Below are 72,089 nucleotides of genomic sequence, written 5' to 3'. Positions count from 1 at the left end.
GCAATGGTTTAAGGAAAATGTATTAACTCGAATGGGATTAATCCTTATGCATACAAGCAAATAATTTCCCTTATACAAGAGATTTATCAAGAAGGAATCTGAACATAACAGTCCATTTCTGTTCCTAACTTTAACTAATGCTTCACATCAGTCATGAGGTAAGGGTTCGTGACTTGCCAAAAAGGAATTTGGACTGCCATTAATCATATTAGACCATATATTCTGAATTAATCTATTCAAAACCAAAACATAATCACAAAAAAAAAGATTGAAGCAAGAAAGATAAATGAGGGAAAGGATCGAAGGTTGTTGTTATTTTCTACGCACGGATATTGCAAAACAGCTTCATTTCTATGTTAATCTTAAGTTATGAATTACAGACAAACCTCCCCATACGGCGATTACTCATTCGCAACGAATCCCTTTTGATCCCAACTACTGAAAATACACCCAAGGCCTATACTTTGTACCTAAAAATCCTGTCTATACTAATATTATTCAACAAACATAAAGATGACCAGATTGTCCATGAAACAGCGGAAGCATACGAAACTTAAATCGAACCAAAAATTAAACCAACAATCAACACTCAAGTATAATTAAACATGAACTAAAAAAAATGCATAAACACGGCTAAACTAATAACTAAACACATAATGACTGAATAGGAAGAACAATTAACTCGAATACAGACATACTCGTAATCCAGCACACATAATCATCAAATCGGTAAAACGCCAAAAAAAGAACTAAAGGGAAAGAAAATCACTTTTAGAGATGACAAGATGATATATATTCAAGACAAGCATATAAGACTTTCGCAGCATAAACAGAGTTCAAGTAAGACAACTTATCAAAGCATTAGGATCATTTTCAGTTATTGAGGAAAATTTATCATCGATCGCAATTTCTTGTATAGATTCAAACACACAGGTTCAGTTTTTTCACATGAGAGAAGGGATATTACGCTAAGGGATATAAACGAGCGATTTAAACGTACCAGATTAGAAATAAACTAAACTAAACTAATCTAACTACATAAATTTACCCAGAACAGAGCTGAACGCAGAAAACAAGATAAAGATCAGATCAAATCAACAAACCACATCGACATAGGACATAATCATTTCATTATATCCAAATTCGAGTAAACTAATTATATATCAGAATACATCACTCAGGACAAATAGAGCAAAAGAGGGACAGTATTGACCTGCTTTAATTATATACATGATATACTTAAGATATACACAACCCAGTGTGTATATCGGACGTATAGCGAATATATACCTTCGCCTTATCTTAATAGTTCATTGTATACCATATGTATATTTAGTTCTAAATGGGTTCTGAGTTCTGGGAAATTCAGCCTAATCACCCAAACTACAGTTTACATTTTAAATTCAATTAGCAATTAATCAACCTATCCTAACAGCTCCCAAACATCAAAAATGATATGACGACAACGAAACTACATAACTAAAATAGCAGAATCAGCTAAAAATTTAACTAAAGCAAGGACTAAAGACTAGGAGTAATAAATGTATCGAGGTTTACCTGTTTTGTGCGCAATGAACTGGGGTGTCGAGGTCGTCGAATCTATGTTTCGAACAAGACGAACTCAAAATCAACTGAAGAAATTAAAGTTTTAAACAGAAAATGAAAGGCTAATAGAGTAATCGTTCGCTGTCTTTGTTGATTAAGATTGATGCTTTGGTAGGGATTTCGGTTCTAAATCTTCTCCGTTGATTCGGGTTTCTTGTTCCTAAAACAAATAAACCATTCAAGAGCCAAAAATCCCCCCTTTTTCCGGATCAATTTGCCACCCATTTATAGGGTTTTAGAGGGGGCGTATGAGAGAGAGGAAGCGGGGAACAGGGGTGAGTGGGTGACAGAGAACGCGAGGGACAGGGGTGAGTGGGAGAGAGCGTGGAAGAAGAGAGAGGAGAGGAGAGGAGAGGAGGCGGCGGCGATGGTGAGAGGAGAGAAAAGGGGGAAAGAAAAGAAGAGGAAAAAAAGAGGCGGAAAATGGGATTAGGTTTAGGGTAAAGGAGAAGAGGAAAAGAAGTGGAGCGGGTCGGGTGCTGGGCTGGACTGAAATGGTAGTGGGCTGGTCCGTTTATTTAGGGGTAATGGGCTGGTCCGTTTAGTATTTTAGTTGGGTTAAAATGTGGATTGGGTATTTAAATGTGGGTTATTTATTTAAGTAGGAAAATAATGTTGTATTGGTATTTTGGGCTATTAATTTGGCTGAAAATTGTTGATCCTTCCTCCGCTATTTAATAATTCTTGGGCTTCTAATTTAATAACTGGTAAAGATGATAAATAATTAATAATGTAAAAGTAAATATTTTGCGAAGCGTTGTCTTGTAATTAATTTAACGAGTCCAAACCCGAAAATGAAATGATGACGAATCATTAAAAATTTGTGGTAAAGTAATACTTGTAATGTTAAAAATAAAAGTAGCGAAAATAATAGTAGTGAAAATAAAGTATTTAGCTCGTCAATAAATTTAGAAACCCGAGTAAATTAAATAAAAGAGGGACAAAATTGGGTGTCAACAGATGCCCCTCTTCGACCGGAGATGATGTAAGAATCTTCGGGCGAAGAAGTTGACGTAGTAGCCAATTTTGTTTGGACCGACGAATATGAATTTACAAGAAAGTACGGTTTAGGGAAATTGATGGAAAATATTATGAGGACCGAAAGAATTATGGAAAATTATGGCCGAATCTCAGTTTCAAGTTGCCTACATATCTCGGGCTGCACGAGAATCAGGCCATGTGTAGTTCGAAAGTTTTTGTGGATTCATAATCTAGCGGGGGGTTGTAGACAGGTGACGAGAACGTTCAAGAATGGAACACGTGCTTATAGCCTCCTAATTATAAATGTGGTGCACAACACACCCATAAGTAGGACTCTACTAGACACGACGTAAATTCTTCAAAGATGCCCCAGTGTTGAGTTATGGAAACGCTGGGGATGTAGAAAGGAATATGAGATTGTGAAAAGAGTAGATTCAGTAGAGTTTTAGCGGGAGATGTGAAAGAGAAATTAACCTACGTATCACGTGTTTGTGGACATAGGCGGAATTGAGTTCGAGAGTAGATTCGTGACCCTTGCTTATGAGTTTGATATTCCTCTTCAGCAAATTTGCCCTAGTTCACTGCGTAAGATAAAGTTCCACGTTGTGTTGCGTCTCTGCAGGTTGTACTTTCTGTCCAAACAGAAATTCACGTCCAAATTAGTAATAAAGTTGAAAGTGTAAAGTTATAAATAATTTAAAATGATAGTAAATAGGAGTGTAAGGACGAAGGTGAAGCCGTGTGGCTAATGTTGTCTCTGATTGTCTTCAGGGACTTGAATGAATGCGTGATGCGTATGCTGAGGATGTGACAATATTTCCCGTTGCATTTGCAGATGATAGTGATAAGGTCTCCGGCTGTCTTCCGGGACTCGATGATAAATGATATCTGCGAATTTTAAGGTAAATTCATTAAAGCGGTAAGGTAGATGATGAAATAAAGGAATGAAGTAAGAAGAAAAATAAGTGTGTAGCCGTTTGGCTTATGCAAGTGAGGCCGTGTAGCCGAGTGATGTCTCCGATGGTTGTCGGGACTCAATGATATGCTGATGAGGTTGTATAGCCAAACGATGTCTCCGGTTGTCTTCGGAGGCTCAATGATAATTCCTGTAAATTTCAGGGTAAAATTGTTAAAGTTGGTAAAGTAAATGATAAAGTAGAGAGTAAAGTCAAAGTGTAGCCGTCTGGCTTATGCGTATGAGGCCGTGTGGCCATGCGATGTCTCTGGTTGTCTTCAGAGATTTGATGATGATTCCCGTAAAGTCCAGGATAAAGTTGTAAAGTGGATGATGTCTCCGGTTGTCTTCGGAGGCTCCAATGATAATTCTTGTAAAGTTCAGGGTAAAGTCGTTAAAGTTGGTAAAGTGAATGATAAAGTAGAGAGTAAAGTCATAGTGTAGCCGTCTGGCTTATGCATATGAGGCTGTATAGCCGAATGACGCCCCCGGTTGTCTTCGGGGACTTGATGCTATGTCTCCGGTTGTCTTCGGGGACTTGATGTTGTGTCTCCGGTTGTCTTCGGGGACTCAATGATAATTCCTGTAAAGTTCAGGGTAAAGTGGTTAAAGTTGGTAGAACAAATGATAAAATAGAGGGTAAAGTCATAGTGTAGCCGTCCGGCTTGTGCGTATGAGGCCGTATAGCCATGTGATGTCTCCGGTTGTCTTCGGAGATTTGATGATAAATCCCTGCGGTTGTCTTCGGAGACTTAATGTTGATTCCTGTAAAGTTCAGGCAAAATGGTTAAAACAGATAAAGAAGGTAATAAAGTATGTAGTAAAGTGATAGCATAGCCGTTTGGCTGATGAAGTCGACGCTATCGCAACAGGCTGAATCAATGACGCGTAATCCTGATTTGATTCGTCTTTAACCTACAAAACTGGTATATTCGTTAATGAAGTCATAAAGTTGTTCTGATAAAATAAAATTAAAGATAGAGTTTAGAAATAAAGCCGTTTGGCTTTTGAGGCGAGGCCATATTGAGCCAGATGATGCTTTTCGGTCGTGATAGACTTGACTGTTGATCTCGCGGTCTTTTAATTCCTGCACTCAAAGAAAAATTCTTAGTTTGGGAGGGGGGAAGTTGATTCGTGTTGACTCGAAGCTTGACGTGGTTGGCGCTCCATTCGTCTTGTTTGTTTGGATCTTGTGATCTCCGTTCAAGCCTCGGTAGGTGAACAGTAGTGAATCAATTGCAAGAAAGTATTTGATTTGAAAGGTAGATATGTAGGTATATGTATAAGGAAATGTGACTATATGTATATAGGTTGTGAAATATGTATATGTAAATGTATGTATGTAAGGAAAGATATATATGTAAACGTATACATATGTAAGTTGTAAAATATTCTGCCAACTTTAGATTGTGACGCTTCTAAAGTAATTGGTCTATAATACTTCCTGTCTGATAGCCTTAATCTTGTCGATGTCCAACCGTTCTTTTGTCTATATCTTTTCCAAAACATGCCCCAGTTTTGGGTTCAAAAGGGTGTGCTAAATTTATGTTGTGGTGTGACCGAACCTTATATAGGTTGCCTACGTATCCGCCAAGGAATCAGGTCAGAACGTAGTTCGTAAAATACATAAAGTGGTCTGAGTTTTCTAATAAAGGGACCGAACCCGATGTGGATTGCCTACGTATCCTGCTAAGCGGATCAGGTCAGCGTAGTTCTGTTATATCTATGGTAAAGGGTTTGTTGGATTTTTATCTAGGTGTGACGGGTCTGTATGTTGATAGTCTTCGTGTAAGGTTTTTTTTTTTTTTTTTTTTTTTTTGAATTTTCTGTTATAGCGCAACCGAACCCTATGTGTGCTGCCTACGTATCTCACCATGAGAATCAGGTCAGAACGTAGTTCGTATGTATGCAAAAATCTTTTGATTTTTGTTCTAAATGCAACCGAACCCTATATGGGCTGCCTACGTATCCCCCATGAGAATCAGGTCAGCGCAGTTCGTATGTATGCAAAAATCTTTTGATTTTTGTTCTAAATGCAACCGAACCCTATGTGGGCTGCCTACGTATCCCCCATGGGAATCAGGTCAGCGCAGTTCGTATGTATGCAAAAATCTTTTGATTTTTGTTCTAAATGCAACCGAACCCTATGTGGGCTGCCTACGTATCCCCCATGGGAATCAGGTCAGCGCAGTTCGTATGCATGCAAATGGGAAAAATTCTAACCTAGTATGACCGAGTCCCTATATGGGCTGCCTACGTATCCACTGAGGAATCAGGTCAAGCGTAGTTCGCACATGGTTGTTAAAGGAAAGGTTGCAAACTAGGTTGTCTTACCTAATGTCGTCCTTTGAGCTAGCTTTCAGGCTTATGTTATCACCTATCGGCTATTTCATTTCTTTTGAGTGGAATCTCGTCTTGTCCTCGAGTTTCTTTGTTACTCTCTCGGGATGTATGTTGTCTTATTCGCACATTTCATGTCATAATCGTAGAGTTGGCAGATTTGATAATCATAGTAGAAAATAACAATAATAGATGATTAAGGAAAATTAGAAATGCATTCATAGTTTTCACGATTAAGCCTCCAAAAGATGAAGCAAAGCAAACAAAATTTTGAGTACGGTTCAAGCATCAATAAAAGAAAACAAGTTCACTACATGTTCATGCTACCAAGGCTCCTGACGGATCGAGGACAGAGTACAAGTCCAATTCTTCGGAGTCTTTCCTGGTTAGGCGCCCCATATTGTCAATGCCTTGGTGTTGCGAGTAGTTGTATTGGATTGTTCCCCCGAGAGCGAAAAAGTTGTTGATCTGAATCTTTCCGCACTGGACTCCTCTAAATCTTGGCATTTCCGTGAGCAGGCAAAGGATTGTTGACCACATTGGGCTTAGCTTCAGCGAGCTGAATTACTCCTTCCTTAATCAGGGCTTCGATTTTGTTTTTAAGCCCATAGCAATCTTCAGTGGCGTGCCCAACAACTCCAGAGTGGTATGCGCAGCTTTTGGAACCATCAAACCATTTTGGGATAGGCTCGGGAATTTTTCCTTCAATCGGTTGTATTATGCCTGCTGCTTTCATTCTTTCGAACAATTGAGCCAAGGGTTCAGCGATCTGAGTGTAATTACAGGTGTTTTTGGTGTCAGGGTTTGGACGGGCTCTAGGCATAGTATGTGGTCGATTTTGGTAAATTGGAGCTTGGTTGGGTTGATACGGGCGTGGGTTTTGATGCGGAGGCGCTCGGGGTTGGTAGTAGTTTGCTTGGGTGTTGTAAACGGGGTAAGGAGGTAGTGGAGCTTGGTAGGGTTCAGGGTAGTGGTAAGGGTGGAAAGTTTGTTGTGGGTGGTTAAAGTATGGAATGGCTTGGCTCGGCTCATGTCCTTGAGCGTTCATGACTGCAGCGACATCTTCCTTCTTCTTTTTAATCCCGTTGATAGAACCAGATTGTATAGCTTTGTTCATTGCTTGTAAAGCATTAAGATCCTGAATTTTCCCCGATTTGATTCCTTCTTCCAAGGCTTCTCCCATTCGAACAACTTCTGTGAATTTTTGTCCCATCATACCTATCATTTTCTCGTAAAATATGCCAGCCTGGCATTCAATGAAGGTAGCAGTCATTTCCCTATTATTCATCGGAGGTTGAACCCTGGCCGCTTCTGACCTCCAACGTAACGCATATTCGCGGAACGTCTCAGTTGACTTCCTGGTTAACTTAGTCATGTAAACTCTATCTGGTGTGATATCGGTGTTAAAACTGAACCTGTCCATAAAGTCTTGCGCCATGTCACTCCAACCACGCCATTTACGGACATCCTGTTGTGTATACCAAGTAAGTGCTTCGCCAGATAAGCTTCTTATGAAGAGCTTCATCCTTATGCTCTGGTCTCTGCCCACTCCAACCAGTTTGTCACAATAAGCCCTTAAGTGTGTATGAGGGTCGCCTGTTCCATTGAATGTATCAAATTTTGGCGGTTTGTAGCCTACGGGTAAATCGACGTCAGGTTGGACACAGAGATCCTCATATTCTACACTCTTAGTTCCTCTAGCAACTTGAAGGTTCCTCATTGCTTCTTTGAGAATGTGGATTTCTTTTAGCAGTATGTTATCTGCCCCTGCCTTTGCATCCCTTTCCATTTCTTCGTATTGATCTACCTCGGGTTGGAACCTGACCGTTACTGGGTTGGTAAAGGTTTGTGTTTCTGTGGCATATACCGGAGGAACATATTGTGCATTTGGGGTGACGAAGTGTGCCCCGTGCATATGCTGGGTTGGATAAGTCTGGACGATGGGGGTGTTTTGGACAAGAGGTGGTGTGTTATAATTGGTGTTTATAGGTGGTTGATTTGGTGGGTTTAGAGGAGTGGTCGTGGGTAGTGGATTAGTGTTGGTGGGTAAAGGAACATAGGGAGTATGAACTAGCGATTGACTTGGTGGGTTGACGGGTGGTGGATTATGAGTAGCATAGGTAGTGTAGGTGGGTGGTTGATTTTGTGGAGGAGTATAGCTAGTGTAAGTGGTTGGTTGACTTTGTGGGGGAGTATAGACGGATGTTGGATTTGGTGGATTTGCGGGGGTGATCGGAGGCAAGTTGTTGTTAGTAGGTGCATTGTTTTGGGGAGGAAAATGCTCAGGAATTGGGGATTCGAGTGATGGGAAACGAGGTGGTTCTGGTGCAGTATTGCTAGGTTCAGAAGGTGAATTTTGGAGTGTGATGGATAAATTGGTCAAGTCCCTAACCCGATTTAGTTCTCCACGTAGATTCTCAATTTCTTGAGTCAGGCGGGCGATATGTTCATCCCGTTGAATAGCAGTTCCATGTTCGGAAGTTTCAGGTGGATCGCTAGCGATCACGAGGTTTTCTGCACCAGTTGGAACAGATGCGGCCGGATCAGACATAGTAATTTCATTTCCTTGGACAGTCCAACTACGTTCAGGTAACGATGACGTCTTTGACCTCGTGATGTAAGGATGGTCGGCCATCGATCGTCAACACGAATCAACTCTCTGTTCGGGAATAAGATAAAATAGACATACAGTATAAACAATGTTAATCCCATGAACATATCTAGGTAAAGTCATGGTCACGTAAAGTCAAGTAAGGCATGTAGCGAATAATTTATCAAGTAGAGTCAAACAAGTTGTCAAACAAATGTAAACGATTATATCAAAACAACTAGCACGTCCTAATATGCATGTGACCTCTTTGCGCCAGAGGTGGGCCTAACGTTGTTTAAAGGATAAAATGTGCCATAATATGTCATCCCGTTGCTTTGATTAATTAAACAGATTCTATTTTCTCAAAAGTAAAAAATAATGTAATATCTATTACATGTCAAATGAATACAACATAAAGTGTTTCCTAATCTAAATAAAGTAAATAGAATTTCTATGCCTAACTTCTAGCTCCATTTGTGATGCCCTTGATCTTCGTCATTTGTTGTACTCCGATGCAAATGCATACCTGTCATAGAAATGTTAGTCATTCCCTCATTTCCTAAAGTTTAATTAATTAGAGCGAATAGTCAATATTTAGGCACAGTTATCCTTCAAACATGCATATAAAGTATGATTGGTATCACTCGGGGTCATGAACCCACTTGGACGTTTTGGGTAAAGTCATCTAATCAGTTTAATACACCAAGGGTATTAAACCTCCTAGGTCATTAAATGTATGCTCTTAATAAAGGGTGTTGGTTTAGCTCTATCTTAGGCTGACTAAGAGTTGGCTTCCTATGACACAAGGTTCCCCCAAGCGGACAACTTGGGAGTGGAAAGTCCGTGGCCGTCGACTGCACCGCTGATCGACTAAATCCACAAGATCGATCCAACTAAAAGGTAATTTAATAGTGAACGGGCGCGAACCGCGAAGCCGTTTTGAGTGTGTGAATATGTGTGAGTTTTCCAGGAGGGAAGAAATATGAACGGAATGACAGTTTATCAAAGCAGTAACACATAAACAGTTTATATCAAGCAAACAATTAATAGCATGTAAAAACAGTTAACAAACAAACAAAGTAATTAAAATAAGCACACAAAACCTGTTTAAACTAAGTCCGTTATGGTTAGAACCTAAGTGATTCCCCAGTGGAGTCGCCAAGCTGTCATACCCCATTTTAACCCGAGAGTTTAATTAGAAGGAGTACGACATATTGGAGATTCCTGTTTTTGTTATGTTAAGGAGTCGCCACCTAATTATTTATGGTGAATTAGGACACCTAAAGTTTATTAAAGTTATGTTTAAGGTTAGCTGTGTTTAAAGTCTGCGAAACTTAAGATTCTAGGTAAGGGTTCAATTAGTCTAAAGGGAAGGTATTAGGCACCCTTTAAGACCCATTAACAATGGTTAACCGACCGGACTTATGATTAATTATACTAAGGGTAAATATAGTATTATAAATGTTTAGGAAATAACTTATAAATATAGCTAAAGTATTAAAGTAAAAGGTAATAATGTTATTAGAAATAAGACATGTAAAAATAATAATTTGTATAAAAGAAGAGTTTAGTTATGAACTGAAGGAGCGCGGGATATGTAGCGTTTTAAACATAATTGAAAATAACTCTGGTAGGCCTTAACTATTTTTTTTTTTGTTTTAAGAGTACGGACGAGATGAAATCTTCCTTCTCCCTTTTTTATCATGTTTATTAACTATAGCTAAAAATGTATGTGTTTGATTTAAACCCGAAGGATTGTTTATAAAATGTATTCGAGTTCATATTTGTATATCAGTAATACCTTAAGATTCCCAATATAGTAGGAGTATAATTAAAAATACGCGTTCATGGCTTTACGCTCTTGAAGATCAATTGTTTTGATATAGATAAATATTATAAGTACTATAGATAATTTAATATAAAAGGAGAAAATGGCATTATGGAATTAAATATTAGTTCTTCCTACCCAATTACTAAAATCAAACCCATTAATTTCGCTAAACTCACTATGGTTCATCTAATCTCGTAAGACAAAATAAAATGTTAGTCATACAAAGCAAATAAAATACACAACAATAAGAATAAGAAAGAGAGTAAAGAGTGCATGGGTTAGGCCCATTTTCTCGGACTGCTGCCACGGTCTGTTTTGCTATTGGGCTTCAGCCCAGATTTTGTTTTCTATTTGTGCTGCGGGCGGAGCTGACTCAGGATGAGGAGTTTCGTTGGGCTTTTAGCCCAACGCCGAATGCGGGAGATGACGAGTCGCTTGGACTCGTATGCGATAGTCATGCATAAAAAGAAAAGGATTAGTATATAATCAACTAATGAAGTTAAACATGTAAAATATAACTCAAACACAAATCAATAGATTATGTATATACTGTATATATTTAGATATATCTCATGTATACACATTCATAAGGATATATAGAAGGTTAATATTGGAAAGCTTTCTCCCTAAAAAAAATGTAACCACCAGCAGAAATCCAATAAAATCAGCAACTGAAGTAAAATTACTCATGAATTAAAACTAACCGTTTTTTTTTTCAAAGATCTGTAAGCAAACTCAAATAGAGCACACAATGGTTTAGAAGGATAGAGTGGGTTCATCAAAGGCGGCTGGCATTTGTTACTGTTAATTCCACATTAATGGCTAGGCATGTTCAAGCTAAGTGGAGGTAATGGACGTCCCTTCAGGTTTTAGTGTAGAGCATGCTCTCATTCCATAACAAACAGTGACAAGAACACCTAATCTTAGCACAAGAACCAACCTACTTACATCATAATCACAATGAACAGATAGGGAGTATGGAAAACTGCTAACAGATCATATGCTTAGGATCATCAACAAAAGGGAAGAGGGCTCTACTTTCCCATATTAAGCAGAGAATAAATGATCTTGTTTTATGCTTTATTCATCACAACATGAGCCCACTTAGTCACTGGGGAGGGGAGATACCAAAGTAAACCTGATTCATAACAACCTGCAAGGAACAGAGTAATACGCAAGCCAAGACAAGACACTTAAACCACTAAAACTCAGCAGGAACAACGGACTTCTAGCTCTTAGCAATCAAACTTGAAATCTACATTACGACTTTAAACAGAAAGAGAAACAAATAAAGAGAAGGAGGCGAATATTACTCTTTGTGAGTGCAATGGTTTAAGGAAAATGTATTAACTCGAATGGGATTAATCCTTATGCATACAAGCAAATAATTTCCCTTATACAAGAGATTTATCAAGAAGGAATCTGAACATAACAGTCCATTTCTGTTCCTAACTTTAACTAATGCTTCACATCAGTCATGAGGTAAGGGTTCGTGACTTGCCAAAAAGGAATTTGGACTGCCATTAATCATATTAGACCATATATTCTGAATTAATCTATTCAAAACCAACACATAATCACAAAAAAAAAGATTGAAGCAAGAAAGATAAATGAGGGAAAGGATCGAAGGTTGTTGTTATTTTCTACGCACGGATATTGCAAAACAGCTTCATTTCTATGTTAATCTTAAGTTATGAATTACAGACAAACCTCCCCATACGGCGATTACTCATTCGCAACGAATCCCTTTTGATCCCAACTACTGAAAATACACCCAAGGCCTATACTTTGTACCTAAAAATCCTGTCTATACTAATATTATTCAACAAACATAAAGATGACCAGATTGTCCATGAAACAGCGGAAGCATACGAAACTTAAATCGAACCAAAAATTAAACCAACAATCAACACTCAAGTATAATTAAACATGAACTAAAAAAAATGCATAAACACGGCTAAACTAATAACTAAACACATAATGACTGAATAGGAAGAACAATTAACTCGAATACAGACATACTCGTAATCCAGCACACATAATCATCAAATCGGTAAAACGCCAAAAAAAGAACTAAAGGGAAAGAAAATCACTTTTAGAGATGACAAGATGATATATATTCAAGACAAGCATATAAGACTTTCGCAGCATAAACAGAGTTCAAGTAAGACAACTTATCAAAGCATTAGGATCATTTTCAGTTATTGAGGAAAATTTATCATCGATCGCAATTTCTTGTATAGATTCAAACACACAGGTTCAGTTTTTTCACATGAGAGAAGGGATATTACGCTAAGGGATATAAACGAGCGATTTAAACGTACCAGATTAGAAATAAACTAAACTAAACTAATCTAACTACATAAATTTACCCAGAACAGAGCTGAACGCAGAAAACAAGATAAAGATCAGATCAAATCAACAAACCACATCGACATAGGACATAATCATTTCATTATATCCAAATTCGAGTAAACTAATTATATATCAGAATACATCACTCAGGACAAATAGAGCAAAAGAGGGACAGTATTGACCTGCTTTAATTATATACATGATATACTTAAGATATACACAACCCAGTGTGTATATCGGACGTATAGCGAATATATACCTTCGCCTTATCTTAATAGTTCATTGTATACCATATGTATATTTAGTTCTAAATGGGTTCTGAGTTCTGGGAAAATTCAGCCTAATCACCCAAACTACAGTTTACATTTTAAATTCAATTAGCAATTAATCAACCTATCCTAACAGCTCCCAAACATCAAAAATGATATGACGACAACGAAACTACATAACTAAAATAGCAGAATCAGCTAAAAATTTAACTAAAGCAAGGACTAAAGACTAGGAGTAATAAATGTATCGAGGTTTACCTGTTTTGTGCGCAATGAACTGGGGTGTCGAGGTCGTCGAATCTATGTTTCGAACAAGACGAACTCAAAATCAACTGAAGAAATTAAAGTTTTAAACAGAAAATGAAAGGCTAATAGAGTAATCGTTCGCTGTCTTTGTTGATTAAGATTGATGCTTTGGTAGGGATTTCGGTTCTAAATCTTCTCCGTTGATTCGGGTTTCTTGTTCCTAAAACAAATAAACCATTCAACAGCCAAAAATCCCCCCCTTTTTCCGGATCAATTTGCCACCCATTTATAGGGTTTTAGAGGGGGCGTATGAGAGAGAGGAAGCGGGGAACAGGGGTGAGTGGGTGACAGAGAACGCGGGGGACAGGGGTGAGTGGGAGAGAGCGTGGAAGAAGAGAGAGGAGAGGAGAGGAGAGGAGGCGGCGGCGATGGTGAGAGGAGAGAAAAGGGGGAAAGAAAAGAAGAGGAAAAAAAGAGGCGGAAAATGGGATTAGGTTTAGGGTAAAGGAGAAGAGGAAAAGAAGTGGAGCGGGTCGGGTGCTGGGCTGGACTGAAATGGTAGTGGGCTGGTCCGTTTATTTAGGGGTAATGGGCTGGTCCGTTTAGTATTTTAGTTGGGTTAAAATGTGGATTGGGTATTTAAATGTGGGTTATTTATTTGAGTAGGAAAATAATGTTGTATTGGTATTTTGAGCTATTAATTTGGCTGAAAATTGTTGATCCTTCCTCCGCTATTTAATAATTCTTGGGCTTCTAATTTAATAACTGGTAAAGATGATAAATAATTAATAATGTAAAAGTAAATATTTTGCGAAGCGTTGTCTTGTAATTAATTTAACGAGTCCAAACCCGAAAATGAAATGATGACGAATCATTAAAAATTTGTGGTAAAGTAATACTTGTAATGTTAAAAATAAAAGTAGCGAAAATAATAGTAGTGAAAATAAAGTATTTAGCTCGTCAATAAATTTAGAAACCCGAGTAAATTAAATAAAAGAGGGACAAAATTGGGTGTCAACAGCTATGTTCTTTAAAAAACTGATTGCTACACCTGATGAAATTTTACTAATTTGAACTTGATACTACACTTGGGCCAACTAATGTCATTTCTTTGCTGAAAATTGCTACTACAAAGATGCCACACTTGATGAAAGCAAAGCAGTTGTTGCTGCTATGTTCTTTAAAAGAGCAGATTTCTACACTTATGGGGTGGTGTTTATTCTGGTTAAGTTTTAGTTAAAGATAAGGGTGGGTTTGTTTGAAATCTTGTTTGGTGTAATGGGTCCCAAAGAGATTCAATTTTTAATGTGTTGATTGGTTCAGATTGAGATTGGCATGGGATTCTTGAAATTGTTGTGCTCAAAATTTTCAGTTTTGTGCTGCAAAAAATGTGTTCAGAAATTCTTCATTCATGTTTGGGATATTCATTTGACTTCCTATAATAGTCCATATTATTGATGGTAAAATAAAATATCCATAGTTGAAGGATTAAGATATCAGCAGCTACATGAAGTGAATTATTTCTTATAAATGATGTTAAACATATTAGTGCGTACGCTTGCTATCATATTACAGTAGCTCGGTAACAATACTCCATGCATACTAATAGAAAGAACTGAAAACAGAATCGAAAGAAGACTTTGGTATTAAAGATGAGCAAGCACATGCAAACAAACATTCCTTGTTTTCAGCAACTTTTCAAAACAAATCGAGTTCAGACAAAAGTTTAACAGTTCCTCAAACGCTATCTGTCTAGAATCAATTAATTTTTGCCGCATACAAGGAGGCTAGAAAGTCATTATAACTAATCAGCCTCCATGCAGACGTGAAGAAAAGGAAAGGTGCAACGATCATTTCAGGAAAAACCAATAGTATGACTGCCTTGGAAAAGTTATTAGTTATCAATAGCATCTCGAAAGTCATTCACTAAGAATCAACCCGCCAAATCGTTTGAGGCATTTCGACCATTGCCCCGTCTCCAATAAGCAAGAATAACCGAGCAAGCCATTTGAAAGCGACTAATTCTAGATATTCCAATTCTTCCAATCCTTTATCTTGGATTTGGAAACATACGTAAGATCTATTTAACTGAAATGATTACTGATCAGCCGCCAACATGATCAAGTGCGAAAGCTCTTAGCTAAGTCTTAGGATTGTCTTTACATTATGTATTTTGGCTTATTGTTTCATCAATGTACTCGCTTTGTTATTTTAATGAAATTTAGCCTTTTATTTCCAAACTCAAGTGTCTTGATGAAATGGCTTGGATCACTCTATCATAATCTCGAATGTTTGGCGTTAGGCCTACCTCTGGCATAAAGAGGTCCCTGCATCTTAGGACGTGTTATTAATGTCTGTGTTATAAACTTTATAAGTTGTTTGCTCGCTTACTTGCTAAGTGATTTATTTGAATTTATCTGTGATATGCTCGCTCTTGAATTTACTTGCGATTACTTGATGCTAAGAGAATTACTTGAATTTATTTTCTACTTGTTTAGTTTTAATTCTTTAGAGGTTGCCTAGCATTGAACATTGCGTTGGCTGCGAATCTGCGTTAAGGACAAGATACAATGGCAAAAAGATTTGGATCATTCAATATCGGTGTGGGATTGGTGCAAGCGCAAAATGAGGATAACGAGAAGAATGTGGTACAAAGAAGCGTGTTGGTCAATTTGGGAAATACCTTCAGCCTTCTTCCTAACACAAGTTCAGCTTCCAGCTCAACCCAAAACATTTCCTTCACTATTTCTCCTCACCCAGCTCCTACATATATACCACCAAGATTCTCTATTAAACCAGAAGCTTTGCAAGTCACATTGATGCCTAATGTTCAAAAGCCTGCACTTGCAGCACCCTCCACAGAAAACCAGCAAAATCAGCTAGCGGTATGCCCATACAAGAGATTGAGAAATGAAACGAATGCAATCAATTGGGATGACTCGGATAGAGAGCTTCACAATTTAAGAAGAATTGTCGAAGAAGAGATGCAAGCAAGAAATGTCCAAAGTTTTAGATATGAAAGCTTGTGCATTCAACGAGGCTTTCAATATCAACCCGATCAAGCACAGTCTAGCTTACGACAGTCAGAGCACGTAAAATTCCGCATTTTTACTCCTCTTGAAGAGTCATTAACCAGCATATTTGAGAGAGTGAAAGCTAAGGGACTCCTGACCAAAGAAAGGATGGATTCCTAAAAGCCTACCGCCAGATTTTGATTGGTCCAAGAGTTGTACATATCACTCTAATATTCCAGGTCATGACACAGAAAATTGCCCGGCACTTAAGCATAAGATCCAGAACATGATCGAAAAGGATAAGATAAGCGTGCAGCAAAATAAATTGCGCGACAATGATGACCCTCCAGTTGCAAATGCAATTATTGTTACCGGTGATCCATCAAAATTGGCACCGAGACATTTGAAAAGGAAGCGCGGAACTAAGTAAGATGATTGAAAGGATCTACTGTCACTAGCATTCTTCACCCACTTGCTTCATGATAAGCTTTCCTTCTTGTAATTTTTGCTAAAACTTATTATGAACTACTTTTGACCTGATTCCTTCGGGATAAGTAGGCAGTCCATTCTTGGACACGGTCTTAATATAGTGAAAAATTCCATTTTTTCCACAAAGCAACACTGGGGCAGCTTTGCAAATGACTTATCATTATTCGACAAAAGCATGAATCGAAAAGCAACACTAGGGCAGCTTTGCAAATGGCCTATCATTATTCGACAAAAGCATGAATCGAAATCTCGAGCAATATATTAGCGTCACCAGATTGTTGCAATGACATCACCTCAAGAAATGCAGATTCAACGCCAAAGCTTTGATGTTCAATGCAAGGCAACCATTTTATTTTACACTAACAAATATTTTTGAGTAACGCAGGGGCATATTTTAGCTATTTTTGAAGGATATCGCACAGTATCAAGTCGGCAATTGCAAGATTCAGATAGGGCAAAGGGCAAAGTCAACTTAATACTAATTAAATTTGAAACTTACAAATTTCTTTGAGTGCAGGAACTTTTTTAGATGCAAATCTTGGCAGGGTAGAAGGTCCCCAAATCTTCGGCATTACATCATGAATATTTGCTGCTGCAAATTACGCACTGCGTCAAACTCATCTCACCGCATACAAATAAAGCATCGCAAAAGCTCCTCGCTCCACACTAATTTTAGTAATCATAAATCAAGCACTGCGTTTAGGCTAGTCCGCCTTTAATAGGACATTTTAGGCTCGTCCGCCTTTAATAGGACATTTTAGGCTCGTCCGCCTTTAATAGGACATTTTGGGCTTGACCGCCTTTCATATATCGCATGGGCTGTGCACCGCCCCTTTGAAATTTCTGCACAAGGCTGAGCACCGCCTTTTATATATTGCATGGGCTGTGCACCGCCCCTTTGAAATTTCTGCATAAGGCTGAGCACCGCCTTTTATATGTTGCGTGGGCTATGCACCGCCCCTTTGAAATTTTAGCATAAGACCGAGCACCATCTTCTATCTCAATTTTATTCTGCTTTGTAATTTAAACTACGCTTGACCTGATTCCCTTAGTGGGATACATAGGCAGCCTATGTCAGGCTCGGTCTCGTCATTCGCAAAAGCAACATCCTCCTATACCAGAAACTGGGACACATTTTAAGGGCATCACCGCAAAAGCTCAATATCCTCCTATACCAGAAACTGGGACAGTTTTAAGGGGCATCATCGCAAAACGACACCCTCTTATGCGAGTAACTGGGACAATTTTTAAGGGACATCGAGAAACAGAGTTATCAGGCAAAAAGAAGACTTGGGAGAAAGGACGCTAGCTTTGTTTCACGGTTCCCAAGTCACAGAAGCCAAACTATATAATGTTCGCAGCCTTGCAAGGATTGCACGTCGAACGGTTTGATCTTTATTATAACAATTATGCCTCTCGAGTATCAATAATTTGCGAGATTCGCAACAAATTAATGCTTGAGTCTTGCAAATGATTTTTCAAACGTGTCGACGCACAAATATTATTGCTTTCAAATGCTCTCAAATGCACTGCGCATGCACTACTATTTTAAATACCACGCACTGCTGCTTTAAATTCCCCGCACTGCATGCACTATTATTTTTAATACCACGCACTGCATATGCACCATTGCTTTAAATTCCCCGCACTGCATGCACTACTATTTTAAATACCACGCACTGCTGCTTTAAATTCCCCGCACTGCATGCACTATTATTTTTAATACCACGCACTGCATATGCACTATTGCTTTAAACTCCCCGCACTGCATGCACTACTATTTTAAATACCACACACTGCATACGCACTACTGTTTTCAAATGCCCCGCACTGCAAAAGCATCCGCACCTGCATTACATTATTACTTTCAAATGCCCTGCAAAGGCACATCATCATTGTTCGCAAAAGCACCACATTTTAGGCCCGTCCGCCTTTAATAGGACATTTTAGGCCCGTCCGCCTTTAATAGGACATTTAGGCCCGTCCGCCTTTAATAGGACATTTAGGCTCGTCCGCCTTCAATAGGACACTTTAGGCTCGTCCGCCTTCAATAGGACACTTTAGGCCCGTCCGCCTTTAATAGGACATTTAGGCCCGTCCGCCTTTAATAGCACATTTAGGCCCGTCCGCCTTTAATAGGACATTTAGGCTCGTCCGCCTTCAATAGGACACTTTAGGCCCGTCCGCCTTCAATAGGACACTTTAGGCCCGTCCGCCTTTAATAGGACATTTAGGCCCGTCCGCCTTTAATAGGACATTTAGGCTCGTCCGCCTTCAATAGGACACTTTAGGCTCGTCCGCCTTCAATAGGACATTTTAGGCTCGTCCGCCTTCAATAGGACATTTTAGGCTCATCCGCCCTTTATATGTTGCATGGGCTATGCACCACCCTTTTAAAATTTCTGCATAAGGCTGTGCACCGCCTTTCATATGATGCATGGGCTGCGCACCGCCCTTTGCATCGCTTTCATATATTGCTTGGGCCATGCACCGCCCTTTTAAATTTCAGCATAAGGCTGTGCACCGCCTTTCATATAATGCATGGGCTGCGCACCGCCCTTTGCATCGCTTTCATATATTGCTTGGGCCATGCACCGCCCTTTTAAATTTCAGCATAAGGTTGTGCACCGCCTTTCATATGATGCATGGGCTGCGCACCGCCCTTTGCATCGCTTTCATATATTGCCTGGGCCATGCACCGCCCTTTTAAATTTCTGCATAAGGCTATGCACCGCCTTTCATATGATGCATGGGCTGCGCACCGCCCTTTGCATCGCTTTCATATATTGCTTGGGCCATACACCGCCCTTTAAAATTTTCGCATAAAGCAGCGCACCGCCTTTCATATGCTGCATGGGTTGCGCACCGCCCTTTGCATCGCTTTCATATACTGCCTGGGCCATGCACGGCCCTTTTAAATTTCTGCATAAGGCTGAGCACCGCCTTTCATATGATGCATGGGCTGCGCACCGCCCTTTGCATCGCTTTCATATATTGCCTGGGCCATGCACCGCCCTTTTAAATATTTTGCATAAGGCTGAGCATCGCCTTTTATATGATGCATGGGCTGCGCACCGCCCTTTGCATCGCTTTCATATACTGCCTGGGCCATGCACCGCCCTTTTAAATTTCTGCATAAGGCTGAGCACCGCCTTTCATATGATGCATGGGCTGTGCACCGCCCTTTGCATCACTTTCATATATTGCTTGGGCCATGCACCGCCCTTTTTAAATTTCTGCATACGGCTGCGCACCGCCCTTTGCATCGCTTTCATATGTTGCACGGGCTGCGCACTGCCTTTTGAAAAATTTCTGCATAAGACATCACACCGCGTTTGCTTTGCTTTATTATTATTTTTTAATGCCCCTGCGTGCGCTCGCAGCCGCTTTGCACCGCACTTGCATCGCTTTACTCCAATACTTATTTTTACTGACTATTTTATCTAGTTTAAAGTTTCGCAGGAGCTTTAGCGCAACGTGGAACTATTTCTTTGGCAGCGAACTGGGGCAATACGTCGGGAAGGATGAGCAGACTTCCCGACAAGGGTCAAAGATCTACCTCGAACACTCGACTCCAAATCCAAATATCCCGTTCGCGTTCCAGCACACTCAATTTTCAGGGTTCTATCACAATACCCAGTGTCATCATAATTCGACACTGGGACAATATTTTGCGAAGATTCGCATCAAATCGTGAGTTGCCAGTCATAGGTGTCGTAGTTTTCCTAGAACTACACACGGCCTGATTCTCGTGCAACCCGAGATATGTAGGCGATTCAAAGACCAGAGTTCGGCCGTAATTTTCTTTACCCTTAGGCCTCCATAATCCTTCAGCCGGGACAAAATAGGCTACTAAGTCAACGTCTTTGCCCGACAACTCTTTTCATCATTACCGGGCAAAGAGGGACACGTTGTTGACACCCAATTTTGTCCCACCTTTCCTCCAAAATACCTATTTTTCGCTTCTAATATTTTGGTAACTTTTAAAAATAATTATCTGCATTTTTACTATAATTAGCTTTTATTAATACCGGCATTTCATTATCCTGTCATTTACTACCGTCATTACTACCATTATTATTATTAATATTATTATTATTATTATTATTATTATTATTATTATTATTTGTTACTATTTTTTATTATTATTACTAGTATTGTCATAATTATCATTTCAGCATTTTTTACCGTCTTACGCACACGCATCGCATTTATCTTCGCATAATTAAATAACAGCATTCACTCACTGTTGAATTTCAAATATTATTGCACTGCTATTATGACGGCATATAATTTATTACCCGAGTATTAATAATTGCACATTTTATATTAAGTAATTTAAATTGGTCTTTTATTTAAATGTAGTAGCCCAATCAACTCATACTATTTTCGGACCAATTTTCAGAACCAGCCAACATTTTAATTAACCAGCCCAATGTGTTCAGCCAACCCAGTCCAAATTTTTGACCCGACCCGCCCTTTTCGTTTAACAAGGAACCATTAGGGTTCCTTGCTCATTCTTGGCTTCAGCCGCACACCCCATCCCCTTTCTCCCTCCTTCGTCTCTCTCTCTTCTCTCCTCCACTTCCCACGTTGCCTCTGTCTCTTCCACCTCCCCTTGTCCCCCCACGCTCACTGTCATCCCCATCCCCCCTGTTCCCCACGCGTATTTCTTTTATTTCAACACAACACAAAGAAAACCATAAATAGGGGTGTTCGAAACGTTTGAAAAGGGGGGGTTTTTGGAGGAGAAAGTCGGCAACCGCTTGAAGAGAAATTTTCCAGTCGCCAAAATCCTTCAAAATAAGCTATTGAACCCGAAAATTCCCTAAAATATATTAATCCTTAATAGTAGCTTTATTTCTGAATATCGAGTCAAAATCCTGAGTCGTGTTTTTTTGTTTTTTTGTTTTCTGTTTGTATCGGTGTCGTTTTGAATCCGAGTATCGCAAGCCTGGATTTCGTAGTCTTCGAGGTAGATTGGAAACCCCGCGCCTCACTTCGCTGCACCCGAAGAAGGTAATTCTCTCATTATCTTAGCATTTCTATTTTGATTCTGCCGATTATGATTTTATATTAGTTTCGAGATTAGTTGATTTATTAGCTTTTATTAGAAGTAGATTAGATTAGTAGTTTCAGTAATTCCCTTCTTTATTTTAGAATTCTTCTACTTTTAACTCTGTGTCTGTGTCGTATAAGATTAGCTTAAGTTTGTTTTATCTAGCTAAAAAAATTAGTTTTCCTTGCTACTGTATGAAAATATGAAGTTTTTACTATGTTCTCTTTGTGTTTTTCTCCCTTAGTATATGGTGAAGATCAATGTTAAGAGCAATTAGTCGGATAACCGTAGTTAACGGATTCTAAAGGATGCCTAACCCCTTCCCTTTAGGATAATAAAGAACCCTTACCTAGAATCACACTGATTAAGCAGACTATTAACGAGGTTTAGCTATCTTTATCTTAGTTAATAAATTAGGTGTCCTAATTCACCGTTAAATTAATTAGGTGGCGACTCCTTAAGATAAAGCAAAATATAGGAATCTCCAATATGTTGTACTCCGCTTTAATCCCGGTTAAAGTAGATAAATATACCCCTTCCGTTAGTCAAAGTAGATAAATATACCCCTTCCGTTAAGAAAGTAAACAAATATACCCCTCAGTTGACAAAATCCCCAATTTCACTATTAATTACCCGATTTAACTTTAAAAAACCCATGGCCGACCCGCCCCGACCTGCAAATTAAATACTTTCCACCCAAATATACCCACCACCGCTACAACCGACCCAACACAACCACCACCACCATTTCCACCACCACGGCCACCACTGTTTAGCACTCCCCCTTCCCCGTTACCCCCTAAACAGTTCCGGCAACAATCCAGGAAATGTAAACCAGAGTTGTACCTAACCTTTTTCCTTTTGTTTGAGAATTGAATTACAATACATTCAAAATAGAGTTATTCTCCTTTAAAATCTAAAAAGAATGTATAGAAAACTAGTCACAGTAAAGAAGAATGAATCTATCAACTCCAAATTGACGAAATCGAATTGCATGAAATTCTTCGGTAATATTCTCCTTTCTCTTTCTTTTACCTTTTTCTGTTTTTTCTTTAATCTTTTTATTTCTTTTTTTTTTATTTTGTACTCCGTTTCCAGGAAAAACGTCAGGACTTCTTTTCATTTTTTCTTTAACTTTTCAATAACTAAGGTCTAAGGTGGATAAAAAAGAGAATGAAGGAAAAATAGTGGTAGAGAAGCTTACCATTGTTGCCGAAACTGTTTAGGGGGTAAGGGGGAAGGGGAGTGCTAAACAGTGGTGGCAGTGGTGGTGGAAGTGGTGGTGGGTATATTTGGGTGGAAATAATTTAATTTGTGGGTCGGGGCTGGTCGGACATGGGTTTTTTAAAGTTAAATCGGGTAATTAATGGTGGAATGGGGAATTTTGTCAACTGAGGTGTATATTTGTTTACTTTTTTAACGGAAGGGGTATATTTATCTACTTTGACTAACGGAAGGGGTATATTTATCTACTTTGACTAACGGAGGGTATATTTAACCATTAAACTAAAGTAGAGGGGTATATTTGACCCTTTTCCCTTTAGTTTATCTTCTCAAATCAATTGGAAATTAAAGTGCACAGTCAAGTTTTATTTTCCCCACACTTTGTATAATTTTAAAGTTTTAAAATTCACATTTTTTTATACTTTGATCAAATATTAGTCATGTCTCAAAACTCCAAAATATCAATATTTTATATAGAACCTGATATCTTTTTCTACGAATAATAATGTAGGCTCAATACATCAAGTATACCTAAACGTTTGGATCGTCGTTTTAGGGGTTGAAAAGTACCTCAAAGTAAGTTTTGTTTGAAAACTTGTTATCGTTAGGTTTAAGTGTTTTATTTTATAAGGTTTTGATTTAAGCGTTCTCTTATTTTCAAGGCATTACTTTATTTCGAATATTTCGAGATTTTTTTCATCATTAATTTAGGACGTCACACGAGTTATTAATAAACGATAATGAAGACTAAGATAACTAATTATCGTTTAGAAAATAATACCAAAAAAATATAATATTAACATAATCTTATGTGCATTTTATATTAATTAATACATTATCTTATGTGCATTTTATGAAATAAAGTAATGTTTTGACTAAATAATAAAACGCTTAATATATTACTTTTGCTGACTCGGACCTGACTTGTAACCATCGCCACGTGTTACCTTTTGATACATCCATTTGGTATTTACGAATTTTGCCCTATACAAAGATGTTACACTAAATCATATAAATTTACCAGATGTGAAAATGCATATTACACTAAATAATGGTTAAGTTCTAAAAGTCTATGTTCAAATACATATCATACATTATGGCTCTCAATTAACACATTGGCATTTATTCTTCAAGGTGACAGGAAGATGGCAAAGCAACAACTTTTGAGCCGACAGTAGCATCAACACACACATTTATCTAGAATTGAATCTTCTTAATAGCATTGGCAAAAATTAAACGTCAATGAAGCTGTAGCAGCTACATATATCATAAAAAATATTAGTCGATTCACAAAAATGAGAATATAAAATCTGCAATATATCACACATGGGTCATACACATTTGTTTCTATTATCTCTCCATTCATTTTTTCTTTGAACTATCCGCGCATCGCGCGGGTACGTATACTAGTTACACTAAATAATGATTAAGTTCTAAAAGTCTATGTTCAAATACATATCATACATTTATTCGCTTAGTGTAAATAAAGTGCCAGTAAATTTTTACCGACGAGCCGCATCGTTCCACCTTTTGAAACGACGGGGTTGGTATGAAGTGGGACATCATCTAAATTTATATTAAACTTTAACTTGATGCCGAGTTCACTTCAAACCTAATTATGCAAACCTTATTTCTCACTCAAAAATCTTGAAGTAACTGTTCAACCTCCTATACCCAAAGAAAACACAAATGAGAAGCAAACTATACAAACATCTTAACATCAATCAATTGAATTCAGTTTCTTCTTTTTGAAAACCATTTCAATCCAATAGCAGTAAATCTTTGTAAGTCAAAATTAAGAGTACTCTAAAATTAAAAGTTTCTAACTTTCACTTATTCTTACACTGACAAACAATTCTGCAATTAAACTAAGAAAAACTGCTGCTATATCAGATTTGATGCAACTGTAACATCAAACATTTGTTGCCATCTACGTCAGTCTACTAGACGAAAATCAATGATTACGACAATTTTGTTTGCTTAGTTGGAGAAAAAATGCAAATATGATACGAAATTGTAACTTAGCCATTATTGTTGTCAATTTCTAACAAAAGGAAATTAAACAAAAATCTATAGTTTAGCAGCAAATATAGGTTTTTCTCTTTATTTACATCAACTTCCCTGCTTACTATTTTTATCTACTCCTTAACAAGAAAGAAAAGAAAAAGTAAGTACCACCACTTTCCTTAATTTTGACAAAGAAAAAATCACTGTATAGTTGAGAGTCACTGATGAACTAAAAAGTCTCTTGTCTCCTCTCTCTTTCTACCCTTGTCTTTCTTGTTTTTACCTTTTTCTTTAGTGCTAATGATTTGGTACCCATAACTTTATTGACATCCCTCACATTCTTAACACTAAATTTTCCCAATTGGGTTTTCCAAAAGCAATAATCTTTAGCCATGAATAATCCTTACAGATCTAAACCAAGTAGAGGGCGCACAAATTTTGCTTCATGTGTATGTGCCACAGTATTCCTCATGTTTATCATTGCATCCATTGTAATCGCTTACTTCTTCCTCTTCAAGCCCAAATCTCCGAAAATCGCGGTGGAAGCCGTTAGATTCCCAACTTTCTCCGTTACTAACGGCACCGTTAACTTCACTTTCTTCCAATATGTCTCCGTTACGAACCCAAATCGTGATGAATTCACCCACTATGACAGCTCGCTTCAGTTAAGTTACTCAGGGGAAGAAGTGGGTCTTGTTTTTATTCCTGCAGGGAAGATTGATGGTGGTAGGACCCAACATATGTCTGCCAAATTTGATGTTCAGTCTTATCCACTGCCGGAAAAGCTGAAAGCTGACGTGTCCGGTGGTTTGATTCCGGCGGTGAACGGTGGGGGACCCACAATGGAGGTGGAAACTAGGATGAAGTTGGTGGGGAGAGTTAGGTTGTTGAAAGTGTTTACGCATAGGGTGGATAGTGGAGTCAAATGTGGGGTGATCATTCAAGTTAGTAGTGGTAATGTTTTAGGTGTCCGTTGCTGATGATTTACGTTCAAGGTTACGGGTTGGAGTCGTGGAAACAGGCTCTCGCACAAATGCATTCAGGGGAAGGCTGCGTATAATATAACATTGTGGTCCGGCCCTTTCTCGCAACATGTGCGTAGCGAGAGCTTAGTGCGCCGAGATTTTTTTTCTCTTTTGCAGATGTATTTGTGCTAGAATTTGGGGGATGGAAGTGCAAAAATTGATGAAGATTTGTTTTTGTGCTTTGGATTATGTATATGATGATTATTATTAAGTTTGTCAAATTGTAAGATGTTTTTGTGAACATTGAAATGGTCAGAAGACAATTCCTTTTGGCTACTTCCAGATTCGTCACTTATCATTATTGTTTTGGGAGTTAGTAAATGGTAATTTGCACTTTGTAATTTGGCTTAAGCTTGTTGCAATTTGTGCTGCCTTTGATGTAAGTAGAGTTAAACTATAAGTTGTAACTGAGTTTATTCGGCTTTTGAAACCTCTCACAAACCGATTCTATACAATTCTACAACTTTGGAATGCAGATTATGGTAATAAAACTAAGATGTAGTTGTGGAGGTCTAATCCAGGGATTTTTTCTTTTTCCTGTATTATGAAAAAGATAAAAGGTTTCCTGTCACATAAAAGTTGTAATAGTCACATTTTTGCACATTTACAACATTCACTAGATGTTCAATCATTGTGGGATTCTTGGAAACCAGCGATAAGGGTATCCCGTGTTGTTACAAGGACAATAACACAACGCTTTATCAACTTCTCAATCTCATCTTCAGGTTGCTCCTCTAAATGAATGATCACCTGTTTTCAAGGCCAAACTAACCCTTCAACTAATACTGAGATTTAACTTTGGACCTTACACAAACTAACCAGAAAATTATCGAAGGCAGCAAATAAAGAATCAATCTGGAAAATTAGGCAACACAGATCCTCCAAATCACAGTTTTGTACTGTTAATAATTTCACAAAAGTCGCGTTAACAGTTTTGATATAATTACATGAACTATCCACATTATGGAGGTGTCTAGAGATGCACAGAGAGCACCATCATGAATACAAAAATTTCCATGCAGTCTTTCCACTGCTAAAGGATCTCATTCTAGGATAATTGTAGCAGCTGAATATATATTATGGAACTCATCTTTTGAGTAACTTTAACGGGTAAAGAAACAAATGATAATGTACAAGAGTCAACTCGTTGCTTCAGGCACAGACTTCAAATTTCCATCACAATTCAAAGACCAATACCATCTCAGCTAATTGTGACGTTCCTCCACCTGCAGTACATGATGTTAGAACGAGTCTAGGCCCGTGCTAAAACGTTGTTGCCTAATATAAACTTGGCAACAGAGGTCCCACAATAGCCAGCCTGTCAAAGGTTGAGGATTATTCAGCAGCTGAAAATATGCCCTCACGATCTCTCATTTGCCTAAGAACCGGCTCAACTTCAGGGAAGCTATCCAATTAAAGGACAAAACGGAGACCAATATAGAGCTCTCCTTTTAATTTCACAAAGTACATAGCACTTCCTCAACTATGAAGAATGATTAAAGGGGCTGCCTCTGCCAGTCTGCCATTAAGTTCCTCTTTCAACAATAACAAAATCGTGGCATCAGTTTCTCAATCAATGATTCCAAAAGCTTTTCAAAAAATCAGAAAATATCACGGGGGTCATACAAGATGAATCCGACATGGATATAGTTTATACCTTACATACAACTTTTCCTTGTTTTCACGAGTTTTACTCTCTCTAACAAAGTATGTATTAGTATACCAACATGCAATTTTTTCTCTAGCTTATCTCAATGAAGCTCACTGCAAGTTGACTGTAGCTTATACACAACAGTCACAGTGCTAGATCACAGTGATTTCAGAATTAGCGGGACATAACCGCAACTATAACTAGAAGGAAAATGAAGGTTGATTTGATTTATTTTTTTTCGAAAAAGGACACAGAAAAGTGAAGGGTAAAGAAAACAAAAGGAAATCAAGTCAAGGAACTCTAACAAAAATTCCCTTCCCAATCAATTCAAAAATAGAAATCGACGCATATCAAACAAAAGCCTCATTGACCTTCTCAGCTTCTATTATAATCCTAAGATGAGTGGATCTCATAAAAGATGGGCATGCCATGTTTAAATCTTTCTGCTTATATGTTTTTACTGTGTCTATGGTGAGGGTTGATAAGATTTTGGCTCCTTGATAATTCTTTGATGATTTGGACCAGATACATCCCTACATGTGTTGTTGGTGTTGACTTTTCTTGCTCTTCCATGTTGTCCTCATTTTTTTTTTTTTTTTTAAAATCAGGCCCAGTTGGGCTCCCTTATCGACTAGCAAGTATAAGCAGAGTGGATAATTAAAATTCAAACTGGACTGTTTGGCAGGTACACAACCTTTTGATGAAGTTAAACTTTTTTTGATCAAGAAGCAGTTCAGTACCTTTTTGCCATCTTTAAATTTTAACTGTTCTAAAGGTGCCATAAGTTCAAAATAAACTAGCACTAACACTACGTACAAAATTTAGTACCTGTAAACACCAACATGACAGCTATTTAGAAGTGGGCTTTTTTAGTTTCCTCCGTGACCTTCTCCTGAAACACGTGAAGGTTAAAATCAAAAGAAGAGTTCTAATAGTGGGAGAAACTAGGCATCATATAAATATCTGGCATCATGTTCACCAGAAAAGATGCGCCTGCTATAAAATTAGGCGACAGGCGTATGGTTGCAGTGTACCTCTTTTTCGTAGGTTTTCCAGTACCAAATAGTCCTTTCATTACTGTAGATACATCCAAAGACCGTTCACGCATGATTTTGTCATGGTATATCTTACTCCCAATATCCGTGATAGCTTCCTCCACCTCTTCCAATGACTGGTCCACATTGAGCTGCAGCTGGCCTTTCTTGATAACTGTCACATTAAAACCATTTGCTTTGGCGTCCCGATAAGCATCCTGCACAATAATCAATAATGGAAAAATAAGAAAATCTTTCCACAGCAATGGCACACTCTCGAGAACGGTATTATGATCAATAACATAACAGGCTAAGAAAAGCAAAAAAGAAAGCAGACAACAGGCACAATCCGTCAGCTGTACCTAGCTTGGGACAGCAGGAAGATTTAGCACATTAACACAATTTGGGGTGCTGTCAATTATACAACTTAAAGATTTCTAGGAAATTTATCAGGAGAATAGGAAGTCCTACTTTCATCTGTCCAACTACATAACATCCCAATAATTTGGAAGCAGATATCGTTTTAAAAAAAAGCAAAGATCAATAAATGTTCCAAAAATGTGATACACCAAAGCCTCCTCCTATGCACTGGGGATTTCTCCACCAATGATGTCATCGACTATTTTAGATTTGAAAGCACTCATTATGTGAAGAATAAGGCGTAGGACCAGTGAATCAAAGACATGCAGTTACACCACAAGAAATAAATTTACCTTAGGAGGCCGTGCAACAACAAAGGCATTCCCATTGCCAAGCATTTCCATATGAGCCTGTATTATATAGCAAAGGTTCTTACAGTCACCAGCATCCTCAAAAGCAATTACGTGATACTGCTTGGGATCCAATTCCAGATCAGCCGCCATCTCTAGTGAATAGAATCCTACCTTCATCTCTCCTTCTTCCTCAGTGTACAATTCAATACACTACAAACAAGAACAGAAACAAAGATTCTTTGAGAAACCATGATGTAACTGGATAATACATCATAAGACTATTTACATTGGGAAACTTTCGGAGCTATTTGCTGGAGGGATTCTATCAGTTTTCAATCTTAAGGCCAAAGTTGAGGTGTTTGGCCAAGTTATTAGGAGAAGAAAAAATGCTTTTAGTAGAAGCAGAAGTTGTTTTTGAGAAGCTGAAAAAAGTAGGTTCTCCCTAAAATACTTTTTTGAAAAACATTTTTGAGAAAACACACTTAAAAGCACTTTTTAAAAGCTTAGTCAAACACTGATTGCTGCTCAAAAGTGCTTTTCAAATTGATAAGCCAAACAAAAATTGCTTCTCACCAAAAGTACTTTTTTGAAAAGCACTTCTCAAAATAAGCTGATTTTAAAAGTTTCGCCAAACAGGCTATAAGTCATTGGACAAAGATGTGCACCAATAATATAATACTTACCAATACACAGGGTAGATCAAGCCACCATAGGTAATCCTCTTCCTTTTCATCTGCATATTCACGATATTTGCTCACCACTGCCTGGGGTCCAAACAGTTCCATTTCTCTTTTCACCCTGTCAAGTTTCTCTTTGATTAGTTTCTTTCCCTTCTCAGGTAAGTTGTCCATCACATCGGCAGCTTCCTTTATTTCTCTTTCCGTAATCCATCTGTCCAAATCCTTCCCTACATCCTTCATTACAGCTTTAATTTCCGGGTCGGTCTCTGCATTGTAGGATTCCAAGAACTCTTGGGACCATTTCTTTGTATGCTGCCAATACTCTTTACCAGATTTCTTGCCAGCCTTGATGGAACCATCACTACTTTCAATGATGGTCCTGGGAGTTTTCGTTTTTGCATCGTGAGTAGAGATACCTGAAGTCGAATCAATTTTATTGGTCGATGGGGACTCATGCAATCCTTGAGGCAAGTCTCGTCTTTCTTTCTTTATGAGATTTGAATCCTTTATACTTTCTGCAACTACCTTTCGCTCTTCTGCAAAGTAATCTAGAAACTCCGAACTTCCTTCCAGTGGTGGACCTTTCCAGCGAGGTATAATTTTCTCCGGTGGATCATACAAACTGATGCCATCTACAACAAAAGAGTGTAAAAAAAGTAGTTTTCTTAGCATAGCCTTGAATTTCAAAATAATTTTTTGTTTTTTCCGTTGACCACCCACTCACCCGTACCCCGACCACCACCCTCAAACAAGAAGGAACACGAAATGGATCCTCACGGAATCAAGATTTTGGTCCTGAAGGTGGCTCAGAAATAATAAAGGGGCAAATATGACAACAATAAAACTTAATTGTCGGGCTGAATTTTTCAAAATGTTCCCCGGGTATAATGACATTAGCATTTATTTATCCTATTTCCATGAGGGAGTAGCTACCTTTGAACGTTACAAAAATTAATTACCTGCTCCATAATCAAGATTTTCAATGTTTGAGTGGAGCCACTCGTGCAAATCCTGTAGTTGTTTATTCTCTTGATCAACTTTCTTCTCAAGGCCACTGAAGAAAACAAGTTTATCTTCATCATCCATTTGATAAAACGGATCTCTACCAGCGAGCTCATTTTCTCTAACTTTAAAAACAATTTCACTGAGTCTTTCATCTTTCATCCACTCAAGCTCGGTGACATTCTCATTAGTCTCAGGATGAAACATCTGAGTTTTCAGATTCAGCTCCTCATCAGATTTCTCCTTTGCCACCATGTAATTATCCCTAAACCCCATCTGAATCTTCTTAATGACTGGTTCAAATTCATGGAAATTCTTTTCCAACCAGCTTCCATTATTTGATGATGGTTCCAGTTCCGCATTCCTGCCATTAACTTCTTGATGAGAGTGAGTTTTATCAACATGTTCAGGAATGTCATTGGCTGGAAATGGTTTTGAAGAAGAGGTCGAATCAGAGGTTTCAAGTGGAATTGACTGTTGAAAGGTTTTGATTTCATCAAGTTGTGAGCTCGAATCACCAACTGTCGTTTCTTGTTCAGGTGACGACAAATCAAGTGGTTTAAGCTCTTCATGTCTGTTGTTTTCATAATCATCTGAACTCAGGTTTCGATAACTTTTCCCTTTGTTCAGTGCAGCTGCAGCTACAGCATTGTTGCTGGTTGGAAGGAATTCTTTTTGTTTGAAACTTGAATTTTCATAAGCAAAATCAGATGTTCCTGCATTATCAGACAGTTGGTTCACATCACCAATATTCTCTTTTTCCATTAGTGGTATCGGTACATTTTCAACCTCTGGATCACTTTCAGGGGTCCTTTCTTGCTTTGTTTTCACTTTCTCACTTTTCTTCAAGAGGTACTCCCTAGCTTCCTTAACTGACAGAATGATTTTCGATTTTGATGTCACAGAAATTTCACTTGGCTTGCTTGATTGTCCAGACGTTATACTAGATATTTCAGTTACCTCAGTTCCATCAGTTGAGCTTACGTCATGCTTTGACTCACGTGCATTTTCCATAGAACTTTTGAAATCATCGGGAGGTTCTATATTTCTGTTGGAGATCTCCACTTCATTATTCACTAGTGAAGATGAACCGGTAACAATTCCATTATTGTCAAAGGAAGCGGTTGGCCCAACAGATCCACTGAGATCTCCAATATCCCCCGCAAATACATTAAGGTCATGTTGCTCATTAATATCCTCAAACAATTTCTGTTCATCAACTTCCTTTTCATTGGGGAGTTCGATTGAGGCTGGATAATCTCCTGATTCTCCTCCATTATCAGCTTGAACAGAATTTCCCTTTTCCTGTTCTCGTGCATGCCTCGCCATCTCTCTGATTTCCTGAATCTTATCATAGAATTCGGCATTCTCAAACTGCTGATTCTGAAACTGTTCACCGTCGAATTCCCTTGCTTTCTTTAGGCTGCTCAAAATTTCTTGCTTATCAAGCCTAGGCTTTTCCAGAAACATGTTATCTGGCTCTTTGGTACGCTGGATAACTTCCACCTCACCTTTCACGGTCTTCTCCCTCTCCTTTCTAGCTTTCATCTTCCTCCTCAGCATTTCCTTCTCCAACCTTGAGTACTCTTCTTCTCCATCATTTTTTAAACTAATATCAAACATTTTCTTCACCGTCCACATCAAAAACAAACCACAAAACACCACGAATCCAATTCTAGGCAACTTTTTAGTTACATTTGGGTTTAGAGTAAAAGTGCTGAGCCTATTGACAGTATTGGACTTCTCTCCAGAAACTACAAATTTAGCCACTGAACTATTCTTAGGAAGTAAACTTTTACCATTCTCCATTTCCCTAGCTAAAACCTCGGCGAGTGAAATTTTTGCTTTTACATCCTCATGCTCCTCAATCATAGCATTCCGATACAATGTTGGATCAATTCTGCTTCTTTTCAAAATTTCATCCTCATTTACATCCACCCTTTTGACTTTACCCTCAGAATCTTGAAAAACAGTAAAGATAGGACCAGTACCAATACCCCAAAACTCTGTATCCTTCTTATACTGCTCAACCCAGCCCTCCAATTTATTCCATAAAACAGACTCCCCCAAAGCCTTTGTTTTCAGTTTATCAGAAACAAGATTGTTGCTTTTTTCATCACCATTTTCAGAGCCAAATTGAAAACTTTCAGTACTTGGATTGTGAATAGTGAAGTTTGTCATGCTTTTTTCATCAATATTTTCAGAGATAAATTGAATACTTTCAGAACTTGGGTTGTGACTAATGGGGTTTTCATTTACCTGCTGTTGTTGGTGTTGAGTGAGTTTTTTCCTCAAATGGTTTCGACGTTTTGTTCGTCGGCCAAATTGGGCTGAAATATGGAATCTTGATGGGTTGGAGAATGGTGAAATCTTGGAATTGCGTGCTGTAAATGGTGAAAGGGTTCTCTTTCTCCATTTTGAGATGCACAATTTGGGTGAAGAAAATTGAAAGGGATAGAGAATTGAACAACTGGTTGAGATTGTGAGAAAGCTCATAGTATGTTACTCGAAGAAGATACTATTATTACAAGACAAGAACCTTAAACCCTGATAAAATCCTCATCTCGAGTTTTCACTTGGGTACCCACAATCTTTATTTTTAGCAAAACACAGAAAATATGTTTATTAAAAAAAGTTACTTCAGCTAGTTATAGGTGTCATATAAATTGGATAGAGGAAATTTTTCACCCAAATTATATATTAGTTGATGCTCTTTCTTTCTATTTGTTTTTGTTATGAATTTAATAAAAGATGAATATAATATTTATCCATCGCCAATTGATGGAAAGTTGCATTCTCTAGCAATTTAATTATCTAGGCATTTACTAGCCGAGAAAATAAAAGCTTATTACAGAATTACAAAATGAGAGACGAAGTCATATGAATCCCTTGGTATTACAAAGGGTGGTAGAAAAGAAAATTTCCTCCTTTTTTAAGAACTAGCAAGACTGAAAATTTGAGATTTGAGTCCTTCGAAGAAGTGAAAGCAATTGTTGTATCAACCAACAAAAAATAGTGTATCTCCAATTTTAGTTTTATACGATGCGGATATTCATTAATAGCCGGTGGCTCTGATACTAGATGATTATACCAAAAATAAAATTCGTAACATAAATTGTCATTTATCCGATCTTTCAGGATTTTATATATCTTTCTATATTGTATATCTTCACCAGAATTTCTTTGCCAAACTTGAACTTCCTCTTTAGCCTTCAGTCACCTTCATTTCGCAGTCACTCTATTCACTGCAATTATTATATTGAAGCCACAAACTTGCAGTAATGTGTGAAGACTAAGAGATGCTAGATAGGAATAAAAACTCAGATCTCCGCGGCACATGAAGTTGACAAGGAAACTTATTACTTGATAGATAACAACTTAGCTTTCGTACACTTTTGAGGAATCTTCAACATCTGAATATACTTATGACATTAGCCAGCAACGGAGAAGCGGAACAGTGACATTAGCCAACAACGGAGTAGCGGAAAAGTGACATTAGCCAAAAATTCAGCACATAGGACAGCAAGAATAACAAAAACTGATAGGTTTGAAATGCAAGCAGCATTTAACTACAGAGGTTTGGTATGCATGCTCCTTCGTCTGGATTCTGTTGTTCCTTCCATATTCTTCCAGTCACACGTAGCTTGAGTTCCTTTCTGTCCCCTCCAGAGAAGAAAAGGGCCATGTTACGTTGTATAACGAGACCATCATGGCTATCCCTAACTTTCTTATGACTGTCTCTTATGCTTCGCGGCGTACCCTCCCAGATAAGCTTCCTTCCATTTCCTCCAACTTCCAGGCTGTAGCTGTAGTTTCGTGCATCTGTTTCATCTCCCATAAACCGAAGGAATGCCATGTAAACGGGAGCCATTCCAAGATGAAATGCTTCAAAGTGGAGACAGAAGTACTGTCCAAAACAATTGAAAACCTGAAAAAAGTGACAGAAAGGGTCACTCTACTTTAGTGTAACTGCTTAGAAATAGTTCCAAAAGAACAGACATTAGCACAATATATGAGATACGAAATGTGACTGAAATTTTTACGAGCAGGAGTAGCATGTGCGAGTTTCTGTCAGAATCTTCCTTTGAGCAAATTTAAAGGGTATGAAGGTAAATGTTTTCTAAAAAATGTTTTCCAGGTGAATAAATGGGTTTCTTACTAATTTTCTTGTGTTCGGCTCATAAGCAAAAAAGTATTATCCTAAAAAAAATTGTATATAATCTAGACAAATACTATGAGAGGTGGGGGTGGGGGGTAGGGGTGAAGATAAAGTGTGTTGGAGAGTGGGGAGGACACAATTAATGCGGAATGCTACTTGTGGAACTTGTTTTCCGTGCTTCCACTAAGGAAGTCATTTTTGCTCAATTTTAAGGAACTTGCTTCCCTAGGTTTGATGTGTATTCCTATCTTTTGATGCATTTATTTTGTATCTTGTTATTTTGATGTCTCCTTTTTTGAGCCTGGGGTCTTTCGGAAACAGCCTCTCTACCCCCATAAAGGTACGGGTAAGGTCTGCGTACATCCTACCCTCCCCAGACCCCACTTATGGGACTACACTGGGTATGTCTTCTTCTTCTTGTTTTCCTAGAGAAAATGTTTTTCAAGAATTTTGACCAACTAAACATGAGAAAATTGGAAAACTCCGTGCCGAACACACCCAAAGTGAAATACAATTTGGATAGAGAAGTCAAGGTACATCTTATGAGATAATTTAAAATGTGGCGGACCATCAAGTGAGAAGAGAATCCTGATGAATGCAATTACATGGCAGATGTAAGAACCATAACTTTTATGCAGGTGCCTAGAATAGTGTCCATGGCAACTATAACTATATACAGAGACTTAATCCAATATTACATCCTCATTTTTTAAAGACTAAAACTATATACAGTGCCATAATAAAAGCTAGATCCTCAAATTTTAAAAGGTTGTCAAAGACTCAAAATTGTAGACAAGGCCAGCGTACTTTAACTTGAAAATAAACAGAAGATAATTGACTTACTGTTAACATCCACGTTGCATTTTCTACTTCCCGAGGATTAGATTTGACATAGCGATGGTTAAAAGTGCATCCAGAGTGCATGTCTACCTTGTGATCATCCCTCAAATGAGTAACCAAATAAGGAATATCACCAACAACTGCACACTCTGACCCAGCATACGGGCAGTTGTATGGTCTAAAATTACAGGCTGCCTCATGTTTCAGCTTACTGTAATAAGGAAATATCTCAGGACATCCAAGAGAGCCATATTTGCAAGGTAGCTCAAGTGATTCAGCCACCTTTTCCAGTGCTAAACATCTGATATCGCCAAGCTCCTGTCTACAAGTGGGACACCGGTTGTGTACCCTGGCTTTACATGTTGAACAGATAGTGTGCCCATTGTGACACTGCAGAAACAATACATGAATATAAGGTAAGTATACAGACAAAAGGTGATCCCCAAAGGACATCGTTAACATTCTTTAGAGCTCCCAGCCATCATTAAATAAATTCACTTTGGTTTAGTATGTCTTTTGTGATGTAGCCTCTAAACAGGATTGCACGACTAAATTTAGGATTCAAAAAGCTCCTTTTAATTAGAGAAGAAGTTAATAACAATCAAAAAAATTACTAGAGAAGAAGTTAATGCATCACTTTGGAGGCATTAGTTGCTAGAGACCACACTTCGTTACCTGATACTTAAAGGATAAGGGTATTTTTTAAAATAATTTAGTTTAAATTTCCAACTTTACCGTTCAACTAATAAACCGAACACATAATACAGAAGTACATTGCTGAACTAGCCATATTCCGGAGGAATTATAATGATGCTTTTCTACCAGTATCCAGACAATCCTCCTACGTGCTAAAAGACTCCCAATATGAACAAGCTAATCTCGCCCTCCCTAGACGAATAAATACTTAAAAGTGCAAAAATATATTCCAACTACCAAAGATGGATTTCTGCAAGATGACTATAGGCAAAATTAAATACCTCAGAGGATACCTCTAGATCACAATAAATTAATACTAAAAATGCCATAGCCAATCAGACCATCAAGGACAGATGCTTTAATATTGAAGGTGATCTTGAGTCTAAATTTTTGGCTTATACTCCCCCATACTGATCCCTTGGGGCATACTCAGATGTTGACAAGAGGACTTTCCCTACTACAAGCAGAGTGCTGTGAATTGCAATCCTGTTAAGAATTTAGACATACGCTTTTGTTAAATTCAGGAAGCTGTTGGAACCTAGTTACGTTTGAAACCATGATTTAACTGGACACAACCCATATGAAGATAAAATAGCAGCTACTAGACCACAGCCATTGGAGAGGTAAATGGACTCGTAGACGCCTTTACTAAGACCGAAAACAAGGTGACACGCATCATGTTCAGCCCACCCTAAATTTCTCTCACAGCTATCTTTTAACAGAAAACGTGATTGTTGTTCCCGGATTTCCTACTCTAAGGATAGTCAGTTTTCTTATGACCTATTTCTTTGCACTTCCAGCACTTGATTATCTTCCATTTTCTTTTGATGGGTAACTTGATTAACTTCCATTATAAGTTAATACATAAACTAAAGCACCAATAAGTATGCAATGCGAGTATGCAACTGCTCCCATAAGCCATTGAAGTTGATCCGACATAGCAAGAGCCAGGAAGATTTAATAGACAAGATTTTGTAAAAATAACCTATAAAAAACACATGTATTGTAGAAATTATCCAATATGGAACAGGGGATTAAAACAAGCAGCATGACTCAGTAAGTCTGCGAGAAGTCAAAATTTCTGGATTATTGGTTGACTTCTTCCTAAACCACCTCAACAGACTTTTCCTGCTATTCACCAATTCCAAATGGACAAGAATCCTATGCAAAACAAACTCATGAAAACCATTGTAACGACCGAACTCCTAAAACTAGAAAGAAAAGTCCCAATTCTATTTCATTCACTAACCACAAACAAATTACCAAAATTTACACCATCTCACCCCACTCTCAGCCTATCCACCCAATAGGAAAAAAAATATAAATTGAAAGAAAAGATAACTATGATCACTGGTCACAGAAAACAAATGCATATTTTTCCTAAGGAAAAAGATCTTGCGAAAACAATCATCCAACAAAGACATATTCATAAAAATAAAACCCGTAAATTTTCCGACATATAGTTTGATAATTTGGCTTTACTTACAGAAAAATAATGAAAATATATATATATCACAACCCAAGAAAAAATCAATCTTTCCTCAAATCAACCCATCAAAAGGATCAGGAAACCCCAAAGTTCAATTTACCTAACAAAATTCAATCTTTTCTTCAATAAACCCATCAATCAGATAGGAAAAACCCAAACCCCAAAATTCCAAAATGTGGAACATAACTTACCAAAACATCTTAATTTATCAAAAAAGTAAACAAATTTACCAAAACCTCTCAAATTCATAACATTTTGAGAAAAAAAGGATTGAACCTGATGGATAGGAGGGTACATAGAATTGGTACAAACAGGACATTCAAGAAGTTCATGTACGCTAGTAGCAGGATGAATAGAAATGCCCCCATTATTCCCATCACAAATAATATTATTGTTGTTTTTGGTTGAATTCTTAAAGTGAGAACGAATAATATGTGGATGAAGTTGTGGAATCTCATCTTCATCTATACCATCAGATATTGATACACATTCAATGCTATCAAACTCCATTCATAAAATTCAATTCTTGATTCAAATAAAATCAAGAACTGATATTAAAAAGATTGTTTTTTTTTTTAACTATTTTTTTGGTTTTGGGTGAGATTAATTTGGTGAAATAATTGATGAATGAGGGGTATGTTTACTATAAAAAATTGTTTGATTTTCAAAAGAGAAAAACAGAGGAGCGGGATGGTGGGGAGGAGGGTTTGGAATTTGTCTTTGAGGAAGGAGGAACAAAGGACGGTGCTTTTTCTCTTCTTTTTTCTTTTTTATTTTTTATTAAGGAATTAATTAATTATATTTTGTTTTAAATTAGTTGAAGTCCCCTGTATCAATGATGGTCTATCTTTATTTTAATTGATGTTTAATTTGTTTTAATATTAAATCAACTTTAACTTATGTGTGATGGGATTCCTTGTGTATTTAATACCATTCAAGGACCAATGTAACATGTCTGGACGAATATGGTTAATTTACTTTAATGTTATTATTGTGTTTATCTTTTGATCGTGAACCCCTTAAATTCTTGGGAATTTTTTTGTTATATAATTTTTTTTTTTCATTTGTTAGGTTAAATGAGTGAGATTTTAGATTTAATTATATCTCTTTGCCACGAATCTGGATGCTAGTGGTTTACAAGTTACAATTTTTTTCACTTTTTACGACTCTCAGATGGGATAAAGATACTCAACTTATTCCATCTGATTAAATTAAAAAATAAACAGAACCTGATAGAACATGTAAGGTAATATCAAGATTTAATTTATTCAATTGAAAATTAGTTCCTTGTAGCTTTTAGTGGTTTTTCTGAAACATAGCTCTTAGTGGTTAAGTTGGTAATTTTCATATAGTCAATTACGCCAAACACAGTGAACTTGGTTAGCTTTATGAACAAGAGATTTATTTAGTAATTTGAGCTTGTACATATTATAATTTGTGCTTGCATAACTTACTAAAACTCAGTATGTCCCTGTTCAATCGATCTGATTTCTAAAAGTAAAAAGAAGTTTAGTTCATAATAAATGACATCAAATCTAAGTATTCGACTCCAATATTGCACTGATATAATGTCAATTTTCCCCCCTAAAACTCTGGATTTTCTGGTTAGTGATATGAAAAAATTAAGTACGAGGTTTCACGAAGTATTGAAATGTCGTTCGTTATTAGTGGAATAAAGGCAACACTTGGGTTGAAAGTTACTTAAAGTGGATGAACCACTAGCAAAAAGTAGTAGCAAGGCAACATCTTGGCTTATTTTTTCTTTTCTTTATTATAAGGGCATTTGACTTTTTTACCGCACTGATTTGGCTCAAGAAAGAAAAGAATAAGCCCTTCACGCGTTGCAAAAGGGCAACCACGTAAGAACTTTTGTCTACTTCCACATATACTTTTTTGTTTTTCTTTTGTTAATTTATACTAATCACATAGTAAGGAAGTTTCACAACTGCATTTTGTGTGTTTCACGTAAAGGTGTCAACCTGTTTGAATCGGAACCGGACCGGCAACCCATTATAAAACCGGCCGGTTTCCGGTCTAAAAACCAGAACCTGCCAACCGGTTTCGGTTTACCGGTTAGAAATTCGAAATCGGAACTGGTCCGGTTCAAAACCTCTTTTTTTTGTTTTTTGTATTATATATATATATATATATATATATATATATATATATATATATATATATATATATATATTATAGTATTTATTAGTATATTGTAGGTATATTTACATATGTTATATAAGTTTATAAGTAAAGTTTATATATTTACTGACTAACAGGCTAACAGCAAGTCAGCAATATAGCATATACGTGTATATATATATATATATATATATATATATACATATGTTTAAGTTATATATGTATAATATATATTATAAGTATATTCTTAGTATATTTTAGTTATTTTTCAAGTATATAACTTTCTAGTTTTTTAATTTAAGTAGATGTATCATGTATATTATAAGTATGTTATTAGTATATTTTAGGCATATTCCTAACTTAATATAAGTAAAAATATGAACACAAGTAAATAGAAGAAAGCTCAATGAGCCATATATTTTATTCATTCTTGGATAACATTTATTTGCAAGTTGCAGTTTTTTTTAACTTGCAAATAATACATGAGTTACAAAGAAATAGTAGACTAATAAAATCACCAATTCTCAATCATTTGGTTAATTTCCCCCGTATCATATTCGGCCATGAATATATCTTCAAAGTCTTCCATTTGGTCCGGTCCACTTGCTATCAAATCTTCAATCTCTTCCTCTTCGCCTTCCTCCGCTTCTAAGTTTCGGTTGCGTCGCTCCGATCTAATCCAATCGCGAATGCACACTAGTACTTGCAAGTTAAAGCCGGATAATGAGTGTCTATGGTCTCCAATTTGTTATCTTCCCTGGCTAAATGCACTCTCCGAAGCCACAGTTGATACTTGAACCGTAAGGATATCTCGAGTCATTCTTGAGAGTATCAGATAACTTGCCTTGTATTTCTTCCACCATGCTAAGACGTCCAGCTCATCTAGTTCCTTGATATCCACATTTGGCTGCATCAAATAAAAGTGATATTCATCAAAGTTTATATTACAAGAAGGAGTTGGATGTAACAGATCTTTTCACTCCCTGAAAATTTACATGAGTGGAGCCCCTAGGTCATTCAATGTCTTAGGCAAAGAATTGAAACTATCACACTTAGGTAAGCCTTCTTTAAGAGAAATCGTAATGTCCGAGTCAGCTTCTATTCAATCCGAATACCTGTTACTCCTGAGTTCGGAATCAAAATGATCCAAAAAAAAAAACCTTTTGAATCAAAATACCAAAAAAAAAAAAAAGTGACAAAAACTAAAGGACTTAACCGTAACGGCGCGGTTAAGTCCTTTAACGCAGTAAAATACTGCGTTATAGAACCAGTTCATTTTTTTTTTCTATAACACAGTAAATACTGCATTATAGAAACAGTACCAAAAAAAAAAAAAAATTGGCCAACTTTATTTTTTGTCAATATCAAGACTCTGAAACGTCAATATTTTATATAGAACCTGATGTTTTTTTTCTGCGTACAATAATGTAGGCTCAATACATCAAGGATACGTAAACGTTTGGATCGTCATTTTAGGGATTGAAAAGGTGCCCGAAGTAAGTTTTGTTTGAAAACTTAGGTTTAAGTGTTCTATATACATAGACTTCCATTTTTGTTTGAAGACTTGTTGTCATTAGCTTAAAGTTTTTTATTTTTAGGGTTTAGATTTAAGTGTGTTATTTTTTAAAGTGTAACATTATTTCGAAGATACGCGATTTTTTGCGCTCGGACGTCTGATTTACACGATTTTTTTTTTGCAACATATTTGAAATAAAGTTACGCATTAAAAAATAACACACTTAAGGAACACTAAGTGTTTTTTTCCATAAAAAGATCGCAACATCTTATTTTAATAAATTTTTTCTTTGCAACACTTAGTGTTTTTTTCATACTTTGACCAACGATTAGTCATGTGTCAAGATTCCGAAATGTCAATATTTTATATAGAACCTGATATTTTTTTCTGAGTACAATAATGTAGGCTCAATACATCAAGGATACGTAACATTCAGATCGTCGTTTTAGGCGTTGAAAAGGTACTCGAAGTAAGTTTTGTTTGAAAACTTTAGATGTCGAGAAAATTAGTCAGCTTTATTTTTTAAAATTGAAATCACAAAAGTGAAATTGACATTCACAGCTACATTGCCCCAAGCTTTTTACGTTGAAATCTATTGCGTATTATCATATTATAAGTAAAGAAAACTAAAATCTTCACGGCAATTTGGGGGGAAATTGAATAGGATAATAGGCGTTTTTTTAAAAAATCGGCTTGGCCAAACCGCCTTGCGGCAGTTTGTCCGCATAGATCTCGAAAAAATACGCAAGTTCAAAAAAAAAAAACGCGTAAAACGGACGTTCGATCGCAAAGTTATGATCATCTAAAATTTGACCACTTTACAACTAGTTTTTCTCCCTATATTTTTTAGAATTAGATTTATATTCAAAATAAAGTTATGTCTTGATTAAAAAATAACACGCTTAAATCAAAACCTTAAAAAATAAAACACTTAAACCTAAAGTTTCCAAACAAAACTTACTTCGGGTACCTTTTCAACCCCTAAAACGACGATTCAAACATTTACGTATCCTTGATGTATTGAGCCTACATTATAGTACGCAGAAAAAAATATCAGGTTCTATATAAAATATAGACATTTCGGAGTCTTGACACACGACTAATCGTTGGTCAAAGTATGAAAAAAACACTAAGTGTTGCAAAGAAAAGATTTATTAAAATAAGATGTTGCGATCTTTTTATGGAAAAAAACACTAAGTGTTCCTTAAGTGTGTTATTTTTTAATGCGTAACTTTATTTCGAATATATTGCAAAAAAAAAAAATTGCGTAAATCGAACGTCCGAGAGCAAAAAATCGCGTATATTCAAAATAAAGTTACGCTTTAAAAAATAACACAATTAAATTTAAACCCTAAAAATAAAAAACTTTAAGCTAATGACAACAAGTCTTTAAACAAAAATGGACGTTTATGTATATAGAACACTTAAACCTAAAGTTTTCAAACAAAACTTACTTCGGGCACCTTTTCAACCCCTAAAATGATGATCCGAACGTTTACGTATCCTTGATGTATTGAGCCTACATTATTGTACGCAGAAAAAAATATCAAGTTCTATATAAAATATTGACGTTTCGGAATCTTGACACACGACTAATCATTGGTCAAAGTATGGAAAAAAACACTAAGTGTTGCAAAAAATAAAATTGACCAAATTTTTATTTTTTTGGTACTGTGTTATAGAAAAAAAAAATTAACCGGTTCTATAACACAATATTTTACTGCATTAAAGAACTTAACCACGCCGTTACAGTTAAATCCTTTAGCGCAGTAATTCACGTTAAAGGACTTAACCGCGCCGTTACGGTTAAGTCCTTTAGCGCAGTACTTTTGTCACATTTTTTTTTGTTGGAGTATTTTGATTCAAAAGGTTTTTTTTTTTTGGGTCATTTTGGTTCCGGACTCACTTTTACTACCGATGCATTTTTATCGAGCATCTCATCACTTTGGAATCTCTTATTTAATGTCAGCTCTGCTTTTCTGATGTCCGGTATCATAATATAGGGTTGAATAGATGAGATAAGCCATATTAATGGAAGGAGAATCTAACTTTCTTAGCCTTTGGAGAAGAACCAAAAAACATAGTGACATAGATTTCTTAGCCTTTGGAGAAGAACCAAAAAACATAGTGACATCTACCTTTATTAGCTTTTGGAGAAGAACCAAAAAACTTAATGACATACAGGATAGGATAAGTACCGAACTTTCTGAATGTTTCCATTTGACAGCTTACTTTTAGTTGTTAGTTGCCTCTGCATAGTTGTTGCAATCTTATTCAATAACTGCACTCTCTTAGTTTATAGACTTTTTCTTCCCCGAACCTGACTTTTGCATTTTAAGTTTACTTGAGGTTCATGCATCCATAGTTTAAACATGTGCCAGCACGTATGATATCCTTTCATGACTTTAAAATATTACTTGAGATATAAGTTGGTCTACACGCAATCCCGTCATCCATATTCTACTTGAAACACCCAACTGCATCTATGATATCCTTTCATGACTTTACAATATTACTTGAGATATAAGTTGGTCTACACGCAATCCCGTCATCCATATTCTACTTGAAACACCCAACTGCATCGTACGTTCTCAGTCTGATGGTCGACTGACTGTATATCCAAGAACACGGTCACCTGAAAATTCGCTCTTCCGGAGATACTGGAGATTTTTCTTTTCGATACATGACAAGTTAAGGCTAAGAAGAACAACACATGCAATGCATTTAAAAAACCATAGTGATTGACAAAATTTCTCCTAATTTATTGGTAAAGGAAGTTCCAATGTATAACGTAAAATTTACAGTTCGGCAAACTGAAAGACTAACCAGAAGTGGGACAGAACAAGAAAAACGATGTTTTGAACCACCAGCAGGCAGGAGCAACTTCATATTACAAAAAAAATACAACACCTGGAAACATTGTCAAGAACTTACCAGAAAATGTAGCATTGAGTCATTAACCTACCATTGATTTGGAAAGGCTTCACGGTAATTAGCATCCTCAGCCACCGTTAACTGTCGTACTGTTGCATCTCTAGCACGGCTGTTAAGAAGCCTTTGACCCAATCTATCTTTGGCAGTTTCTTTCTTTTTTAACATAGATGCCAGAGTTTCTTTCTTACTCGTGGACAAAGATCTAGACAAAGAAGATCTATCCTGATCTTCTCCGGCATATAAGGATCTTGATGATGATGCCAATGCAGCATCACGTAGAACTTCTTGATTATGTTCTCGGACTTTTGCAAGCTTGGCCCGCTTCAAAATCTGTTTGTCATGCTCTCTCTTCTTTGTCTCCTCTTTGTCTCTTTGTCGGACATTTTTTACAGCCTGTTTGGCTAATTTTCCCACAAGTTTCTCATCCAAATCATGTATTTTCTCCACTACTGAAGGGCATGCATTGATGGGCTCTTGTTGCTCCACCAACTGGGCAGCCTGATCTTCTATTGATGAGTCTGTATCAATTGGTTTGCCTTCATCATCTCGAGGAATAATAGGCCCATGAAATGGACAAATTTTCAAATCTTTCCTCTGACAAAGTCCTCCGCTTCTCAAAGGGGCCCGACATGGTTGGATTTCAACAGGATCTTCCCTATATACAGTTGCATGGACTTTCAATTCTGCAATTTTTTCAGCAGGAATCACCGCATCATGATCCACCCTACCCCAATGGCCATCAAGATCTAATCCTCTTTGGTTCGCCAAAACATCCCTGCTGTTTGATCCCCAATCATCCAAGAAAGAACCCCACTTCATAACGGGAGCTTCAGCTAAAAGCTTACCTCTAGAGGTGTCAGTTGCACTGCCACCATTGGCCACCTGCGACTTTTCCTTTCCCTTTACTTTAAGATTACTACATTTAGGAGCTTCAACTCTCATTCCACTGAAATTCAGATTCAAGGAACAATCCTCACCTCGGTCAGGCATTTTAAATGATTTTCCAGTTTCTGGTTCCACATTACCCTCTTCCCATATGTCTTCTTCCTCGACAATTCTAGTTTTAGGCAGAGTACAACCAGATTCTTCACATTTTTTCTTCACTGATTTTAGATGATTACGAATATCAATAAAATCCTTTAATGTGGAGTCCCTGAACCTGGTGTCTGCTGCTTCCACTCTTATGAGAACAGAGATCCATTCTTGCATTGTGACCATATGTTTTGTTACTAGAACCTTAAATAGTTCCCTCAATGCATCAAACACAACTTCATTTTCACTGTCCTCTTTAATTTTTTCCCCCTCCTTCAAAGAATCAAGACGGATTTGTCGGAGTTCAGAGTTGCGGAACTCCACAATTTCTTCATCGTCTAAAGGAGTCAGCAATATATCTTCTTCATCCTTTGTGCTTAAAATGTTCAAACACTCGCCAATTTCATCAACTGTGGACTGAATTTCATCTTTTATAGAAGCAAGGTTCTCCTTCAAGGTTTCAAACTTCTTCAGCAGGATCTCCTTTGTCCTCATCTCTCTTTCCCTCCTTTCCTGCCGAATCCTAGCTGCATTTGCTTGCAAGTTTGGAAATTGAAACCGGAGGGTGTTCTTCAAATAGTCATACCCCAACCTGAGCTGTCTATAATGAATGCCAAATGAAGAATTCCACTTCTCTAAGAACTCAATTGCTTTGGGGCGTAATACAGAAGCAACAGAGGTAGGAGGCGGAAGTGGCAGATTCCTTCTGAACCCAACACTTAAAGTGAGCAACTGATCCAAGTTCTCGACAACAATAGTTCTAAAAAGTTTCGAGCGCATGAAGAGTTCATCTATTATGAGAAGAGCAAGATATCGTACCTGTCAAGAGAAACCCATAAATCAAGTTACTATCAGGAGACGATGCACAAATATGTCAATTTATTTCTAAACATCATGGGATGAATGTAGCGTAGCACTGGTTTTTAATCCTATCACAAGAAATAGTTTGTGACTCAGGAAAATAACCTAGACCATAACTGGGGCGAAACCATGTACTATACTCTTTTGGCGGAGCGGTTACATGATTGAAATTCAAAAGCACCTCCTAGTTGGAAAAATCACCAACATACTACAGCCTTGTTCATTATATTTCATCTTGGATTTTAACATGCTTCTTAAGCGAAAACCTTTTTACCTTGGATAATTAAGTGGCTAATGTTTGAACTGCCAGTATTTATAACAATTACAAAAAGGAGAAAATATTACACTAGGAAATTGGACATCATCCTGGCTGGCATATGCTCAAACAAAAACTATAAAACCCAAGTATAGTGAGGAGAGGACTACCATCATGACCAGTTTTTATCTGAGATGTAAAAGTGAGTTTCCAACTAGGACCAAAATAATCACTCCACTGCATTTATGAAGATGTCCTCACTTGGTCCCCAAAAATGTCACCAACCCTCCGCAATAATTTTACATCTTGTTTTAAATACAACATGAATAATCTTCAATGCATTCACTTCCACATATAATTGATATAGAAAGTTTCTGAAGAATGCAGTGACAAAAGATGAAAGAATATTTCAAAGGCCGTCAAATATATAATACCTTGAAAAGGGAGTCCAATTGCAACATTGAAAACTCTCTTAGGTGGACTACAGAAATGGATGAAGTAGTGCAAACAAAACTTGTGTTTACTGATTATAATATAAGAGTGGACGAACATATTCAGCTCCTATATCCAATATAATGACATACCGAGGATAACGAACCCCTCTACAATTCTGTGAAGAATGATATCTGCTCAATGGATTCTTAATGTAAAGCTAACAAACAGAAGAAATTGATGTTTCTCTGTTTCGGGGCAAAGAAATTGCAGAACATAGATACCGTTGACAGAGTATACGTCAAATAAAGAACGTAAAACATCAGTAGGTATGAAATTCGAAATTCCATGGCCTTCAATTGAGAAGTCCTACTCTATTGATTTACAGTGAAGATGTCTTATTTTCCTGGCAACCAATTGAACTGGTAAAATTTTCGCTGAATCAATAACTGACAACATTTGGATACGCATTTCTCCTAAGTCCTAACCAATTAACTAAACCACAATCCAAACTAGTTGGGGTTGATATAAACTCTCTATATTCAATCTGCTCTGTTCATATGGGGAAAAAAATCTGCTTTATTCAGACCCATTGCTCCCGAAACTGGTAAGTTGTTTGCCCTTTAAATCAAATTAAAGTTTCTCTAAAACTAGCCATTCTCTACATCCTACAGTTATCACTTATCGCTAACATACAGGTGTCCAACCAAGCTGAAAACCCAAACAAAAAGACCCAGTGTCATTTTGTCCCATGGCACAGACATACAAAAAGCTTAATCACCATAACATCAAAGTACAAACCTTGGGAAGCCCACAATTGCAAAATCAACAAAAGTACAACACTCTTCTAGTTAACAAAGAACACCAATCACCAATATCAATCAACCAACTTCGTCTCAAAAACTAATTTGGATAGGCTATATAAATCCTCTATATCCAGCAACCCTACTCGGGCCTATTTCATTCCAATACTATACGCCCTCCTCCGTTTCAATTCATGTGAACCTATTTCCTTTTTAATCAGCAACAAAAAGAATCACCCCTTTCAAAATTTGGAAACTAATTCACTTTCTGAAATGATTTACAACCACACAAACATCTATAACTTGTTTCAAACCACAAGTTCCAAAGATCTTCCCTTCTTTCTTAAACTTTGTGCTCAGTCAAATAGGAGGGAGTATAAGTAGGGGTCAACCAAGAACAATTAAGCAAAAATGTATATAAATACAAAGAGTAAAAAGATGGAGGGACCTGAGAGTGGTCACGTTTCATAAGGGACATAAGGGTATGGGCAGAAAGTCGGAGCTCCGAATCAGAGGACCGAACAGCCAATTTGATGGATTTGAGGAGTCGGGGCTCCACTTCGGGTCTGGTGGAGTTGGTGGCCTTATCTATTAACCCCACAACCACCATCTTCTCTTCTGCCTCCATCGCCAAATTACCGCTTTCTTTCCAACTTATTTGGAAATCAAAAATTTAGGTTTTATTATCTCATTCTATTCCTAGTCAAAAATGAGGACCTCGGTTGCGTGTAACCGACTTTAACCACCACGAGGATGAGCTGAGTAAACGGTGTCGTTGCAAGCCTAATTTTGCTGTATGGCTGCCAACATAAAGAAATGTATACCTTTTTTTTGTCTTTCAATTATGGTTAAGTTATTAATAAATTAGAAGATCAGATGGTGAAAACTGAAAAGGACACTCAAATTATTGAAACTATCCGTGATGAAGGAAAATAATTTATTTATAAATGTTAAGTCATAATCTAAATTATTACACTACTTATTAAACTAATATAAGGAGCGTTTGTATAGTGAGATTAGTTATGCTGATATTTAGTTTTTATCGACTGTTTGGTTTATTGTATTAAATAAATAGGGTGTATTAGAATAGAAATAGTACTTAACAGCGTGTATTAAAATAGGATGATATTGCTATGTATAACCATAATACTGAATAGGTGTATCACTACGAAATAAAAAATTAATAATACCAAAAGCTGATACATATATTATTTTCCGTAACATATCTTACCAAAGGAATCCTATATGAACTCAGAGAAACAAATTGATACGCTATACTAAATTTTACCTATAAAATAAACTAGTTTAATTGCTTACAAATGATTCATAAATTTAGATTAAATACTTTTTGTGCAGTAAGAGATTGCAAGTAAAATTCCTCCATAGAAATTAGAATGCCAAACAGGAGTACCAGCATAATAATTTTTTACTTACTAGTATTACTTTGGAGACTGTTGTCTTCGACTTTTCTTTATTTTAATTTTTTCTTTGTTCTTTCTCCATTTCCCCGCAATTGCAATTGGACAATGATGAAAACAAAAGGGATTATTTACACAGGGTAGTTATTTTTGTGGCCATGTATTTAGAAGTTGACCAATTTTTAAAGGGAAATGGGTAAAATATACCACTCTACTTTAGTTTATTTGTTAACTTTGACCTTTGTTAGCGAAAGTGGTTAAATATACCCCTCCCGTTAATAAAGTTTACATCCATACCCCTCAATTGAATGGAATCCTCCAAATCAACCTCAATTGCCCAATTTCACTTAAAATTACCCGATTTTTCCTTTTTAACCCGATCCGATCGTACCCACCCAATTAAAATAACCATGAAATATACCTCATTTCCCCCCAAAAAAAAAAAATTGGTGGACATTTGAGAGAGAAAGGGCGTGACTGCTCCTTCATCTTCTCTGGCGAACTACATAGAATTTATAAATTAAATATTTTTCTTTTAATAATTGACATGTTTTAATATGAAAGTAATAAATTGATAGGATGACAAAAAAAAAAATAGTCTGTTTTTATCCTTTTGGTATTAAACCGACTCTTTATGTTACTTGCAAACTTCTCACAAACACTTCATCGATCATTGCAGCATAGGCATAATGGAGCTATATATCCCATGGGCCATGGCTCGAGGGGTTCTCTCCACGTCACCACTGCTCTTCCCTCTATGTTCTCACTCTCACGCTGCCAAAACACAACAAGCAGCCAACAAAATCCAACGAGCTCCAACCAAATCCGACGAGCTCGTCTCTGGCCACACTAACCACGACAGTCGTCATGACTGTTCCTAATAGCGTTTATCACTAAAAAAACATAATTTGTACACTTACCATGCTTAAAATAATATTTTCTTGAGCTAATTTCAGCATTTGAACCCAAGATTGAATCTTGCAAAAGAATCAATCCTTGGACTGGAAATGATTCTATTAGTACCTTTGTTCTTGTGGAAAAATATCATCTTTTTCGGAATTCCAATTTTATATGGGTCTACCAATTTATGTTAATTATTCTTATATGAATCTTCAAGAGATTTTAAATGGATGATCAAAAAAATTGGTGAGAATCGGTAGTGGGTCCGGTCCGGTCGGGTTAAAAAGGGGAAATCGGGTAATTTTACGTGAAATTGGTAAACTGAGGTTGATTTGGGGGATTCCATCCAATTGAGGGGTATAGGTGTAAACTTTATTAACGGGAGGGGTATATTTGACCACTTTTGTTAAAAGAGGACAAAGTTGTCTAATAAACTAAAGTAGAAGAGTATATTTGACCCTTTTCCCACTTTAAAATTAGGGAAATATCAGTTCCCCTTGAAGAGAATTCTAGCTACACGCTCTTTAATAGGGGTGGGCATAAAATACCAAAAACCGAATTACCGAATCGAATTGAGAATTTCGGTAATTATGTATTTGGTACGGTAAACGATAGTAAAATTTCAGAATTACAATATTTGGGTTCGAGTTCGATACTAGATATTAATACCGTTTGGTATTCGATATTTACCGAATTATTTATTAAATAAAAGGTACACCCTAGTTATAACCCATATATCTAATAGGCCCATCAGGATTTTGTTGTTTTTTTTTTCCTGCTGAGCGTGAAAGGAATTAAAAAATCCATAAATGCTTAGTATTTTGCAATGCAGCACCCTGTTGGCAGTAATATTTAGGTGCAATTTGTTTTCATGAGATAAGATCGCTTGAATGTCAATACATAACTAAAGAAATAAAGAGGAGATTAGGAAAGCTAACTTAAGTTCACTGGAGATTTATTAATTAAGCGTCGTGATCATACTTAAAAATTTGCTTACAGTGGATGAACGATTTGAACAATATTCCCATTACAGATAGTTGGGACTATTATGTTGATCTTCCATTTTATGGACAATATTAAATTTATAATACAACCAACTCCAACTTTAATACGGTATTACCAAATACCGTATCGAACCGAATTTTGATTTTCCGAACTTTTTTGGTTCGGTATTTGATATCTACTTTCAATTGCCGATCATCGATTACCGAAATTGAACTTTCAAAATACCGAACCGTATACCGAACGCTCACCCCTTCTCTTTAATACGAGATTTTGAGTTTCTTTGTGTATATCATTTCTCCCTAAACTAACGAATTTTTAAAGTTCGTATCAGGTGGCCACTAACTTTAAGCCTGATTTAATTTTTCAAGAGTAATCCATTTCTAAAAGTAATTATACAAATGGGACAATTCGTAATTATACAAATGGGACTATTTATGTAAAATCATTCAAACATTTACCTTTGTCCAATTCACCTCTCATCTCAACATTACTTTGTCCTTCGTGTGGCTTGGTCTTTAATTTTTGCCCTTCAAAATCGAATTCATATCTAGCGGGGCATAAGTTCTTTAAGGACTTTGGATTAACTTGTAGATATTATGATACGTAACTTATGCCCCTCTAAGCATAAGTTTGATTTTGAAGGACAAAAATTAAAGACCAACACAAAAGGGCCAAAACTACAAAATGACCCATTGACAACTGCAAGGCCCTCACTGTGTTTTCTCTCGTCAATTTGCACGATTGTCCTTATTCGTGGTCTTTAATTTTTGTCCCCCAAATTACTGGTCTTTAATTTTTGCCGTTCGCCTAATACACCGAGGTTCTAGGTTCGAACCCCGGCTCAGTCAAAAAGAAAAAGTTCGCAAAACAGAGTTTCGTAGTAAAATTAGGCCTATTTAGGCAAAAGTTAGGCCTTAAGGCAAACTTTTTTCCAAAATTAGGCCTTAAGACATGTTAGGCCTTAAGACATAGGTTTCACGAAAGTCTTGCCTTGCGATTTTTTTTTTTTTTACTGAGCGGGTTTCGAACCCAGAATCTCGGAGTATTTTCGACCACTTTTTTAAGTGAAGGACAAAAATTAAAGACCAGCAATTTGAGGGACAAAAATTAAAGACCACTGCGTTTGAAGGACAATCCGCACAAAAAAATGTTTTCTCCCAAGAAAACGAAGTGAAATATGAAGGCCCAACTCTGTCCCGAAAACAACAAAGCCCAACAGTACAGTGTACAGTTCCAAATCTTTAGCCTTAGATCCAACTGAGAGTCCATATCACTAACCAATTGCGAAAGTTTGCACAAAAAATACTTTGTGAGTGCTATGTAAATTTTGTTGGCCTTGAAGAATTTGTATAAAAATGACCTCCTCGCTATAACATAGGCACATCTCGCGAATATGGCAAGGCTTGTGAACAATTTAACATGATAGGAGAATGAAAATTGTACTAAAATTATGACGTGCCCTATAACTTATCAAAAAAAATTGAACACCTGTAGGTTTACCAATGCAGAAAAATTGGTGAACAATTTATTAATATATGAGAATTAAGGTACTATGCTAGTATAGAAGTTTCTCGATAATATACCCCTCACAGCTTGTAAATAACTGAACACATACATGATCAATTAAACAAGCAAGACTTGTAAACCAATTGAACAAGATAAAAGAAGAAGCTTGTGACAGATTCAACACAACAAGTCATGCTAGTCTAGTAAAATTTATCAACAATTTAACAAGATATGAAAATACAGATTATACTAAAGTTATGACACTTGTTGAAGCGTGATTTTTCATTCTTCCATGATGCAATATCGCGATCATTTTTGCACAACTTCCTTAAAGTGAAAAAAATATAGATAAATACTGGTCATTAAACGATCCTATTTCTGCAAATAGTAAGGATCTAGTAGTTCAGTTGGTTGGCTACCTGAACTTTTACCTTATTGGTGAGGATTCGAATCCCACGTTATAATCCCCTTCGCCTACCCCCATGTTAAATATATATATATATATATATATATATATATATATATATATATATATGCAAATCATCCCGTCACTTTAATTTTATGTTCCAAGACTGGAGATACCAAGATTGCGACTTCGACCTTTCAACATCAAAGCATGATTACTAATACTAAATTGACATGGAAACAAATCTGGCTAGTTGATCAAAGAGGTTGTAATTCCAATTTCTGCGTCACTAGTATAATTTTCAATTTTGATGGCTTATAGTTAGGTCTTCTCTCCTTTGTCGTTAAATTTTTAAGAAGAACATTTTTTATCTACACTGCATGAACTATTTTAATCTAAAATTTTGAGTAAAAAATTTAAGAGAATGAGAAACCCTACTTGAGCATGTACTCCCCTCCACATGTTCTCCTAAATTTTTGTTCTTAAGGTTAGCTAAGAATGTCTTTATTACAATGCTCGATCTAGCAATAAATGTTTTGGGACACACCTACATTGTTATTGAAAAAAAAATTCCCTTGGTTGTCACATATGGATGGATCAATAAGTGGTCGAAAGGATGATAGTATAATGCACTTGGGCACATGCTCTGTCAAATCCCACATGGGCCTCTTTGTAAGAGATTGATGAGGATTTTTCTATTTATATTCACATGATTATTTTTTTTTAATTTCTTATGTCAGGCGATAAATAGAGTACCATGACTTAGTGGTTAAGCACCTCCATCCATGATCGGTAGGTCCTGGATTCGAGTCACACTGGAGGGAAAGTGTGGAAACACTATAAATCCTCCTAAAATGGGAGGAAAAAAAAAAAAAAAGTACCATGACTTACGGATGTTGTCCTTAGTCCTTACCGACTCATAGTATATTTGTTTAATGTATGGACTTGGACACTTGTTGATTGCTTAAAAAAAACATTATTGTTTCAATGGGAACATGGAACATGCAACACTTTTCACATTATAATAAATCGTCATGATTCGGTGATTTGCCTTGAAATGTTGTTTTCTTATAAGTGAAAAAATATCTGAGGATTCACCAGTCACTATTAATTTGGTCTAGAACATGGAATACTAGATGTATAGCTTCAAGCTTGAGCCTCAATGAGTACATTGTTCAGACATCTCATCCCAAGTAATCTTTTAGCGGTTTAATGACTCATTTATTAATTCTGTTCATTTTGATCCGTTCAAATTCAGTCTAATCTGCCAATTTTTCACTTTTGCTTTATTTTTATTTGGTAATTGCTAAAAGGTATAGAAAGATGCTATAGATGAGTGTCATATTTGTTCGTCCACAAATTTGAAAAGAAGAATACTCTGAAAGCAAGAGGTCATAGACATTAATTTATGCATGTTTGGAAAGTTAGATATTTAGTTTCAGGGGAGAAAATTCGCACACATTAAACTTGAATTAGAGCCTGTTTGTATTGGCTTAAGGACTTATTTTAATTTAAAAGCAAGTGCTTAAAAGGGACGCGACTCCTTTCCAGTAGAGGTTGCCTCAATTTCATCCGGTTCGTTGTCAGATGATAGACACGTGTCTCAGATTTATTGTTTTCTTAAAAAAGCAAAAGAACCAAAATATAATTAAGAGACGCCCATAGACTTTTCACACCTCTTGATTTCTCTTTTCGATCCCTGAAATAGTGTCATAATCATTCTAACCCTTATTGTAATTGGACAGTTTGCTAAATTGATGGAACTGGTTAAAAAGGATCTGATATAGCTATGGTTAAAGAGAGAGAGAGAGATGATAATTTGAAGAACACGAATCATTCATCCTTAGAAAAAGAGGAAGAGAGTACTGTGAATATGACTATCCAATTGAAACGACCAGATTATAGCGGCTGTGACGTGAATGAGTGAAAAGAAATTATAATTATCAACTCTTTTTGCCACCATATCCATTAAAACTTCGAAACCCAGCTATAAGAAGTACAAACCCAAGTACCAAATTCTTGGTTTTTTCAATTCTGCTCACCCAAGCATATGGTATTTGAATTTTATGTCTTTTTCTCTTTCTGCATGGTGCTTAGCCAAGATTTGGAAGGAAAGAAAAAATTAAACAAAGACGATAAAAGAATATGCTGATAATGATTATATTTTGGTGCTTTTGCTTTTTTTTTTTTTTAAATAATAAATCTGGTTGAAGGACACGTGTCTATCATCCAATGACCAACTGGACGAAATAGAGGCAACCTCTACTGAAGAGGAGCCGCGTCCGCTTAAAAGCATTTTTTTTATCGTACTCAAATAATATAAAAGTGCTTAAAAACACCTAAAATAAGTCAATCCAAACAGGCTCTTAATTGATTGTAAACAATGTCTAGAAATTTTAAAAAAAATTATGTAGGCGTTTGGCCATGAAAACCAAATAATTCACTTTATTTGGTATTTTGAAATTGAAATTGAAGATAAAGTTGTGTTTGGTTATAATTTTTGTAAAAAAATATTTAATTTTTTGAATGTATTAAAGTGAAAATAATTTTTTTTGATATTTTTTAAATTTCAAATACAAAAGTAAAAAAATTTCATGACCAAACGGGTCCTAAGTTCCACATATGAGACAGCATGGATGAATAAGCCGGGCTACGCACAAAAGTTTTTACCAGGTTGGGTTTTGGTAAACCGTGACAATAAAGGGGTGCTCTGGTCTAGTAGATGGATTCGAGAAGGAAGTAACGTGAGTGAAGAAAAGATGAATGGGTCCCAACAACACAAGCAGACAAAACAAAAGAAGTGAATGATACATAGTCCCCAGTCTCATTGTTCCGCCGCAATGCACGGCTGCCGCAATTTGCTCTGGAACTCGGGAAGATGGACCATTATGATTATACATAGATTCAGCATTATTGCTATCGTATCATCACAAATGATTTATTATAATTAGCGAACAAGCGATAACGTCAGATGTAAAAATCACTTTAATCCAATTTCGAAACTGAATTGATAAGTTAATCTTTTGTCAATTAAAATTCAAAAGTCTGAATCTAGCAATAAGTCTTAAAATGGTGCAGAATCCTTAATATCAAAGTAACAGGAGAAAAAGAAAATGGTAAGAAGTTTAACTTGGTTTGATTCTCGAGAAAATATAACGTTTAGAATTGGAGGTCCCGAGAAACATAAGCTTTATCATAAGTTTACTGTACAAATTGTAGTACGGTACGGAGTGAGACAATTCCCATTTCTTAATTTTTCGTACAACTCAGACATACTACTATATAATTAATTGTCAATATCCGTATGTAACTTGGTTCGTATCCCTTCCAGAAAATCTTCATATCGCAAGTCACTTCCATTGTAGCCCACAAAGATTGATATTTTTTTATTTTTCGAGTGTTAAATTTTTTAATTTTAATTTTATATTTGAATATAAAATCTTTAATTTTTTAAAAATAAAATTTACATATTTAAAAATTACGTAAAAAGTATTATAAGTCATTATAATTAATACTTTAAAATATTTAGTAGATATATAAAAAAATTACGGTAAAAAAATAGTTTGTTTAACTCTTAAAAAATGAAAAGTGTTAATTTTTTTTTGGAACGGAGGGAGTAGTACTTATCTGGTTGTCATGTGAAAATGGACAAATAGTACGTTTGATTTATTTTTTTCTTTCAGTCTGTTCGTCTTTAGGTGGTGATAATACAAAAAGATAATACTAAGGGTCTGTTTGGAAAGCCACCTAGGTAATTAGAATTTGGTGTAATTACACAATTTTACTTGTTTGTTTGATCAAATAATTACACAGTTAGGTGAGAATTAGGTGTAATTACACTCTCCAATTCTCAAAGGGATTGAGAATTGAGTGTATCTTGTAATTACAGGATTAATTTTTAGTTTGTTTCTTTTTTATTTATTTTTATTTCTATTATTTTAATTTCTTTTGATTTTTAATTTATTTTTATTTCTATTATTTTAATTTATTTTTTATTTTTACTTTTTCATTATTTTTATTTTTTAAAATGTATTTTTCTTTTTATATTATTTATTTTTCATTTCCTTTCTTCTTATTCTCAACCTTTACTTCTTGTGGTTACATGTAATTGCTCGTAATTTTTTTTTATTTTTTTTATTTTATTCATTGAGCATAACCGTGTTATTATTCTAATTTTTGAAACTACACCTCTTAATATTGAAAAGAATGAGTCATTAACAAACTTGACATATAACGAGTGACGTTATTAAAGTAGAATTTCGTTGTGAATGAGGATATGAACTTATATTTTCTCTTTCTTTTGAATTACTTACTTAAGTTACATTGGAACTTACTTATGTAAGGTTGGAATTTGACATAAGAGTATTATGTTAAACTTTTTCTTTTTCTTTTGAATTTAGCTTATATTTTCAATTTTAAGTTATTTGCTTTCACATTGCATGTTGTTTATTTTTCACTTACATTTGATGGATTTTTTGTGTCAAACATTTGAATAATGTTATGGCATTATATTTATAAATATTATATTTTTTTGTCAAACATCCAATCCATGACGTTCTAAAAAAAAGTCTTCTTTTAAGTTTTATAACTAATTAATATTAAATATTATTAATTTGAAATATATATATCAATTATTTTTTACAATATTAGTTACGAATATATGATTATTAATTAATATATTTTCAAGAAACAATGTGTTATTCAATAACTAATTTAATATCATTTATAAAGGAAAATATTTTTTAAATATTAATTTTAAATTTTTTATAATTAAATTTTATTTTTAAATTAAACTAATTGAGTAATTACACTTGTGCAACCAAATAACACGCTTGTAAGTACACTATAATTACGTTATGACAAACAAACATGTCGTTGTAATTACACTACTGTGTAATTACTAGGTTATGTAATTACTACCCTAGTAATTACACCAATTCCAATTACCAGGTGCCTTTCCAAACAGGCCCTAATAGCTAATTGTTGTCTACTTGACCATGACCTAAATTCTCAATTACACAAACAACTGCAATTTATACTCTATTCCATGACTTAAAAAGTCAAAAACCATGTGCGAAAAAAAATTCACCTTTTGCATTATCAATGCAGCCATTAACTGCTCAACTATAGTATTTCACCAATTCTAGTTCTTGTGATAAATGCCGCTCCCTACTCTCAAAATCTCTTCATAACGTTGTTTGTTTAACATAAACGACACTTGGCAATGGAGTTCCAAGTTATACCACACTACTAGTGTAAAAAATCTTCCACTTCTTCCACTCCGCCATACTTTGGCTCATAAGTAATAGTAGTATTCAACAATCCATCCCATTGTCTGGAGGGGGACAAACTTCAGAAAACAAGTTCTAGTACAAAAACTTCTAATCTAATCCTGTCTACTTGATTCAACTCAAATTGTAACGTCTTTTTTTTTTTTTTTAATTGAAGTCCATCATCCAGGCTATATTCGCCTTGTCATGATGGGGGATTTGGCCTAACCCCGACCAGTATATATATTTACCCAAAAATATACACGGAGGAGGACATAGACTATAGCCTCCAAGCTTACATGAAGAATGAGAGTCCTCATCCTGTAGAGGTTTTGTGCAAAAAAGTAGTATGTGATAAAAGGGGACTCCTCTCTTATGTTACAGTTAGTAGAGCTGTTCATAAAGATTAAAAAAAAAATAAAAAATTCCAGGAAATCATTAGCTCAGTAAGCATTATCAAAGTAGAATTGTCCCTTTTTTATCTTGTTTCTGAAATGGATATAGCCCCTTTGATCATTCTTCAGAGAAGCTTTGGCATTCAAAGGAATACTCAAAGCTTGTGTGAAGAAATTTTCTCCCTTTTTGGCTATACCAATATTAGCCAGAGTATCAGCCACAAAGTTTGCTTCCCTGAAGCAGTGGACAACTTGATGATGCCCTTGATTCAACAATCTTCTTATCTGTTGGATATAGTCTCTTAGGTAGTTTTGAACCTTGTTGGTTCCATTTATCATGTTGACCAGCAGCATTGAGTCAGTTTCCAAGATCAGTCTGTTATAACCATTATCTGTGCACCATTGTAATCCTTTAAGCAAGGCTAATGTTTCAGCCTTATTATTGCTACAGACCCCAAAGTAAGAATAGAAGCTCATCATCATGTTGCCATAATGGTCCCTGAGTATACCACCACATGCTGCTTCCCCTGGATTTTCTTTGCAGCAACCATCAGTGTTGAGCTTCCAAATGTTGATGGGAGGAGTCAGCCACTTGATGATTTTGATGTCAAACTTCTGTCTTTCCTTTTCTGCTTTGTCAAAAAGCTTGTTGATTCTAAGCCCCACCAACCAACCCACTTGTGTGATAATTCTTCCATGATTGATACAAATTTGCTCAAATCTTTTTTGCTGCATCTGCTTTTCCATATTTCCCAACAAACAACAGATGGAGTGCACTGTAGTACCAACTCATGTATGGGGTTTTTGGGTTTAACCAACCACCATTGGATGATCATGTTCCAGATAGTCATTGTTATACCCCATTTTAACCGGGTTAAATTAAGGTACAACATATTGGTGATTCCCAATTAATTATGCAAAGAGTCGCCACCTAATTATTGTTTAAGGTGAATTAGGACACCTAAAATAATGCCAAATTAACTATGTTTAAAGGTCCGCTTCACTTATGATTCTAGGTAAGGGTTCTAAATATCCTAAAGGGAAGGTGTTAAAAATCATTTAAGATCCATTAAAATATGATTAGCCGGCCAAACTTAGGTGAATTAATTAGGCTTTGGAAGGTCGTTAAAACATAAGTGACAGTGCATTTCGTATAAAAGCTAATATATTAAACGTTCTCTCACTTGACAAAAAAAACAACTCCGCTTTGGGATTTAAAAATACTTGACTCTTAAAAGAATTCTTGACGCCAAAATGGGTGAAAGTTGAGACCATCAAGCCAAACTTGCTCTTTTTAATATACTACTAGATAAAGACACTTATTTACAACAAAAAAGGGTTCTGAATTCGTAGCTGGTAGAAATGGGCTTAGGATTGAATACCAATTTTTAATAATTAGCTAACTCAATTAGATGTAGAAAGAAAATATGTCTGGTTGTTGTAAAAGTCATTTGGAGTCATTAAACGTCCCATAAAATGAAACAGAATAGAGTTTTGCAAAAAAAATGTTACTTTTTATACTTGCTGAAATAATATACTACTGACTTCCCCCTTTAAACTAACTAGGTGTTATGCTCCTATGTGATAAATGTCCTATTAATATCGAGAGTTAGATGACGCTAGATGATTAAATAAAGTCTAATTGTTAATGCCATAGCGATCTGGTTTCAACACACAAACACATGAGTTAGCAAACAGAGAAAAGAAAAAAGACGTAAGATGATGAGCATGTTCTTCATTCAGTTTTTCGGGGATGGTAAACTGCCCAACTTCGATATTCAACAGAAATAAAGGAGAAAATAATATCATGTTGACCTCGTGCGGCATCGGCGTCGTTGAGTCTCAAGTGAAATTTTTCGGTTCCGGTAATCATGCAAACATTAAAAAGAAGATTGGATTAGAAAAAGAGAACCGATTCTTAATATATTGCAAATAGACTCAGTAAGAAGAACGAGATCACATTTAATTTCTACTATGATTATAACTAATTCATAATCTATTCACATTCAAGATCAAGTTGCCAGCCATTTTAACAAAACGGTAAGATATATGCTACTTCATTTCATTAAAAGGTTACAGAACTCAAAAAGAAATGTTATTAAACACCTCATTCTAAAAGAAGATATGCAATAGTGGTACTATTGTAGTAAGCATGAATGTTCTACTTAAGCCAAATAATGTATTTCAGAGGTGCCATACCTTTATATGAAAATCACAACTATAATGTTCCCATGGTAATAAAGTAAACCAAACAGATAAGTATTTTATTATCTAACTGTGATATGTCTTAGATTTAATACAGTGCATTAGATTTTATGGTAAGCTTTAAACAATTTATCAAGTTTAAAACACAAACATTTCTTATTTCTACTTCAACTGCTCCTAAAGGCATGCATTTCTTAAATGATAATGAAAGAAGAACAAACCCACATATACCCTTTAATATCATTTTCATCAGCATCTCAGTCAAACGAAATGCTCCGAAGACATAATTTTTTGTAAAAAATAAAGACAATATTTTATCACGCAGACGAGAACAAAGAGGAGAGGAGAATGTCACCTGCTGAGAGGGCAGTGAACTGCAGTTTTGAAGTCTCAGAGCTACTCACCTTCGAACCAGATTAAATCAGACAAACCCCAAATAAAGTAAGGAAAGTGCAAGAGATTTGGCTTTTGACTGAAAGTAAATCGAGAGTGACTGCAAAGCTTCGGAAGTATTTTTTAGACGTAGTAGCAGTTAAAACTTAGGGTAGAAAGGGGCGGCCAAAAACTTCCCCCTCGGTTGAAACATAGAGAGGTATTTACAGAAGAACGATTAGGGCTAGGGTCCTAAATTTAGGCGGGACAGATTTTGAAATTTCAAAGGGTCACGGGTTGGCCTTTGAAAGAGCCGTTTGGAAGACGTTTGACCTTTGATCAGATAATGTGAAAAGCATTTGGCTTTTTGCCTTCATGACAAAAGGGCTCTTGTTTAAAGCAAGTACAACAACAACAACAACAACATACCCAGTGAATCCCACAACGTGGGGTCTGGGGAGGGTAGAGTGTACGCAGACCTTACCCCCACCTTAGGTAGGGAGGCTGTTTCCGGAAGACCCTCGGCTCAAGAGAAAGCATAAGAAAGGTCAGATACGGGCAAACAAATCAAAGCAGTTATGAAAATGAAAACAATGAAAGTAAATAAGCCATTATAAACCAACAGATACTCGCAGAAATCAAGAGACAAGAAACTATAGAGCAACATAGCTACTCGTAATAAAGGATAAACGCGACTACTTACTAGCCTTCTACCCTAATATGAGTCCTCCATACCCTCCTATCTAAGGTCATGTCCTCGGTAAGCAGGAAATGCGCCATGTCCTGTCTAATCACTTCCCCTCAATACTTCTTTGGCCTATCTCTACCTCTTCTGAAACAGTCACTGGCGAACCTCTCGCACCTCCGCACTGGGGCATTTGCATCTTTCCGCATCACATGCCCAAACCATCTCAGCCTCGTTTCCCGCATCTTGTCTTCCACTGAGGCTACCCCAACCTTGTCTCTGATGACTTCATTCTTAATCCTATCGCTCCTAGTGTGCCCACACATCCATCGCAGCATTCTCATTTCCGCCACTTTCATCTTCTGAACATGAGATTTCTTGACTAGCCAACACTCCGCCCCATACAACATAGTTGGTCTAACCTCCACTTTGTAGAACTTGCCTTTAAGTTTCGGTGGCACCTTCTTGTCACACAACACTCCAGAGGCAAGCCTCCATTTCATCCACCCTGCACCAATACGGTGTGTGACGTCATCATCAATCTCCCCATTTCCTTGTATAATAGACCCAAGATACTTGAAACTATCTTTCTTCTGTATGACCTGGGTGCCAAGCTTCACTTCCACATCAGCCTCATGCACTATATCACTGAACTTGCACTCCAAGTACTCTATCTTGGTCCTACTCAACTTGAACCCTTTAGACTCTAGAGTTTGTCTCCAAACCTCCAGCTTAGCGTTAACCCCGCTGCGATACTCGTCAATCAGGACTATGTCATCCGCAAATAACATACACCATGGCACCTCACCTTGAATTTGCCGCGTCAATCCATCCATCACCAAGGAGAATAAAAATGGGCTAAGAGCTGATCCCTGGTGTAACCCCATCACCACTGGGAAGTGCTCTGAGTATCCTCCTATAGTCCTTACCCTGGTCTTGGCCCCATCATACATGTCCTTGATCGCCCTAATGTACGCCACAGGTACACCTCTAGCCTCCAAGCATCTCCATAGAACCTCTCTCGGCACTTTGTTGTATGCCTTTTCTAGGTCGATGAATACCATGTGTAGGTCCCTCTTCCTTTCCCTATATTGCTCCACCAGTCTCCGTACAAGATGAATAGCTTCTGTAGTTGAGCGCCCCCTCATGAATCCGAACTGGTTCTCTGAGATAGACACGCCTCTCCTCACCTTCATCTCCACCACCCTTTCCCACACTTTCATAGTGTGGCTTAGCAGCTTGATCCCTCTGTAGTTGTTGCAACTTTGAATGTCGCCCTTGTTCTTGTACAATGGAATCATTGTACTGCATCGCCATTCTTCGGGCATCTTAGCCGTCTTAAAGATGACATTAAAGAGTCGAGTCAACCACTCTAAACCTGCCCTGCCTGCAGTCTTCCAAAATTCCCCAGGAATCTCATCGGGCCCGGACGCTCGTCCCCTACTCATCCTACGGACAGCACCCTTAACTTCCTTAACCTTTATACTCCTACAATATCCAAAATCACGACACCTCTCAGAGTACTCCAAATCTCCCAACACAATATCTCTGTCCCCACCGTCGTTCAAGAGTTTGTGGAAGTATGACTGCCATCTCCGTCTAATGAGAGCGTCCTCCACTAGTACCCTGCCATCCTCGTCCTTGATGCACTTCACCTGATCCAAGTCACGCACCCTCCTCTCCCTCGCCTTGGCTAGTCTGTACAACTTCTTATCCCCGCCTTTGTCCTCTAGTTCTGCATACAGGCGTTCAAAAGCTGTTGTCTTTGCCGCCGTAACCGCTAACTTTGCCTCCTTCCTCGCCCTCTTGTACAATTCCCTATTCGTTCGCTTCTCCTCATCATCCTTGCTGTCTACCAACTTCGCATACGCCACCTTTTTTGCTTCCACCTTCTCTTGAACTCCTCCATTCCACCACCAATCCCCTCGGTGCCGAGCACGGCTACCCTTCGATACCCCCAGCACCTCTCTAGCTGTTTCTCTAATGCAACTGGCCGTCCTATCGCATATGTTGGTCGCCTCCCCACTACTCTCCCAGGCTCCCATAGCCCTCAACTTTTCCCCGATCTCCAGTGCACCCGTTATGGTCAAACTCCCCTATTTGATCCTGGGCCTGTCATCCACGACCCTCTTTCTCTTCCTCATCTTGATTTCCAAATCCATCACCAAGAGCTTATGATGGGTCGTTAGATTCTCACTCGGAATCACCTTGCAGTCTTTACAAAGACCTTTATCGTCCTTCCTAAGGAGTAAAAAGTCTATATGCGTCTTAGCCACCGAACTACGAAAGGTTACCAAGTGCTCCTCCTTCTTTGGGAAACTCGAATTGGCTACCACCAACCCAAAGGCTTTTGCAAAATCCAACAGTGCAATTCCTCCTCCGTACCAGTCCCCGAAACCACAACCTCCATGCATATCATCATAACCCCCTGAAATTGACCCAATGTGCCCATTGAAATCTCCTCAGATGAATAGCTTCTCAGTGGACGGTATACCTCCAATCATCCTGTCCAAATCCTCCCAAAAACGTCTTTTCTCCTCCTCGCCCAAGCTCGCTTGTGGCGCGTAAGCACTAATAATGTGCAAAATAAACCCTCCAACGACTAGCTTAATCGTCATCAACCTATCATTAACCCTCTTAACCCCTACCACCTGTTCTCTTAAGTTATTATCTACTAAAATGCCTACCCCATTCCTATCCCTCGACCTACCTGAGAACCATAACTTATAATCATCCACATCTTTAGCCCTGGATCCTACCCATTTAGTCTCCTGGACACAAGCTATGTTAATCCTCCTCTTCTTAAGAATCTTAACTAGTTCGATGGACTTCCCCGTTAGAGTCCCAATATTCCAAGACCCTACTCGCAGACTAGAGACTCCCTTAACCCACCTACCCCCTCTAACCCTCACCCCCGTCCGAGAGCATGTCTCTAGTCTACCATCGTCTACCAAAGCCAGTAAAGAAAATATAAACTACTCGACCAGGAAGGAATCAATACTAAAACACAAGTTAGCAATAATCTAGATGAAAGTGTACCTACTACGACAAGAACGAAACAAGTAGTGCAAGAATGCAAATTAGCTGCAAGGACAAAAGACAGAGAATTAAAAAAAAAAAAAAAACCGGAGGTACCAACTCCAGTTAGACAGAACCTGCTCACGCCGGAATCACTGTTCACGACTGGAAGCTCGAATCTATCGGACCAGAGAAAAGGAGAGAAGGAGAGATGAGAGAAGAGAAAAGAAGAGGAAGAAGACAGGAGAAGAAGAGGAGTATAGGGCTGTCACAAACCCTAGGAGAGAGACAACTTACCTGGGGAGGCCACCGGGAGGTTGCTGGCCATCGGAGTTGGGGGGTGGGGGTGGGGGTGGGCGAGGGAGTGGGGGGGGGGATAGGAAGAAAACTGTTGTGTTTGGTTGGTTTCTAGAAAACAGGACCATGAAACAGGACCATGAAAGTTTAAAGCAAGTACTTACACCAAAATTGAGGAACAAATCCTGTGTCTAGAGAAAAGAGGAGCTGGAGCTTTATCAAAAAGGGAAACTAGAAGAGAAAGGAGGAGAGGGTTGCGGCTGTTTGACTAGGAAATAGGTTTAGACTTTGTGTCTTGAATTGAGTAGTTGGTTATTGCTTGGGCTGAATATTTGAGCGGACTTGGGATGGAAATTAGTTGAAGTATGGGCCTTGGGTGCTGAAACTTTCCTTTCCTTTCTTCCTTGCTTATTTCTTGGGCTTCTAAATTTATCAAAGTTCTTAGATCCATATATTATGTAATGATAATAAATATTATTATTATAATAATAATAATAATAATAATAATAATAATAATAATAATAATAGTAGTAGTAGTAACCAACAACATTAATAATAGTAATAATAATTAAAATAATTAAAATAGGTTTTTTGATAACTTTACTAACTTAGAAACTCAAGAAAACGAGTTGGAAGAAAGGAGGGTCAAAATTGAGTGTCAACAACTTGTCCCTCTTTGACCAGGGACAATGTAAGAGTTTTTGGGAAAAGACGTTGTCATAGCAGCCAATTTTGTCCCGACCAACAGGTACAACCTCAAAAGGATTCGAGAAGATATGGGTGTTGGACAAATTATAGGATAGAACATTAAGAAAGATTACGAGTCTGATATGAAATGTTTTGAAGATTATGGTCGAACCCTGGTTTCGAGTTACCTACATATCTCGAGTTCTACGAGAATTGAGTCATATGTAGTTCAAGAAGTACTATGACACTTATGAATTTAGGAAAACAAGGTTGACATGAATTCAAAAAGAGTATTGTCCCAGTGTCGAGCTATGGTGACACTGGGTGTTCGAATTTGATAGTAGACCCTTGACCTTTGCCTTTGAGTTTGATATTCCTCTCGGCAAATTTGCCCTACTTCACTGCCAAATAGTAAGTTCCACGTTGTGCCATGCTTCATAGCTAATTGATTTGCCATGTTTCCTGCCAAACTTTTGTAAAATCTAGAATGCATTCGTTAGTAATAGGATTGACATAAACACATTGAAATAAAATTAATGGGAAAAATAAATGAGTGCAAAATCGTTTGAGATCTGGTTAGTGAAAAGTCATTTGAAATAAAATTAGTGTGGGTTCCAACTCATTTGAGAACAAATTATTGTTAGTGCGAGATTAGTGCAAAACATCATTTAAGATCAAATCATTGTTAGTGCAAAATCATTTGAGAAAAAATTGGTGCTAGGTAAAATAATTTGAGATAAATTAGTGCCGGTGCAAAATTAGTGTGAAATCAATTGATTCCAAGTTAGTGTCGGTGCACAATTAGTGCCAAATCATTTTAGATAAAGTTAGCGCTCGTACACAATTGTGGGGTCTATTTTTTTGCTGTACAATGATTTTATTTGCTCCCACTAACGGATTGAAACGCATATGGCAATGAATCCACCATTATTGACTTAATGAGAATACTTTAGAAATTACATGGATATTGCTTGATCTTTTAATATGAAGTCCACCTTTTTTTTTTTCATAGAGTAGGAGGTGGACGACAATAGAGTCCGGAACCAAAATGCCTCCAAAAAAATATTTTGAACCAAAATACCGCAACAAAAAAAAAGTTACTAAAGTACCTATACCGCAGTATTTTACTGCGCTATAGCACTAACGGAGACGGACCCGTCAAGTCGTATAACGCAGTAAAATAATGCGCTATACGAAATACGGTCCGACCTATAACGCATTATTTTACCGCGTTATAGGAGGGAGTGAAACTCCTATAACGCAGTAAAATAATGTGTTATAGGAGTCTCCCATTTCCATTCACTCCTTTTTAAGTAATTTATCTTTTTTACGTAATTTAGTCGTATATTAATCATGCTTTGAGACTCCGAAACTTTAATATTTTATATAGAACTCTAGTTATATTTGTACAATTAATAAAATAGGCTCAACACATCAAGAATACGTGATACTTTGAATTATCGTTTTAATAGTTGAAAAGTACTCGAAGTCCTTTTTTGTTTGAAGACTTGTAGTCATCAGCTTTAAGTTATTTATCTTTTAGGGTTTCGTCTTATTTTTAAATTAATGCTTAACTTTATTTCGAATGTGTCACGTTTTTTTTATTATCAATAATAAAGACTAATGATAATATTTATAAATATGCAAAAAATATATAATATTTACGATAAATTGTACAACACTAATGTATATACACTATCGAGGATGGGTCCCACATGTAGTATGCCGGAGACTATCCCTAGGCCTAAGGCTCATACCATCCCCACCGCCCTCGCCATCGTCTCCGTCGCCCTTTTTCCTCTTAATAACCGGGCGCTCCAAGTCGTGATCATCTCCTCTTCCCCAAGCTCTTGCGCCCTTAACTAGAACGTGCTTCTTCTTGGGATCTTGTCCCGCTAGCATGCTCAGAACCTCAGACTGAGCTGGGTCTGGAAACTCGACCTCTTCCTCGTCGGGAGTCGCCACCGCAGGCGCCGAAGGATAAACCTGAAAAATATATAAATATTAGTACCATTTCTTATTTATGTTGAATACATTAACGTTATTTATTTAATCAAACCTGTGTGTCAACGGGCGCCTGAGAAGGCTCCTGAGATGGGTGTGTAGCCTCCTGAAATGGGTGTGATGGTGAATATGAGGTAGTCTCCTGGACGAGATGCTGTTCGAAGTCCAAGTAAATGTTATAAAAATTAAATAAACATTTACCTTATATTGAATAAAATTAGTTTTAAGTAAAAAAACATACATGTGCCTCGATAGTCTCATGAGAAGACACCTCTGCCTCAGCAGGCTGATGAGAATGCTCCGGAATGGGCAGCTCCTGTGGACCCACTGGCGCCGAATCCTAAAATATGAAAAAAATGAAATAATAAGTACTTTAAATGATCAAATATGTATATTAAATATTGACCTTATATTGAATAAAATAAATTTTAATAAAAAGCTTACCTGTGGCTCGGTAATCATATGGGAAGACACTGCTGGCTCGGCAGACCCATGAGAAAATGCCTGAGTGGGTGGCTCTGATGGACCCGCTGGCTCCGAATCCTAAAGTATGAAAAAAATGAAATAATAAGTACTTTAAATGATCAAATATGTATATTAAATATTGACCTTATATTGAATAAAATTAGTTTTAAGTAAAAAACTTACATGCGCCTCGGTAGTCTCATGAGAAGACACATCTGCCTCGGCAGGCTGAATGGGTGGCTCTGATGGACCCGCTGGCGCCGAATCCTAAAATATAAAATATTACTAAATAATGAATAACATATATATATATATATATATATATATATATATATATATATATATATATATATATATATATATATATATATAAGTATTTTAAATGAACAAATAAGTATTTTAAATACTAACCGGGATAAAAAACTCATCAAAGTCAAGAATCTGGGCTCCCTCTAAATTCCTCACAGGCCGCTCATCAGCTAATGAAGCGTGTAACGCCGCCCAATCAACGTTATCACGCTCCTCCATGTATGCATTATGGCTCGGCTGTGATGAAGACACGGGTATCTCAGCAAGTAAGAGCGTCGGCGTAAACGTAGATGAGTCTCCAGGTGAGCTGCCACCGGCCTGGAAGGGCTGCGGATAGACTAGACCGTGAACGCCCTCTGGAATGAGACCGGCCTCATCCGCCTCATCTACCTGTCCTCCACCACCAGGTCCTCTAGCAGCAGCGCCGCGTCCTCTGCCAGCACGACCTTCTTCTCTGGGAGCCCCCGGTACTGCGTGATACTCAACCTCCGGAACAGGCTCCGCCATGCGCCTAATCTCGCCTGCCTGGCGGATACCATCCTCGGAAATCCTAACCATCTCCGCAGCAAGCCCCGGAAGCCCAGGGTAAGGCATATGCTCTAACCCCAAGATGCGTAAACGTTGTACGGCCACCAACTGCATTTGTGTTTAACAGAAACAAAAAAAGTTTATTTTTAAAACGTAACAATTAATGAAATTAGATAAATCTAAATATGATAAACTTACCAATGCCTCGTACTGCCCCGCGAGTGCTGAATATCCTACATCCTTAGGGGGACGCAAAGCTGGGTTGCCGATCAATCAGCGTGTGATCTGATGATACCAGCGCATGTAATGCTCAATGGGAGTCAAATGGCCGACCACCGCTAAAGTGCCCAACCTGTTCTCCCAACGGTGGAGCTGAACATCCATGAAAGCCAAAAAATTATCATCAATGGCAGCCTGATCGTCCCGCTGGTAGTGTCGGAGCTCATGACGGACATCAGGGGGTATACTTTGTGTATGCCCAAACTGTCGTAAGACACGCTCGGGCATGTGACTCTCTACGATGTCTAGGTGTATCAATGGACACCGCGACCTCCAAACCCCCTGACCTGCCCTACAGAAGGGGGGCAAACCATCTAATATAGCAGTGTACGGCGTCCATATAAATAGCTACATAACATATAAATACAAATCAGTGATCACCATGTAGAAAAGACGTTTAATTAAATTGTTAATGTAAATTTAAATAGTTTTACCGCATCATCCGTCATGTGATCAAACTGGTCCCGAAATGGAAGAATATTGTGGTGCGTATCGACATCCCGGTCAAAACCCGTTGTCCACCTCCTCGCATAAGGCATGTCAATCTCGAGGTGATGCCTAGGTACGGGCTGAAAAGGCAGCATCCTCTCCCACGCCCATAACTGTAAGCGATATTAGAAAATACGATTTTTTAGTCGTCCTTCCAAGAGGTTTGTTGACATTAAAGGAACGCACACTTAAATATTACCTGGAGAAGAGCAAAAAATCCACACACATCTCTGACAACACCAATAGACGCTCGGCACAGGCATCTGTAAAGATACGCCAAAACAGCACCGCCCCAGCTGTAGTCTCCCAAGCGATCTAGATGCTCCAAAAAAATCAAGTAACGTAAACTGACAAAGGCACCCGATGAATTCGGGAACAAGATGCCCCCGAATATAATAAGCAGGTACAAATGGGCATGACGATCAACATCGTCCTGCGGGGTGCCGTCGTCAACCGGATCCAGACCCTCCAAATAAGTGCAGAGTGCACTAAGCTGAACCCGACTCTGTCCGGATATCTGGGCCGCGGCATCAGGCACGAAATGGGTGAGCCTAGTCAACTCTGTCACCCACGTCCGACCAGGAGGACGCTCGTACCGAGTGTACAGTGGCTCTCCATCAACCCGCAATCCAAAGAGGACCTCTACATCCTCAAGTGTAATCGTGGCCTCACCAGTGTGAAGATGGAAGGTATGTGTCTCTGGCCTCCACCGCTCAACCATGGCTGTGATGAGCGCCCAATCATGCTGTACCCGACCAACGGACACGCAACGGTAGATGCCGCCCCGAAACAATATTTCCAACACGCGAGGGTGTGGGGGGTGCTCGCGTAAAAGAGTCCACGCTCTCTGCAGCCTACGGGGACGGAGCCTAGTAGATATCCCTATAGTACCGGCCCATAATAACTCTGACCTATGATTGTCTTGCAAAGACAATACTGATCTATCAGCGGGCCTCGAGTGATCATCGGCCCGAGGGGGAACATTCGGATCCATGAAAGAGTCCGGTCTGTACAAACTAAATTAGTCATTATTCTTGAAATGAAAGATAAATTATATTAACTAATCAAAATTTAATAGTAATATTTGTTTGGAACTCTATTTTGAATATGTGATATATTTTTAGTTGACCAAATAGCCAACACAACTACGATAAAATTAAACTAAGAGTTCATATTCGTCGACCACATATTTTCCTATAAACTTTATATTTTTATCGATAGCTTATGTATTTATGAAAAGAAGAACTTTAACTATTCTTTTTAAGATAAAATTTTTTTATTTAACATATATATTCATGCTTTTAAAATTGTATAGATTAACATTTCATAATAGTTTACAACTTGTTTGGATGGTTGTTACCTATTGTATTATATTATGTTGTTAGTATAAATAAAATGTTTGCTTTGATTGCTACTTTAATTTTATTGTTATGTAACGACAAAAGGTTCTATTTTATGTAACCACTGATTTGGTCCTATATAATACAACACAATACGATAAATGTTAAAACAATACATAACAATCATCCAAACAAAATGTTAACAATATAATAATTCATTACCAATCAACTTCTTTCAATTCATAAAGAATATTTAACAAATACTCAATTAACAAAATAATAAT

At 37.1% G+C, this 72,089-nt stretch overlaps 4 protein-coding genes across 6 annotated transcripts; 1 reads left to right on the top strand and 3 right to left on the bottom strand.

Annotated features, from left to right (window-relative positions):
- The first annotated feature begins 25,140 nt into the window (after positions 1–25,140).
- Positions 25,141–26,341, top strand: LOC132645432 (uncharacterized). Its single transcript, XM_060362409.1, has one exon. The coding sequence runs from the start codon at positions 25,358–25,360 to the stop codon at positions 25,943–25,945; it is 588 nt and encodes a 195-aa protein (XP_060218392.1). The 5' UTR covers positions 25,141–25,357; the 3' UTR covers positions 25,946–26,341.
- A 524-nt stretch (positions 26,342–26,865) lies between these two features.
- Positions 26,866–33,771, bottom strand: LOC132645429 (uncharacterized). Of its 2 annotated transcripts, none has more exons than XM_060362405.1 (6): positions 31,028–33,771; positions 30,072–30,700; positions 29,389–29,598; positions 28,676–28,893; positions 28,470–28,533; positions 26,866–27,216 (listed from the first exon to the last, which is right to left on the bottom strand). In XM_060362405.1, the coding sequence occupies exons 1-5, from the start codon at positions 33,564–33,566 to the stop codon at positions 28,491–28,493; spliced, it is 3,639 nt and encodes a 1,212-aa protein (XP_060218388.1). In that variant the 5' UTR covers positions 33,567–33,771; the 3' UTR covers positions 26,866–27,216; positions 28,470–28,490. The 2 variants fall into 2 exon arrangements, with proteins under 2 accessions (XP_060218388.1, XP_060218387.1); XM_060362404.1 differs by having other exon boundaries at positions 26,866–27,525; positions 31,028–33,769.
- A 642-nt stretch (positions 33,772–34,413) lies between these two features.
- LOC132645431 (E3 ubiquitin-protein ligase SINAT3) lies at positions 34,414–39,016 on the bottom strand. 2 transcript variants are annotated; one of them, XM_060362407.1, is made up of 3 exons: positions 38,531–39,016; positions 36,073–36,459; positions 34,414–34,998 (listed from the first exon to the last, which is right to left on the bottom strand). In XM_060362407.1, exons 1-3 carry the CDS (start codon positions 38,762–38,764, stop codon positions 34,636–34,638), a joined length of 984 nt encoding a protein of 327 aa, XP_060218390.1. In that variant the 5' UTR covers positions 38,765–39,016; the 3' UTR covers positions 34,414–34,635. The 2 variants fall into 2 exon arrangements, with proteins under 2 accessions (XP_060218390.1, XP_060218391.1); XM_060362408.1 differs by lacking the exon at positions 38,531–39,016 and adding an exon at positions 37,047–38,449.
- A 5,634-nt stretch (positions 39,017–44,650) lies between these two features.
- Positions 44,651–49,030, bottom strand: LOC132645430 (UV-stimulated scaffold protein A homolog). Its single transcript, XM_060362406.1, has 2 exons — positions 48,676–49,030; positions 44,651–46,694 (listed from the first exon to the last, which is right to left on the bottom strand). The coding sequence occupies exons 1-2, from the start codon at positions 48,853–48,855 to the stop codon at positions 44,871–44,873; spliced, it is 2,004 nt and encodes a 667-aa protein (XP_060218389.1). The 5' UTR covers positions 48,856–49,030; the 3' UTR covers positions 44,651–44,870.
- Positions 49,031–72,089: the final 23,059 nt, after the last annotated feature.

This window comes from Lycium barbarum, chromosome 6, assembly GCF_019175385.1.
Source record: "Lycium barbarum isolate Lr01 chromosome 6, ASM1917538v2, whole genome shotgun sequence".
Taxonomy (NCBI): Eukaryota; Viridiplantae; Streptophyta; class Magnoliopsida; order Solanales; family Solanaceae; genus Lycium; species Lycium barbarum.
The sequence above is the reverse complement of the archived record's forward strand: the minus strand, read 5'-3'. Positions and strand labels throughout refer to the sequence as shown.

Bases quoted from the DNA above. Each gene is read 5' to 3' on its own strand.
- LOC132645429 (XM_060362405.1), bottom strand. From the start codon at position 33,566: ATGAGCTTTCTCACAATCTCAACCAGTTGTTCAATTCTCTATCCCTTT. The intron at 29,599-30,071 runs GTAAGTATTATA...TCTTGTTTGTAG, and splicing joins TTGATCTACCCTGTGTATTG to TGTATTGAATTGTACACTGA. The intron at 28,534-28,675 runs GTACACTGCAAC...CACGTGTTTCAG, and splicing joins GGAAAACCTACGAAAAAGAG to GAGAAGGTCACGGAGGAAAC.
- LOC132645431 (XM_060362407.1), bottom strand. From the start codon at position 38,764: ATGGAGTTTGATAGCATTGAATGTGTATCAATATCTGATGGTATAGAT. The intron at 36,460-38,530 runs GTTCAATCCTTT...TTGTTTCTGCAG, and splicing joins TGTACCCTCCTATCCATCAG to TGTCACAATGGGCACACTAT. The intron at 34,999-36,072 runs GTAAGTCAATTA...CACTTTTTTCAG, and splicing joins ATGCAACGTGGATGTTAACA to GTTTTCAATTGTTTTGGACA.
- LOC132645430 (XM_060362406.1), bottom strand. From the start codon at position 48,855: ATGGAGGCAGAAGAGAAGATGGTGGTTGTGGGGTTAATAGATAAGGCC. The intron at 46,695-48,675 runs GTCCCTCCATCT...TTCTCTTGACAG, and splicing joins TGAAACGTGACCACTCTCAG to GTACGATATCTTGCTCTTCT.
- LOC132645432 (XM_060362409.1), top strand. From the start codon at position 25,358: ATGAATAATCCTTACAGATCTAAACCAAGTAGAGGGCGCACAAATTTT.